The sequence below is a fragment of the Trachypithecus francoisi genome, unplaced genomic scaffold, assembly GCF_009764315.1.
Source record: "Trachypithecus francoisi isolate TF-2019V2 unplaced genomic scaffold, Tfra_2.0 Lachesis_group8, whole genome shotgun sequence".
NCBI lineage: Eukaryota > Metazoa > Chordata > Mammalia > Primates > Cercopithecidae > Trachypithecus > Trachypithecus francoisi.
Window position 1 is genome coordinate 41,420,579 of NW_022681473.1, and position 72,089 is coordinate 41,492,667.

The 72,089-nt window shown below is 36.8% G+C and overlaps 2 pseudogenes; both read right to left on the reverse strand.

The window, feature by feature from the left end:
- Positions 1–14,587: 14,587 nt before the first annotated feature.
- LOC117081284 lies at positions 14,588–50,117 on the reverse strand (annotated as a pseudogene).
- Positions 50,118–50,292: 175 nt separating this feature from the next.
- LOC117081675 lies at positions 50,293–51,855 on the reverse strand (annotated as a pseudogene).
- Between the last annotated feature and the right edge of the window lie 20,234 nt (positions 51,856–72,089).

Genomic DNA, 72,089 nt, shown 5'->3' on the forward strand with positions numbered 1-72,089 from the left:
ATATTTGTGTATGTGCATATATATGTGTGTATGTGTATACATATATAAAAATTTATCAGCTTGTAGTGTGTGTGTGTGTATATATGTGTGTGTGTGCATATATATACATATAAATATCTTTATTTTAAAATGGAACAAATTTAATGTCCCCAATAGTAATATAGATCTAGAATGGAAAAGCATGTTTATGACTCACTCATTTAATCCGTTTTTTTAAAATGTGTATTCCAGTTGAACCAATGATTGAATATAGGAAGCATAAACTGGATATTGATGGTTAACTGCTATGAACTAAATTCTGTCTCCCTCCCATTCATATGTTTTTGTTTTTGTTTTGTTTTTGAGATGGAGTTTTGTTTATGTTGCCCAGGCTGGAGTGCAATGGCACCATCTCAGCTCACTGAAACCTCCGCTTCGCAGGTTCAAGCGATTCTCCTGCCTCAGCCTCCCGAGTAGCTGGAATTACAGGCACCCACCACCATGTCTGGTAATTTTTGTATTTTTAGTAGAGACAGGGTTTTACCATGTTGGCCAGGCTGGTCTTGAACTCCTGACCTCATGATCCGCCTGCCTCAGCCTCCTGAAGTGCTGGATTACAGGCATGAGCCACAGTTCCAGACCCCATTCATATGTTATATCCTAGGCCCCAATGTGACTGTATTTGAAGATAGGACCTATAAAGAAGTAATGATGTTAATTAAGTGAGGTCGTAAAGGCAAAGCCTTAATCCAATTGGATTAGTGCTCCTATAATAAGAGGAAGAGAGACCAGAATACTCTTTAGCATCTGAGGACACAGAAGGCAGCTGTTTGTAAGCCAGGAAGCGAGCCCTCACCAGAATCTGAAACTTGACAGAACTTTGTCCAGCTCTATAAGGCTCATTTATGGCTTTGCTTCTAAATAAGAGCAAGTATGTGTTTGACTAGCCTGCAGCCATCATTTTATTGTAATTCCAAACAACCACTCTGAACTTTGGGCTGCAGTTTGCAGGCTGACAACAGTCTTAAGACAAAAATGACTTCAGCTGATGTGGGTCAGAGTGATTGTCAAGAAGGTGAGCTCCTGCTTCTCTTTAATTTCTAATCACAACAGAAGGGGAATTAGAGAACTTTGTCATAAACTTATTTGAGAAGAGGAGTTGATTACCCAGTCTTGAAGAGTACAGAGTCAAAGAAAAATCAAAACAAAACACAGAGTTAAATAAAGTCAACTGATCAAGAGTAAACACACTTATCTTTATTCTATGCAAACTCTGGGGTGGCAAATCAGATGGTATTTTAAGTTGCTTTTGTAAGCTAGTATAACATTTTAAGCTGATGAGGTAATTATATAATATGTACGGCATATTAGTTAGAATGTTTTCAGTTGCCAGTAACCTGAAGACCAAGTTCAAATTCACTTCAACAATAAAGTAAATTTGATGGTTCATGTAGCTGGAAATTACAGAGTTAAAGTAAGCTTAATTGTCATTTTGATCCAATTATGTCATGCCAATTTTTTTATTTTCCTCTGTTCTATTTTATTAGTGGCATCTTATTTTGGGGCTTGCTCTTCATTTGGCTCCACATGGATGCTATCAGTTTTGCTGTCCTAATATAGACAGCAAGCTCTGTCTTCCATTTTACAAACTTCAACTGCATGTTTTTTCCTACTCTTTATTGTCTATTATTGTTTGCCCCTTTCCTATTTTTTATTTATCCATTGGAGTGAATTGAAAGGACATACTTATTTTAAATCCATTTAAAAGACACAAAAGCATTAGTGAAAATGTAGTAAAATAAAATTTAATATCAGTAAAATAAAAAGCATAATGTCTAAATTTTTTCAGAAGGACACCTTCTTCCCACATATTGTGTGTATCACAACTTCAAGAAAATATATCTTACTGGTAAAAGTCACACTTTTCAATTTGGTTATATCTGGATAATTCTAGAGAAAAAATAAAATTATATGGGTAGGTGCTTTAGAAAAAATATATAATAGTCTTTGTATGTTGGTCCAATTATTTTGATTCCTGTATTTTTTCAAGTTTCCATTAGCTCTCTTAGCTTTGTAGATTGACTAGATTAACTTTTCTTTAACTTATTGATTTCTGGATTCTTTAAAATAAAAAAAATAAGAAAAATTAAAAACAAAATTCTGGAATAAAAAGGTTGTCTCAGAGGATAGAAGGATAACCCACATATAATTACCTTTGGCAATTTGTATGAAAAACTATTTTAAATAAATTTTAAGCTCAAAGTTCACACCAAAAGTGTTAGAGGAGGGGAGCAGGAAGATTGAATTCTACATATACATTTATCTTTTGTTAACAAATATGAAATGTGCATTACTTTGAAGTAAATATGCAGTTTAATTTTAGGAAGTAACTAGTTCTTTTCCTAACCCTTTTACAAATGTGTTCTCATTATCTGCATTTTTAGAATTTCAATTTTTATTGTATGTGAATCATTTTATCTCATAACAGATCAATTTTCCTGGAGCAATGAATTATAACCTGTATTGAGTAAATACAGTTTAAAGCATGCTCACTTTTCTTTTTATTATTAGATGTCTGACTTCAATTTTATAGTAGCTATGATTATATATGTCTTTGGAAATGAACTTAGTGAGAACAGGCCATTCTAAAGAGAAAAATACTTTCAGAAATTTTGGAGAACTTGGAAGAGTTCTTACCTTTTGTCTGAAGTGTTTCACATTCATATGGAGAAATTCCATTATGTTCTCAGATGCCTGCAGTGAAATGGCAAATGCACTCCAGCTTACAATTTGGGGTGCTAATATATGCCTCATTAGAACTAACAGTGCTGCAACAGAGTTAACTTAGATAAGAAAGGATAACAATATTTCACAGATCTCAGATTCTTTTAGGCATGCTGATTAGGTATAGAGTATTCAAATCATAAGGAAAATGTTTGAATCCTACCAGACAGAATCCTAGTTATCTTTTATTAGCCATGAGAAACTGGTAATGTACTCAGGGTACCAAATAAAGATGGCGTGATTTACCTCATAAAGTTGTGATTAGGTTTAAGTACATTTAATCTCTCTATCTAAATATGTCTTCCCTGTTATATTTTAAGGGTGCCTCAAATGAAATAAAAGATAGTTGTTGTTTATTTTGCTTTGTGTGACAAAAAATATAAGCATTAGAAAAGCATTCTCTAAAACATAGGGAAAAAGACAACATGACCATACCATGAGGAGTATCTACATTCCAGTTAACTAATTTCCATGGCACTTGAAAAATCAACTCAGTTTTTTATGATTGAGCTCTATTATTCAATGGGCATAGGTGAAGCTATGAGATATTTGAAAATGTTAAGAAAATCTTCTTTCTCTCAAGGAGTCAAGATTATGTTCTAGAAGCTATATGTCTACCGAAATACTCAAATACCATGCAATAATAAATGCAAAGAGTTGGGAAAAATCAGCAATCTCAGCCCTACAGCTACAGGACATAAGGGTCTTTTTTTAGGATCGACAAAGAAGCTATCAGATCATTTATGCAGTGATTGAGCTGGTTATTAGAATTGCTGAACTCATTCTTTTCTGTCATCACTTTGTCCAGCAATATTAGGACCAACCAACCAGCTTCATTATATTCATTAGATTTCAAAAATTGTTCTTAAATATCATATTTATGGTTACTCTGCTCTTTGCTTCCTATAAGTGATTGATTAAGAGTATCCAATAGAGCTATTTGTGTATATCTATTTTCAAGTCACGCCATAGACTATTATTGTTCCTTTTACTCCTGGAAATAGAGTCATTAGTGTCTGTAAGTCTAATCAGATTAGAAAGACAATCCCAGAACCAATTTAGAAAACACATTCTTAAAATTTTGTTACTTTAGAATCAATCTTGGTACTGAAATCTATATTAGTTAGTTTCTCCAGAGAAAAAGAAACAATAGGGAATATGTATGTTAAGGAATTGACTCTCATGTTATGGAGGCTGAGAAATCCAGACTCAGGAGGGTCAAAAATATAGTTTCAGTCCAAGTTCAAAGACCTAAGAAGCAGGAGAGTCAATAGTGGAATTTGGATCCAAGTCTGAATCTGAAGACAGAAGAAGACTAATGTTGTAGCTTGAAGATCATCATGCAGAGAAAGAAACAATTCTTTTTTATTCAGTTTTATTCTCTTGGGACTTTCAAAGGATTGAATATGGCCTGCCTATATTAGAGAGGGCCTAATTCAAATACTAATTTCATTCACACACACACACATACACACACACACAAAAACACTGCAGACACACCCAGAAATAATGTCTAATAAATATCTGATTCTCCTGTGGTCCACTAACATTGACACATAAAATTAATCACCACAGGAAAGATAAATTCTGACTGAATGATTTTTATTAAAGATTTTTAACAACACAAATAAGCAATTAATATATTTCTTCCTGTTTTTTAAAAACCAGTTTCTGAGGGGATGCCAAGATGGCCAAATAGAAACAGCTCCAGCCTCTAGCTCCCAGCGTGAGCGACACAGAAGACAGGTGATTTCTGCATTGCCAACTGAGCCTCTGATGCTGAGGCAAACTCCTACCCAGGCAAAAAGGGTCTGGAGTGGACCTTAGGCAAACTCCAACAGACCTGCAGCTGAGGGTCCTGACTGTTAGAAGGAAAACTAACAAACAGAAAGGACATCCACACCAAAACCCCATCGGTAGGTCACCATCATCAAAGACCAAAGGTAGATTAAACCACAAAGATGGGGAAAAAGCAGTGCAGAAAAGCTGAAAATTCAAAAAATCAGAGTGCCTCTCCCCCTCCAGAAGAACGCAGCTCCTCACCAGCAATGGAACAAAGCTGGATGGAGAATGACTTTGATGAGTTGAGAGAAGAAGGCTTCAGTCAATCAAACTTCTCAGAGCTAAAGGAGTAACTACGAACCCAACGCAAAGAAACTAAAACCCTTGAAAAAAGATTTGATGAATGGATAACTAGATTAACCAATACAGAGAAGTCCATAAACGACCTGATAGAGATGAAAACCATGACATGAGAACTATGTGACAAATGCACAAGCTTCAGTAACTGACTCAATCAACTGGAAGAAAGAGTATCAGTGATTAAAGATCAAATGAATGAAATTGAGTAGAGAAGTTTAGAGAAAAAAAGAGTAAAAAGCAATGAATAAAGTCTCCAAGAAATATGGGATTATGTGAAAAGACCAAATCTACGTCTGACTGGTGCACATGAAAGTGACGGGGACAATGGAACCAAGTTGGAAAACACTCTTCAGGTTTTTATCCGGGAGAACTTCCCCAATCTATCAAGGCAGGCTAACATTCAAATTCAGGACATAAAGAGAAGGCCACAAAGATACCCCTCGAGAAGAGCAACTCCAAGACACATAATTGTCAGATTCACCAAAGTTGAAATGAAGGAAAAAATGTTAAGGGCAGCCAGAGAGAAAGGTGGGGTTACCCACAAAGGGAAACCCATCAGACTAACAGCAGATCTCTCGGCAGAAACACTACAAGCCACAAGAGAGTGGGAGCCAATATTCAACATTCTTAAAGAAAAGAATTTTCAACCCAGAATTTCATATCCAGCCTAACTAAGCTTCAAAAGTGAAAGAAAAGTAAAATCCTTTACAGACAAGCAAATGCTGAGAGATTTTGTCACCACCAGGCCTGCCCTACAAGAGCTCCTGAAGGAAGCACTAAACTGGAACAGGAACAACCGGTACCAGCCATTGCAAAAACATGCCAAAATGTAAAGACCATTGATGTTAGGAAGAAACTGCATCAACTAAGGAGCAAAATAAGCAGCTAACATGATAATGACAGGATCAAGTTCACACATAACAATATTAACCTTAAATGTAAATGGGCTAAATGCTCCAATGAAAAGGCAGAGACTGGCAAATTGGATAAAGAGTCAAGACCCATCAGTGTGCTGTATTTAGGAGACCCATCTCATGTGCAGAGACACACATAGGCTCAAAATAAAGGGATGGAGGAAGATCTACCAAGCAAATGGAAAAAAAAAAAGAAAAGAAAAAAAAGGCAGAAGTTGCAATCCTAGTCTTTGATAAAACAGACTTTAAACCATCAAAGATCAAAAGAGACAAAGAAGGACATTACATAATGACAAAGGGATCAATTCAACAAGAAGAACTAACTATCTTAAATATATATGCACCCAATACAGGAGCACCCAGTGTCATAAAGCAAGTCCTTAGAGACCTACAAAGAGACTTAGACTCCCACACAATAATAATGGGAGCCTTTAACATCCCACTGTTAAAATTAGACAGATCAATGAGACAGAAAGTTAACAAGGATATACAGGAATTGAACTCAGCTCTGCACCAAGCGGACCTAATAGACATCTACAGAACTCTCCACCCTAAATCAACAGAATATATGTTCTCCTCAGCACCACATGGCACTTATTCCAAAATTGATCACATAGCTGGAAGTAAAGCACTTCTCAGCAAATGTAAAAGAACAGAAATTATAACAAACTCTCTCAGACCACAGTGCAATCAAACTAGAACTCAGGATTAAGAAACTCAATCAAAACCGCTCAACTACATGGAAATTGAACCACCTGCTCCTGAATGACTACTGGGTACATAAGGAAATGAAGGCAGAAATAAAGATGTTTTTGAAACCAATGAGAACAAAGCCACAACATACCAGAATCTCTGGGACACATTTAAAGCAGTCTGTAGAGGGAAATTTATAGCACTAAATGCCCACAAGAGGAAGCAGGAAAGATCTAAAACTGACACCCTAACATCACAATTAAAAGAACTAGAGAAGCAAGAGCAAACACATTCAAAAGCTAGCAGAAGGCAAGAAATAACTAAGATCAGAGCAGAACTGAAGGAGATGGAGACACAAAAAAACCTTTCAAAAAGTCAATGAATCCAGGAGCTGGTTTTTTGAAAAGATAACAAAATTGATAGACTGCTAGTAAGACTAATAAATAAAAGAGAGAAGAATCAAATAGATGCAATAAAGAATGATAAAGGGAATATCACTGCTGACCCCACAGAAATACAAACTACCATCAGAGAATACTATAAACACCTCTATGCAAATAAACTAGAAAAACTAGAAGAAATGGATAAATTCCTGGACACTTACATTCTCCCAAGACTAAACCAGGAAGAAGTTGAATCCCTGAATAGACCAATAGCAGGCTCTGAAATTGAGGCAATAATTAATAGCCTACCAACAAAAACAAGTCCAGGACCAGACGGATTCACAGCCGAATTCTGCCAGAGGTAGAAGGAGTAGCTGATACTATTCATTCTGAAACTATTCCAATCAATAGAAAAGGAGGGAATCCTCCCTAACTCATTTTATGAGGCCAACATCATCCTGATACCAAAGCCTGGCAGAGACACAACACAAAAAGAGAATTTTAGACCAATATACCTGATGAACATTGATGCAAAAATCCTCAATAAAATACTGACTAACCGAATCCAGCAGCACATCAAAAAGCTTATCCACCATGATCAAGTGGGTTTCATCCCTGGGATGCAAGGTTGGTTCAACATTCGAGAATCAATAAATGCAACCCAGCATATAAACAGAACCAAAGACAAAAACCACATGATTATCTCAATAGATGCAGAAAAGGCCTTTGACAAAATTCAACAGCCCTTCATGCTAAAAACTCTCAATAAATTCGGTAACGATGGAAATTATCTCAAAATAATAAGAGCTGTTTATGACAAACCCACAGCCAACATCATACTGAATGGGCAAAAACAGGAAGCATTCCCCTTAAAAACTGGCACAAGACAGGGGTGCCCTCTCTCACCACTCCTATTCAATATAGTGTTGGAAGTTCTGGCCAGGGCAATCAGGCAGGAGAAAGAAAGAGTATTCAGTTAGGACAAGAAGAACTCAAATTGTCCCTGTTTGCAGATGACATGATTGTACACTTAGAAAATTCCATCGTCTCAGTCCAAAATGTCCTTAACCTGATAAGCAACTTCAGCAAAGTCTCAGGATACAAAATCAATATGTAAAAATCACCAGCATTCTTTTACACCAATAACAGACAAACAGAGAGCCAAATCATGAATGAACTCCCATTCACAATTGCTTCAAAGAGAATAAAATACCTAGGAATCCAACTTACAAGGGATGTGAAGGACCTCTTCAAGGAGAACTACAAACCACTGTTCAATGAAATAAAAGAGGACACAAACAAGTGGAAGAACATTCCAAGCTCATGGATAGGAAGAATCAATATTGTGAAAATGGCCACACTGCCCAAGGTAATTTATAGAATCAATGCTATCCCCATTAAGCTACCAATGACTTTCTTCACAGAATTGAAAAAAACTGCTTTAAAGTTCATATGGAACCAAAAAGGAGCCCACATTGTGAAGACAATCCTATGTCAAAAGAATAAAGCTGGAGGCATCACTCTACCTGACTTCAAGCTACACTACAAGGCTACAGTAACCAAAACAGCATGGTAGTGGTACCAAAACAGAGATATAAACCAATGCAACAGAATAGAACCCTCATAAATAATACCACTCATCTACAACCATCCGATGTTTGACAAACCTGACAAAAACAAGAAATGGGGAAAGGATTCCCTATTTAATAAATTTTGCTGGGAAAACTGGCTAGCCATAAGTAGAAAGCTGAAACTGGATCCCTTCCTCACTCCTTATGCAAAAAGTAATTCAAGATGGATTAGAGACTTAAATGTTAGACCTAAAACCATAAAAACCCTAGAAGAAAACCTAGGCAATACCATTCAGGACACAGGCATGGGCAAGGACTTCATGTCTAAAACACCAAAAGCAATGGCAACAAAAGCCAAAATTGACAAATGGGATCTAATTAAACTAAAGAGCTTCTGCACAGCAAAAGAAACTACCATCAGAGTGAACAGGCAACCTACAGAATGGGAGAAAAATTTTGCAATGTACTCATCTGACAAAGGGCTAATATACAGAACTCACAAAGAACTCAAACAAATTTACAAGAAAAAAAGTGGGCAAAGGAAATGAACAGACACTTCTCAAAAGAAGACATCTATGCAGTCAACAGACACATGAAAAACTGCTCATCATCACTCGCCATCAGAGAAATGCAAATCAAAACCACAATGACATACCATCTCACACTAGTTAGAATGTAGATCATTAAAAAGTCAGGAAACAACAGGTGCTGTGGAGGATGTGCAGAAATACGAACACTTTCACACGGTTGGTGGGACTGTAAACTAGTTCAACCATTGTGGAAGACAGTGTGGCAATTCTTCAAGTATTTAGAACTAGAAATACCATTTGACCCAGCCATCCTATTACTGGGTATATACCTAAAGGATTATAAATCTTGCTGCTATAAACACACATGCACACGTATGTTTATTGTGGCACTATTCACAATAGCAAAGACTTGGAACCAACCCAAATGTCCATCAATGACAGACTGGATTAAGAAAATGTGGCACATATACACCATGGAATACTACACAGCCATAAAAAAGGATAGGTTCACATCCTTTGTAGGGACATGGATGCTGCTGGAAACCATCATTCTCAGCTATCCACCATGATAAATTGGGTTTCATCCCTGGGATGCAGGGTTGGTTCAACATTCGAGAATCAATAAATGCAACCCAGCATATAAACAGAAACCATCATTCTCAAACTATCACTAGAACAGAAAACAAAACACCGCATGTTCTCACTCACAGGTGGGAACTGAACAATGAGATCACTTGGACACAGGAAGGGGAACATACCACACCCGGACCTGTTTTGGGGTGGGAGGAGGAGGGAGGGATAGCATTAGGAGATATACCTAATGTAAATGACGAGTTAATGGGTGCAGCACACGAACATGGCACATGTATACATATGTAACAAACCTGCACGTTGTGCACATGTACCCTAGAACATAAAGTATCATAAATATCTATATAGAGATAGTATATATATATCTTTCCTTAAAACACGCATGCATTAAGATGTCTTAGTTTCATTTTTGTTTTTAATTTACAAGAGAATCAATATAGAAATGTCAGTGTGTACCTTGTTTGTGTGTGTGTGTGTGTGTTTCTTATTTTTTTAAATCTTGTTTCCTAGGGTCGAGTGCACCTTTTTGATAGCTGTAAAAGCTTCGATGTAACTTATTCTTTCAGTAGGGTTTTTCATGGTCTGTTTGATTGCATTGCTATTCAAAAAACCAAAAGGAAGACATTTTAAACATTTTTTAAATTGAGCTCTTTTTATTTGTGCACTTTTGGATATGTAATTATTTCCAAATACAAATTTTTAAAACTAAGTCCCCACGTTGAAAGTAACCAATAGGAAGATAAAAGGAAATTAAAAACATATTTTTAAGGACTCATCTAGGCAACTTATTCAAAAGGCTTTTCTTCAAAACACAAAGGACAGACGTGTTTCAGAGGATCCTCAATTTTTGTTTCACTAATATTATAACAAATTATTAGGTAAATTGTGTTTTGAAAATATTTCAGGCTAAAGTTGAAGCTCTCAGACTAACAGGAATGAAAAACTAATGCTTCATATTCAGAGAGCTTAAAACACTTCATTTTCCCTCAGAAATTCTAAGCAAGCTTCTCTTTGGAAACCATGGAAACCAAAGGTGATCATTTTACATTTTTCTGTAACTTTAGTCTTTTTTATTTTATATTATTTATTTATTTATTATTATTATTTTTTTTTTTTTGAGACGGAGCCTCGCTCTGTTGCCCAGGCTGGAGTGCAGTGGTGCAATCTCGGCTCACTGCAAGCTCTGCCGCCTGGGTTCACGCCATTCTCCTGCCTCAACTTCCCAAGTAGCTGAGACTAAACGCTCCTGCCACCACGCTCAGCTAATTTTTTATATTTTTAGTAGAGACGGGTTTTCACCATGTTAACCAGGATGGTCTTGATCTCCTGACTCGTGATCCCCCTGCCTTGGCCTCCCAAAGTGCTGGGATTACAGGCGTGAGCCACTGCACCCAGCCTCTTTTTTTAAACTTTAGTTACAGACATCAAAAATCTAATCAACAGAGGTGCCATTTTGCAACAAAAGGTATACTCTTTCGATCTCTAAATAGAAGTTCTAAAAAGTTAATTTTGAAGTTTTTTGCAAGATTAATAATTCATAAAGCTTAGAGTCATCTATGCAACAATAACAGACAGAAAAACATATTTTCCTCTTTCAACTTCATCAAGATTACGCCTTACGTCAAGACCACCTCAACAAAGTGAGAATGCACCAAATGTGATCTAACTTGCGATATGAATAACTATACTTCATAAGAATAATGTTAGAGTGTGACATTATATTTGCAGAAATTTAATAATTTAATTAATATTTAATGTGCCGTGATTTTTATTTCATTTCAATGCTGAAATTATTTTTTAAAAGAATATGTATTTAGTAAGACATAAAAAGCAAACACTGCCATTCCTTTGGAATTGGAATAGACTCGATTTGCAGTTACATGTTGAATTAGTAATGCAGCAATGCCAGACAACATTAACAAATGCCTTTCCAGTAAGCAAGTATAAGAAACTAACATTAATGCCAATGAAACTCACATAGCTGATTTAATTTTCTATTCTTATGGTTAAAATATTGGGCAGTCAAAAGTTGCCTTTGTGAAGATGTTCTATCTGCCTTGTTTTGCCATGACCAATTACAAGTGTTGTTTGCAGCTTCAATTTAAGGAACAGGTACCTAAGAGAATTAATACTCAAATTGGTTAATCCAACCCATCTTTATCAAATTGCAATAAAATTATGGTGACATACGCAGCAGAAGACTCCTAATGCAAATATGACCTTTTCTATTTCTCCACAGAAATGACATTATTATTATTATATTAGTAAATGAAAACTATTTTATCTCAATTTTATGCAGATCAAATATTTTATTCTGCAGTTTTGAGCAAGAAATTACACATTGTGCTCCAACTCCAACACCAAAGAATACCACTTTAAACAATAAAATATGCAATAATGCATATTTTATTATGCAATAAAACCATAATGATAGAGAAGTGCTTGGACTACTCAGATCCACCAAGCCATGAAGCCAGTTGAGTCTACTCTACTATTAAATGACAGAATGTATTTTGTTGTTGTTATTTTTCTCCATGAGATACGAGATTTGCCTTCCCTCAGTTCTAGGCTCTCATCCTTATAGTCTCATGATCAGAAAATAAGAGGGTTTTCTTTCTTTATTTTTTTTAACTCAAAAATAATCCTAGGAAAGAATCCCAATTGGAATGGGTTGTAAGAGGTTTTGCTATTTGTTTGAGTAGAACTGCTCTCAGAGAAAAACAATAGCCAACTTAAAAGTTTTTCATACAATGCTTGCTATATAGTAAGTCAGTAAGTGCTTAATGCATGTCAGAAAATGTAATTACTGATTCTCAGTTAAGGACAGGAGGAGTGTAACCATATGTAGAACTGGCAATCTGACATTTTAGGTTTTAATTCCAATTATTTTGGAGATATGAACTTGGGTAAATTGCTTTGCAATTCAGAGCATCAAATTTTGGTGGTAAAATCATCTTGATAGAGAACTCCTAACTCACTGTTTTGCTTTTCATTTGTTTGTGTTTTGAATGAGACAAAAATTGCCTTTTGTGCATAGTATGATGCCTGTCCATAGTAGTCAATAAATGCCTGTTCAATTCCCTTTTCCATTTATGAGTTTTGGGATATTAACACAATCCTTACCTTAGGAAAACATCAAAACTTTCTGCCTCACTTTCTCTACCATTGATATTCCTTCCTGACTAGACTGTGTTTTAGATAAAATGAAATTGTGCATGTAATGGAACTTCAAGTAGTTAAAGACCTTTTTCAGTTGCAAAGGCTTATTATAGTAGATATGGTTCCAATTTTACTTTGTCACTGGAGACCTTTTAAAAAGCTAACAATAAGTCAATCAGCAATTGAGAACCAGAAACTAAAAAAATGCATTCCACTTTCATATAACTTGACACTATCCTAGTGCTTTCTGAGATTGACAGCAGATTTCAATGTCATTATATAAATTATGAATGTTATATAAGTAGGTGGTTAATGTGATTGAGCCTATTTGTTACAGAATAAAAATGACTAGAAACAAGTATGATCATAGCAAAAGCCTGCAGATGCTACTTCTGCTTAGATTTAGGAGAATCTAAGAAAGCTTTCTCAAAAAATGAAGTGTGTTAAAAGGTTTTCAAGTGCAGCTGAGCTCTTTACCGATTTCATAGTTCTATTCACATGATAAATTCTTAATATCTTTTTCATTTTATACATATATAAAACTAGGAGGAACTATTTTTCACAAATAATACTAATAAAGCCCTCTACTCCATGATTTTTTAAAAAAGCCTAGCTACTACAGCAAGGAAGATTCTAGAAATGAGTTATTTAACTAGGACCATGGGAACATATAAGAATTTTATTAACAGCAGGATTTAATTATAACCACAAGGACTTATATCTTTAAGGCCTTCAAGAAAGAAAAAAGACTGCAATTAAGGTAAAATAGTCAAAGCCATGCATTGGAATAAACTGTTTTTGAGCAAATCTATCTTTCATTCAAATAATTCTCTATTAGAAGGAAAAAGGAAGCACAGTGATTGAAAACACTAAATAATTTATTACAAAAATGGAGATATTATAGAGGAAAAGTGATACTTGCCAGTGGAATTTTATGGATAGGCTAGTAAATCATAGAAAAACAAGCTGGCTTCTCTTTTTTGAAGTGACTAAAATTTTATAAAACTTTTATTTTCAGGTATGTATCTCTGCCACTGATTTGCTATCCAGATTTCACATATCATAGATTGCCCTTCTTTTATATATTTGTTAATTTGGCTATTTTATTTTTTTATTTTATTTTATTTTATTATTTACTTTAAGTTCTGGGAGACGTGCAGAATGTGCAGGTTTGTTACATAGGCATACATGTGCCATGGTAGTTTGCTGGGCCCATCAACCCGTCATCACATTAAGTATTTCTCCTAATGCTATTCCTCCCCTTGCTCCTCACCTCTTGACAGGCCCCAGTGTGTGATGTTCCCCTCCCTGTACTCATATGTTCTCATTGTTCAACTCCCATTTATGAGTGAGAACATGAGGTGTTTGTTTTTCTATTCCTGTGTTAGTTTGCTGAGAATCATGGTTTCCAGCTTCATCCATGTCCCTGCAAAATACATGAACTCATTAAAAAGTCAGGAAACAACAGATGCTAGAGAGGATGTGGAGAAATAGGAACACTTTTACACTGTTGGTGAGAGTGTAAATTAGTTCAATCATTGTGGAAGACAGTGTGGCAATTCCTCAATGATCTACAGCTAGAAATGCCATTTGACCCAGCAATCTCATTACTGGGTATACACCCAAAGGATTATAAATCATGCTACTATAAAGACACAGGCACACGTATGTTTATTGCAGTGCTATACATAATAGCAAAGACTTGGAACCAACCCAAATTCCCATCAATGGTAGACTGGATAAAGGAAATGTGGTGCATATATGCCATGGAATACTATGCAGACATTTTATTATTTTTTTTTAACATGCTTAATTCACTTTGTTTTTCTTGTATAAAAACCCTATGTTGTACCCACAGCTAGAGCCTGAGCACTCTCCACAGAGCCTCTGGAGTGGGTCTTGACAAGATGATCAAAAAATTCCTGATAGGGAGACTTGGTGAATATACTCTCCTTCCAAAGGTCAGGGTCAAGTAGCTGTAAGTCTTGGAGATGGAATAAAAGGTGGCCTTGGTGAAGTTGCCAAGGGTGGCAGTGCAATCCCTGGCTGAGCTGTATTAGTCATCAATACTGGCCATCAGCAGAAGCTTCTTGGGCACCGGGTTTGAGACAATGCCAGTGCTGCTGGGTGCAGGGATGAGGCACACCAGCACAGAGCCGCATTGACCTGTCACCTTGCAAGGGACAGTGTGGGTCTTGTTCCTCCAGTAGCCTCTGTGCATGAGGACAGTGGAGAGCTAGGCCAGGATGTTGGCCCATCGGATGGCAGTGGCAACCTCCTTGGAGCATTTAACATCCAGACGGACATGGCCATTGTAGTCCCTGATGGCAGTAAACAGCTTCAACCTGGTGCGCAGGCCGGCGCGGATCTGCTTCTGCACCAGCATAATCTTCAAAACTACATCATTGAGAGAGGCCCCCAGGGAAAGGTCAATGATCTCAAACTCCTTGATGGGCAGAGAGAAGAGGCAGATCTCCTCCAGGGATTTGATCTTCATGTCTTTGACCAGGTGGCCCAGCTTGATGAACAGCATCGACTCCTTATCCTTAGACTGGCCTCCTTGAACTCTGGGACTTCAGCCCCTGCCTCAGGCCCAACCACCAAGGTGACCCAAGCCCCAGATGCCACTGACAAAGCCTCAGGGGAAGCCACCACGTTTCCCCATCCCAGGGCCCCCAGGGCCTCCAGGCTCCCCCGCTGCACCAGTGTCATCCTGGCATCTGCTCTTTCCTCAGAGAAGCAATTTGATTATTTTAAGTGTCATATATTATACTTCAGCTTTTCTTTTCTGAAATGTACCTATACTTAACATTTGTTTGATAGTCTTTTTAGCCTTTATGCCATACCTGGTATTTTAAAAGTTATTTAGATTGAAAGTAACAGGATAGAAGAAGTTGCCATAATAAGAACTAGAATGGCTAAATTAATGTCAAATCAAGTAGACCCTACAATAAGAAATAATTCTAGAGACACAGAGGAAAATTCATAATCATGAAAGTGTCAATCAGAAAAATATATTTATAAATTATGTGCAACTATCAACACTGCTCTAAAAATATAATGCACAAACTGACACTATTTGAAAGAAGAAATAGACAATTTAATATCAATTTTTGAGGACTTTGGTATCTCACTATAAATATTTGACAGGATTACTACAGAGAAATTTAGCAAGAATAGGTCTGGCGTGCTGGCTCACGCCTATAATCCCAGCACTTTGGAAGCTGAGGTGGGTGAATCATCTGAGGTTAGAAGTTCCAGACTAGCCTGACCAACATAGTGAAACCCTGTCTCTACCAAAAATACAAAAATTAGCCAGGCATGGTGGCAGGCACCTGTAATTCCAGCTACTCAGGAGGCGAGGCAGGAGAAACGCTTGAACCCAGAAGACACGGGTTGCAGTGAGCCTAGATAGGACCATTGTACTCCAGCCTGGGCAACAAGAGCAAAACTCTATCTCAGAAAAAAAAAAAAAAGAAGAAATAAAGAAAAAAGAAATAGAAAGAAAAGAAATTCAGCAAGAATATAGAACACTTGAGTAACACCCTCAACTACGCTGACCTGCTATTTGCAGAACACACCACGTAACAAAAGTAAAATACATATTACTTTTCAGCCACAGCAGGAATATTTTCCAGGAGATACCATATGCTTGGCAATAAAGCAAATCTCCACAAATTTAAAAGTATTGAAATCGTCCAAAGCATATTCTTCAATCCCAATGGAAATAAATTAGAAATTAAAAATAATTTGGGGAATTATCTAAGTATGTGGATATTAAAGAACATATTGCTAAATAACACATCAAAGGAGAAATAAAGCTATTCTGAACTGAATGGAAATTGCATGACAACATATCAACATTTATGAAATGCAGCTAAAGTAATGCTTAGAGAAAATTTTATAGCTTTAAACCCCAAAATAGAAAAAAAAAATCTTAAATAAAAAATCTAAACTTCCACTTAAGAAACTTGTAAAGGAATAGCAAATTAAACCTAAAGAAAGAAGAAGGAAGGAAATAATAAAGATAAAGTTCCAATACAGATTGGAAACTAAGGAAACAGAAAACAGTAAAACAATAGAAAGCAATTAAAACAAAAATAGTAAGAAAGACTAGAATACTAGAATCTGACAGAAATCAACACCATTCATGATCCAAGGTTGTGCTTGAAGCCAGATTGTCTTATGGTGCCTGCCTGCACTCACAGGAGTTTGATGGTATATTATAGATCTCTATACTAACATGATACAGCCACTCTGTCACTACATGCCTTAATGCATAATTTTATTCATGATCCAACTGTTAACCAATGATCCTCTCTCCACACCTATAGTTTGAAGTATGTAAAAAAAGAAATCTGGATGGCCCCATTTGGTCTTGATCATCTCATAGGCCACTACTCAGAAATAAACTTGGGATCCCAGCCTCCCAAGTAGCTGGGATTACAGGCATTTATATATACCATATAAGGAACTGGTGGTTAAGCATTTACCAGCACACCGTTGTGGGTAGGGTTCCAGATTTACTATGTTGGTTGCACATGAAAGAACCAGTATTGTTATTTTCTTGTTGCTCTCCAAGGTCACATCATGGTGCCAGATGCTTGATAAGTTTGCATCACTATAGTTTTATTCCACAAAGCAATAAGAAGGAAAAACATAAGTTGAAAGATATCTCTTGTAATCAAACCCAACAACAACTCCACACAACACTGATCCTTCTACCACATTGTCCAAAAACCAGGCAATAGGCATAGGAAGATATAAAGAGGCCTGCAACTTGTAGCAATGTTCACCACTAAAAGTGATGACTTTTGGTTAAATCAGAATGTAGACAATAGATATTTGAAGACTACTAGAATTGCTTGAACCAATCATCATTTAAATTGATCATCTTGCTGCCACATGTTCACTCTGTATCAAGCAGCTGCAGTGAAGAGAACATGGCCAGCAAGAGAAGCACATGGACTTCTCCCTCTGCAGAGGATGTGATTAGGCAGTTTATCTCAGAAGCAGGTTATGGGTGGAGCTGCCACTATGACTGGTCTGCCCAAAACAGAGATGTTGGCAAAAGAAGTTGGAAGTGAGGTAGGGAGTGACAAAAAACTTATGATATACCTTTTGCCCTTATTAAGTTTGCACAGAAGATAGAGCATAAAAATCTGTTTCTTCAGGACAAATACAATTATTACAACCCAAGCTACAGTAGACATTTGAGTAGTGTGGCAGGCAGAATAATGGCCTCACAAAGATGTCCAGCTTGTAATTCCCTGGTAATATGATATGTTCCGTAGCAAAGGGGAAATAAAGTTACAGATAGAATTAAAGTTGCTAATAAACTGATTTTAAAATAGGAAGATGATATGGTTTGGCTCTTTCCCCACTCAAATCTCACCTTGAATTACCCCATCTTGTGGGAGGGACCAAGCTGGAGGTAACTGAATCGTGGGGGCAGGTCTTTCCAGTGCTGTTCTTATGTTAGTGAATAAGAGTCATGAGATATGATATTTTTAAAAAGGGGAGTTTCCCTGAACAAGCTCTCTTTTGCCTGCTGCCATCCTCACAAGACGTAACTTACTCCTTCTTGCCTTCCACCATAATTATGAGGCCTCTCCAGTCATGTGGAACTATAAGTCCATTAAACCTCTTTCTTTTGTAAATTGCCCAGTCTCGGGTATTTTATCAGCAGTGTGAAAATGGACTAATACAGAAGATTAGTCTGGATTGTACAGGTGGATCCAATATAATCACAAAGATTCAGCTCACAGTAATGTGATGGGAAAATAACTCTGTGTTTGCTCCCCCTCCTCACCCAATGCATCTCTTCATTTTTCTTCGATATTATGGTTGTCCTGATTTGTATCCTTAATAAGAAAATATAATTATTAATTATAGCACTTTTTGAAGTTCTTTGGGTCATTATAGAAAATTATCACATGTGAGGGGTATTATGGGAACCTCTGAATTTGTAGTCAGTCTGTCACTACTGCAGGTGGCCTGTGGACCCAACTTGCAGCTGGGATTTGAAGTGAAGGTAGTCCTACAGAGGAAAGAGTCCTTGTGAAGTCTCTGCTAAGTCTGGGTGGTCAGTACACAAGTTGAATTTCAGTACACACTGGCATCTGAAACAGGACACTACCAAATAAAGTTTGAAAAGGGTAGTATTGAGATACAAATATCATTTTATAAACATCCATGTAATATTTTTATAAACTGTATTAGTTAGAAGTGGAAAATGAAAACCAAGGCCTAAAAAAGGAAAAATTACTTTAAACATGAATATGAAATGATAAAGGCTTGTACCCCATACTTCTAAGATACCAATTTAGGTACTGTAGGATACATTTTTCTTTAAGGCACTTAGCCATTAGTATTCCTATGGACCCCTGAGAACTGATGCTGACTATTCTGTAACATTGAAAGCCAATTGTTAAATCACTAGTAGCTTGAATATGGCTTTTGTAGAAGTTCCACCACATAATCAAGGTAATTGTAACCAAAGTCATAATTAAGTTGCTCTTTTTTTTCTTTCTTTCCTCTTACTCCTTCTTTCCTTCTCTTTCTCTGTTCTTATTCTTTTTTCTCTTTCTTTCTCTTTCCCCCATTCCTTCCTTTCTTCACTCCCTTCGTTTTTCTCCTTTGCTTTGCAAGCCTATTTAGCAGCCCACCTTGCTTCTACCTCTCACCTCATGTCTTGCTCCTTTGCTCCCATGCTGCTGAGAAACACAAAAATCTGTGGTTCAACGACACCCACTTCATGTCAGAGTGTAAACAAACTGACAAAGCTCACAGATGCATTATTCACATATTTCTGCTTTATGAATAGTAAGTGCCTAGTAAAATGCCACCTTTATTCCTGTACTTTTTTTTTTTTTTTTTGGTGAGATGGAGTTTCGCTCTTGTCATCCAGGCTGGAGTGGGGTGGCACAATCTCAGCTCACCGCAACCTCTGCCTCCTGGGTTCAAGTGCTCCTCCTGCCTCAGCCTCCCAAGTAGCTGGGATTACAGGCATGTGCCACCACGCCCAGCTAATTTTGTATTTTTAGTAGAGATGGGTTTCTCCATGTTGGTCAGGGTGGTCTCGAACTCCTGACCTCACATGATCTGCCTGTCTTGGCTTCCCAAAGTGCTGGGATTACAGGTGTGACCCATCACGTCCGGCCTATTCCTGTACTTTTAAAAATCCTGAACATCACTTGCCAAAAATGTCAGTGATTCTTGATGGTGGCTCCTAGCAGAGCAGCAACTGGAATAAAACCATCCTAGTTTTCAGCTGAGTCACCACGTTTTGAGGCATGTGCATGTGTGCATGTGTGTGTACCCGTTTGAAAGTGATCAAAGTTGAGATACTTAAGTCCCCAGGTACAATGTAGCTCCAGGAAACAGCGTTTACCAAATGTATACTTTTTCAGAAATGAAGCTAGAACAATTCAAAAAGTAAGTCAGCACTGAACTCAAATACAAAACCAGGACTGTTATTGTAACATATTAGATAAATTTCTGCCACATTTGTGAAGTCCTATAGCAGCTTGCTCAGGCCTTCTTTGTCTCTGACTTTAGCTAAGTAGAGGGAGAGAAAAGGAAATATAATGAGTTTTTTTCTTCTTTATTTTCTGTGATAAAAGTTTAATCCTCTTAACACATAAATACTCATCAGCTGTGGTGGATTAACATTTTTCTAAATGGATGTGGATGGAAGAGAAAAAAGCTGAAAAGTTGACTTACCCAGAGTCATGCAAAGTGTCAAAAATAAAATTAATAGCTCTTCTCTAAGAGAAATAAAGTGTCACTTTGTAGGACGCTATTCATATGTTCTGACCAGCACAAATGATCTCCTTTATAGATTATATGTTTTCACTATTGGGGAATTGAATTATTTCCTCAAAAACCATTCTTACAAATGACAGTACATTGCAATCATACTAGGAGCTAAGATTATAGAGATATTCTTAAAGACCTTCTCATTTAGCAGAGGAGGAGGAAGAAAGAAATCAATGGTGATTAGTTATAAAGTATAATATTCAAATGATCTGAATGGAGACAATACAAATAACTGGTAGTGTCATCAGTGAATGGGTGTGTTTGGAGGTGAGAGGGTGGTGTGCCATAGGATACAGTTAAGAGCTCAGATCCCAAATTTCAACTAAGTTACAATCTTGGTCTTTCCTGGTGTTTGTGTAAACTTGAGCCAGCTACCTGCTTTTATGGAGCTTATATTCTAGCCAGAAATAGAAATAATAATAATAAGTAACAAGTAAGTAAATAATAAAGATTTTGAAAAGGAAGATCAGAATAAAGGATAGGAATTTCAAGGTTGGGGTGCTGCTTAAAACAGTAAGGAGGATAGTCATTAGTAATGGAGAGGGTACTTATAGAGAAGTGAGTGTGAAAGTGATTAAGGTGGCAAAATCATGTAATGTGTTTAAGGAGCAAACCACAAAAATTTACTGTGGCTAGACCTTAATGAGTGAGTGGAGACTGATAAGATTTGAGGTCAAGGAGCCATGAGTGGCCAAGTCTTATATGACTGTTTCAGAAGTTGTAAGAACAGGAACAGTGATTTCAGGACTTTGGTCAAGAAGACCTGGCATTCTTTTAGCAAATATAAGAGAAACATTCTTAAGTCATCAACCTATAGATAAGCTAAAGAATTCTGATCATAGATCACTTCATGATTTTCAGCATGTAATTTTAAAAGGGTTTGGAGCAATAAATGTTATTGCTATAAAAATATACCTTTTAACACCATCTAGGTCAACATATGAACATTATTTTATTACATGCATCTACAAAGATGTAAAATGTTTTATATTATCATTGAAATCTGTCTTCTTTGAAAAATAATCAAAAATGATCCACAGGCTAATTAATTACAAAATTAACCAATAAAAATACCTGTGTCAACATCTTAGGGGATGTGTTTCCAATACACATTATACACATTACACATACACATACACATACACAATACACAATAACACATTATTCCCACGTTTAGTCAGATGATAACTAAATTCAGATCTTAAAGTCATGATAAAAAAATGATACTTAAGTATATATACATATTGTTGTTATGGAGAAATTGTAATAAGGTGATTAAAAATATATTTTCAAGATAAAAGTACATGTATATTACATTAACATAAATTTGGTAGCATAAATAGAATAGAAATATAATTCAAGGTTAAAAATGGGAAATTTTGAACTATTACATAGATTTTTAAATGGATGATAGCACATATCAAATCTCTATGGTATTTATATTTCAATGAATACATTTTAAGGAATATTGTCAATTTCTTTTTAGAACATAAGCATTTGGAATAAAACAGAAAAATATATTATTTACAACTATTTAAATTTATAATGAAAAATTTTTGTGTTAACAAACTGTTGTACATAAAAAAAAAAAAGTTTTACAAACTTATTTAGGAGGGAAAGGGGAGAGTTCCAGGCTGGGCGCAGTGGCTCATGCCCGTAATCCCAGCACTTTGGGAGGCTGAGGTAGTGCCTCACTTGAGGTCTGGAGTTCAAGACCAGTCTGGCCAACATCGGGAAACCTCATCTCTACTAAAATACAAAAGTTAGCTACTCAGGAGGCTGAGGCAGGAGAACTGCTTAAACCCGTGAGGTGGCGGTTGCAGTGAGCAGAGATCGTGCCACTACACTCCAGCCTGGGTGACAGAGCGAGACTCCGTCTCAAAACAAAAGAAAGAAAGAGGAGAGTTCCCTGATTCCCCTCACAGGACATGTGACAGCGATGTGGCTCATCTGTTTCGTCACTGTTCAAACCCCTTACGGGATAGGGAGCATGCAGACAGACAGGTGCAGGGAGCCCAAGTGGGTGTGTGTTATAGTGCACCCTTTTAGCCTTGCTGTCCATGGACAGCTTAAGTGTTAACCAGCTCAATGAAGCCATTGCCTTTCTGCAAGGGCAGAGGGCCAGTGTGACAGCTTTCTGTATCCCGAGCTCTTGTTCAGCGTCCTGGAAGAATTGGGTCACACACAGACTTGAGGAATGGTGAATGTGAGGTTTTATTGGGTGGTGGAGCTGGCTCTCAGTGGGATGGATGAGGAGCTGGACAGGAGATGAAGTAGGAGGGTGATTTTCCCCTTGAGTTTGCTATCCAGGGACCAATTCTCCAACTGTCCCCAGCCAAACTCCTCTCAACATTCAGATGCTCCTTCTCTTCTCTCTTTCTCTGCCACGCTGTTCATCTGCTCATCTTGTCTTCTGCTTCTGGAGCCTAGGGATCAGGGTTTATATGTGTACAGGATAGGGGGTGTGTCAAGTCAAAAAGTGACTTTTTGGGTGCAAAAACAGGAATGCCTGTTCTCACTTAGGGCCACAAGTATCTAGGCTTGAAGGAGAGGCCTTTGCCAGGAAACCACTCTCTTCTGCCAGTGTTTACTTGTCTCCTCTCCGTATCAGGGATACTCATATAAAGTATTGAAGCCCCCCACAAATTAATAAATGGCAGTAAGAATCACTGTTGTCTTGTGTCCACTCTTTAAAAATGCATTAGAAATTTCTCTATTAAATATATTTGATTTAGATTTTGAATCTAATGTGTTAACTTTCATTTTTTAATCTTTACCTTGTTTAATTTTGTTCTTGTATGTTGTCTGACTTCCCACTAAGTTATTTGGATCTAAAAATTAACATTCACGTTCTATTCCTGAAACCTAAAATAGTCGGGAACATTTTACATTCTAAATAAAAATTCATTAAATAAAGTAATAGAATTAATTAATATTTAAATAAATATTTAAATGATTTTTTAAATGTAATTATTGATTCACAAGTGTTTGTTTTCATAATTATTCATGAAACAGTCTAGACTACCAGAATTTGTACTAATAACATTAATAAAAGAAGAGTAATAATGCTAATGTAAAATAAAATTGATGAATACATTAATTAATAAGAACAATAAGAAAAAACAAAGTCATCATTTCCTTTGTGATGTAATGGAATTTACTGGTATTATAAGTTACAGGACAATTTTGGAGGCGATGATATGGGGAAAAATTAAACCAGAAAAAAAGCAATAATGTGTTTGTGTTATACCTGTGGCTTTTGATATAAAGGTACCCTAAAATCATTTAGGTATGTGTTGAGCATTTGCACATATTAAATAGAGGCTAATCACAGAAAGAGTGCCCCATTGTCTTTCTAAAGTTCACATTACTTGTTGAATATAGTTATTTGCCCAACAGCATACATTCATGGGTACCTACAAACCTATTTGATTCAGACATCAGGTAGATATTTGACATGAACAGATGTTTGAGACACATAAATCAAAGACAACATTCCTTTATGAAAAGAGCTCAAGAGTCTAGAGGAGTCAGACATGTAAACCAGCAATTACTACTTAGGCTAATGGAAGTAAAGAGGAAAATAAGAGATAGAGAAACAGAGAGAAAGGGAGTTGCTATTCAGAAATGATACAGTTGCTTAGGTGATGCCTCAGCTTGTTCTTAAAAGACATATAAAACATAATTAAAACTAAAGTGTAGAAATGGAATTCTAGTTCTATGTTTGTTAAGCAAGCTTCAAGAGGGATCATGGAGTGTTTGGTGAACACCAAGAGGTCTGGTTGGTCTTTAGAACAGAGGTATACTCTACTTTATATTCCTTATTGTGTAGGCCATGTCCTATTGTGTAGGACAGACTAGATCTTGGAGAGTCTTGTATACTCAGTTAAATTTGGATTTTATTATTCATGCTAACAGACATGTATGACGGTAGCATAATCAAATCTGTAGTTTATAAAGATCATTCTTTCCTGAAGAGAATGGAGGACAGAATGAAAAAAAGTGGGAGTTAGTGACAGAAGCAACAAAGATTATTCAAAAACTAATGCCAGACTTCTTCTGACAGAATATCAGAGACTGATATTACACCCTCAAATGACACAACTAAACAGGAAAAAAAAGTAAGTATGTGGAACAACAATTTTCATATATTTATTAACAGGCAGTGTAGAACAATGCTCCTTGAAAGAAGGGTAATAAAGGGAAACCAGAAGTTGGACAAAAGAAGAAGAATACTAACAGCAAATTTAGGAAAATAAAAAAATAATTATTATTTAAGAAAATAAACTGGATTTTAGGGTTTTTTTTTAATATAAGTCAAAGTACAATGTATGAAACAATATCATAAAACTTGGGAAAAGAGAAGTATATTGTTGTGAGGTTCTTAAATTACATGAAAAGTAGTTAATATTGCCTGAAGATACATTATAAAATACTTTAAATAAAAACCTTCTATTGCCTCATAAAACCTAAAATATTTTCTATATTATCCTTAGCAAGAAAAATAAAGTTGCTGAGTCCTGCTATAAACCCTAAAGTAACTACTAAAATCTGGGAGAAGGGATAAGGCAATATATAAGATAAAATGAAGTCATAATATATATTCAATTAATTCAGATGAAGGTAGAAATAGAAAGAAAAGGGAATGAAGAACAGATAAAAATTTTTTTGAAAGTACTTAAAATCTGAAGAAAAAGTAACAACAATAAATTTTTTAAAAATAGAAGTCAAAAGAGAAAAAAATCAATGAAGCCAGTGGCTTAAGGTTTGAGATGTTCAATAAATCTGATAAGTGCCAGATAGATTAATTGGTTGAAAAAAATACAAACTCCATATACTAAGATTGAGAATATCACTTTAAATCCCCATGAAAATTAGGACAATAAAAAGAGAACATTATGAACATCATTGAGCCAATAATTTTGACAAAGACAAAATATTTGAAAGAGACAAATTAACAAGTGTCGCAAAAAAAAAGAGAGACCATTCTGTTTACTTTCTAGTAAAAAGTCTTCCACAAAACAAACTTCACCCTGAAAAGGAAAGGTGAGTGGAGAGAGTACATAAAAACAGACCTAAAATTTAAAGCATATATAATTAAAGAAAAAATAAATAAATGCAATGTGTGTAACAGTCAAGAATTTAATCTAGAATTTGGCTAACCAAAAACAAGAACAGAGTTGAGAAGATGTTAAAGTTTCAAACTTAAAACTTGAATACTTAGTAAGAACCATTCACAAATCCCAAACAAGTTGTAGACATCATCCCCAAATACAAGAAATGACAAATTTAAGCTGGTTTATTTAAGCAAGTTCAATGAAAGATTTATTTTTGTAAGTCTGAATGGGAGTTAGAGATAAAATAAGGCAATGATACTGGCTAGTCACAGTGATAAGCAGTTGATCTCATTCCAGGTCTCAAAAAGCAAGGGTAGAAGCAGTTACCATAAAGAGATCTGTATAAAAAGAATTCCCATGTATGCAGAAGGATCAATGAAAAGAGCCCAAGGTGAAATAAAACTGTCTGGCGATCCAAGGTAAGCCTCTGCCTCTTCATCTAATTGTATTATTTAAATTTCAATCCCATGTTCCTTCTTTGACTACAGCTTTCAGAATTCACTTGACCAGCTTCCTGCTGTCCTGTAGAGGGACCAGGTTTTCTGTCCAGACATTGTGCCTGTGACTCTCCCACAGTACCGTGCATATATTTCCTTCATATTGGGTGTTATTTGTAGCAAAGTCCTATTTAATCTCTGTTAGACTTAAGATGCGGAAATATTACATTTCATGGCAATAACTACAACCTACATTATAGGACATGCAGTTTGTATTCCAAGCACATTATATTACTCATTTTATTTTTCACAACAGTCCTATTATTATGTCCATGATTCAGAGGAGGAAACTTAGCTGTGGAAAGGAGGTTGAGCAGTAGCTCAGAACTGCAGTTAAAAAGCCATACCTGACTTGTTTTTCTAAGACCACCAGAGCAGGCACAAAAGAACCAGCGACTAGGCAAGTGTAGGAGCAAAACTGCAAGTTTATTTTGGTCACCTAGCTTCAGGGGAAGAAGGTGGGTGGGGAGAGGTCTGTCGGCCTCTGGCAAATGAGGCCCACAGAGTCGCCCGTGTAGCTCTCGGACGGAGTTCCGACAGTCCCCACCGCAGTGGGGAAGCTGGGAAGTCCGTGCGTGGCATTCGTCCGGAGCGGCTTTTCTAGGAGTGGGAGGGCGATAGGCGGGGCACGGGCGTGTCGGGGGCGTTCCGCAGGTGCGACCAGGTAAATCTTGGTCTCTTCGGATCGACATCACCTGGCGCATGCCTAGTTGGTCTGCACCTTCCCGGGTCGCCGGCTGCATTTTCACGCGCGCGGGAAAAGTTGGGGGTATGAAGAACCCGGAAGTGCACCATCTTGCCTCCGTTCATCCAAACAATACCTATAGCCGAGATTTGTACTCAGGTGGTCAGGCTCCAGAGTTGGAGGATTAAAGTCAACGTTATGCTTACTAACTCAATGGTTTTTTGGGAATTTTCTTTAGGTTTTGAAATAAATACATTGATATTGTTCCGTTGTTGATTGTTGCGAAGAGAAACAATTTTTGCTCATTTTCTGTAACAAAGTAACAGTGAGATAATAGATATTGCCCGTGTGCTATTTCCCACCTAAGACCTCAAAGAGCTCAATAAATATTATTTTATTATCTGTCTTATCATCTCTTTATCAAACAATCTATCATTGAAGTAGGTAGATAATTAAAATCAGATGAATTAAATGACTTCTCCAAGGTCAAGACCCAAATTTGGAAGACAATGGAGAAAAAAATAAAGTTCAATAAATGTCTACATCCTTGCCACTGTTACTAAATATCAGCCAAAATTATTTCTAAGACACTCTTCTTGTCATTAAGTTTCTGAATGGAGAGTTGGATCCTAGGTCAGCATGTACTTCCTTCCTATTGCAAAAATACAAACAGCCCTTTCATTTGTGCGATGTTTTATAATTTTGTCTCGTACATTGTTTATATGTGATTTCACATCAGTATTTTGACTCTCACTTTACAAGCTGGGAGACTGTGGCTAGTAATAATAAGAACTGCAGTTTACAGAACATTATAGGCTCGATATTTTGTATATTTTATCTATTTGTATAACAAGCAAGCTCCACGCCACCTATACTAGTACTATTTGCATTTTATATAGTTAAGTAATTGTCACTCAAAGAAGTTAAGGAGCCTATCTAAGACTAGACTTCCAGTAAGTGACAAAGCTGGGATTTTTAACTCTGCCTGTCTAATGCCAAAACTATGCATAGAACCACACAGAATCAGGTCACATATCTAGTGAGTGGTAAAACCAAACACAAATCCAGGCACTGAGTGAAGAGAGTGAATATAGCAAATCTGGGTCTAGATATGATCTCCAATGCTACCACTGCCCCACTGTTGGCAACAGCACCATTATCGGTAGTACTTATTGAGAATGAGTTATGTGCTTGGCACTGTGATAAGAACTTTGCACACACCAAGTCATTTAATCTTTACTACAACCCTGTGAGGTAACTGCTCTTATGAGTCTCATTTTATTAATAATAAAGCTAGCTAAATCAAGGCAACATGGCTACTAAGTGATATCTCCTGTACCAAATCACTTTTGTTGACTATACTCAAATCCCCAAACCGAAAAGCAGCTAATTCCTCTCCCTCCATCTTATTAAAAGTATTTAAATTACCTAATTCTGTCTGAACAGTAAATTTTGAAAAGAAACAGAAGTCAATGATACCTAAAAGCTGTGCTATCATTCAGAACAAGACAGGGTGTAGTACTGCACGTTTGAACACAGTCTCACAAAATACCATCATCTGACAAGGTCACTCTGAGATGGTGATCAAGTAAGACAAAGACAAAATAAAACAAAACAAAAAACAAGTCCACTTCATGATATTGTCTGAACACTGACAGAAAAGAAGGTCCCTGCAAACATATCCTCCCCCACCCATTGTGAGTGATGAATACAAAATTACCAGTCATAGCTTTAGCCTAACTCTATTCTTTCTTCCTGCTAGGTAAAATGCATCAAGATTCTCATTCATTGAACTGCTCTAAGCCAGAGCAAAGCACCACTTTCTTGAACTCTCTCCGAAACTACCTAATAGAAGCTCAGTCCTATAATAAATTTTCCTCATAATAAAATAATCTTATTGAGATGTCTCTCGGTATTCCATGATATACATTTCTCCTAGATGCCAGAAGTAATAAACTCAAATTTATTCAATTATAGGTATATTTCTGGTGGTCTTTCATTGAAGAGCATTGACTATCTGAACCTAATTTTTTTAGCTACTCCCTCTTCTGTGTATAGTAAAACTTCCATAATCTGTTGGAAAAAAACATATATCAAACTTAAGCTTCTGAAAATAAGTTGAAAAAAGCCCTGTGAACTTTTTAAAATAGAATTTGGAAATGAGGAGTAGCAAGAAGCCTGAATTATGTAGTTTTATTTTTAGGTTTTTATATTTTGCTCAGTCCATGCTCAAATAAAGAAAAACATGAAGAAATTCAGGGTCCTACGAGGGCATAAATGCTATATCTTATTAATCCTTATTTTCTCCTCATTAACTAATACATTTCCTATTATAAACCTGGTGCTTAAATTTAACTTAAAAATTGATACTGAGAAATTATGAAATTGCAGTGTGCAGTAAATTGGAAATCCTTGTCTGTGTCAGAATTTCAGCTTCTGGATCATATTTCATGGTGGCTTTAGGGATGTCGTTTAGCCTTGGTGTGTTTCTTTTCCATCGATTATAACAGCTTTACTTCCCCTCCATACTTCAATAGTATCAGAGTGCTAATCAAGCCAAGGTATGTTATTGGAACAAAAATTTAAAAATCTGTGTAATCAGTTTCTTTCAAAGGTGCATTACCTATTTTCCTCTGATTGTTTTTCCATTGAATAACTGAGATCTAACATAAACCCTAGTTGTTGTTTAGTGAATAAGATGATTGCCTTAGACAGCGTAGAAATAGAGTATAATGAATTACAATTAAAAATAGAATATCAGGCCGGGCGCGGTAGCTCAAGCCTGTAATCCCAGCACTTTGGGAGGCCGAGACGGGCGGATCACAAGGTCAGGAGATCGAGACCATCCTGGCTAACATGATGAAACCCCGTCTCTACTAAAAAATACAAAAACTAGCCGGGCGAGGTGGCGGGCACCTGTAGTCCCAGCTACTCGGGAGGCTGAGGCAGGAGAATGGTGTGAACCCGGGAGGCGGAGCTTGCAGTGAGCTGAGATCCGGCCACTGCACTCCAGCCTGGGCGACAGAGCGAGACTCCGTCTCAAAAAAAAAAAAAAAAAAATAGAATATCAAATGGACAACAAAGTGACAATAATACTTTCTTATTTGGGAGTTGAAGTGCTGAAGTATCACTGTGATAAATCCCACAAGGTAATAAATGGAAAGAATAGAAATCTCAGTATTTGTAGTCTAGAATGCAGCTCAAAAGCACAGCAGCTAAACTTGAAGACAATACAAACTATGGGAATGAAACTTTGGGACGTATTTCAAGTGAATGAAACCATAGTCTGTCATGGAACAAACTCATACCTAGTTCCTACTAGTGGAGGGAAAATGAAATGATGACAGCTTCCATTACTTTCCAATTTCATGAAAGCAACAGAAATAGAGTGAAGTAGAATTTCAAATGTGATCTGAAAAAACGTCAAATGGCATATTTGATGTGGTCTGCTTTATTATGGGTTAGCATGTATGATTTCTTTCAGTTCTCACAATAGCCCAACCCTGGACCTGGCTTTGGGTTAGGAAATAAAATCACTGACTGGTCAGAGTTGAAGCACATACCTACTACCCATGAAGCTTGGCAGTGGGTCCTACCCCATTTAAACCCCAAGAACTGGAAATGAAGAATTTTTTTCTTTCCCAAGAACAATCATGTTTATTTTCAAAAGGAGTATAATGAAGACAGGGTAGACAGATGAAAAACATTAAGTCTCCACTACATATGATCAAGAATCTATGATTTTAAAAATTGACACATATATATGTATATATGTATTTATATATCTTGATCACATAGTTTATACATCTACGTATAATATCTGAATTATATAAAAATATATATATTTTTATTAACATGTAGATATTTGGTCATTATATGTTTTATGTTATATATGCACACATTATGTAAAAGTGCATGTGTCTACAACATTAACTCGTTTTTCTTACAAAAAAATACTCATTCAGTATTTGATGGGTGATTATAGGCTTAGTTTTATTTATTTCAGTATCATATATAGATGCAAGTGTGGAAGATCTGATTTGAGGAAACATATGGCTTTGTCAATCTCATTATAAACTCTTAGTTTTTTTGGTCTGAGCCTTTGGAGTAAATGCACAATCAATAATTGCTTGTATGCTTTTATTTCTGGGTTTCATGGAAGAATAACAGAAAATCTCGAGGTAAGTGCATGACTGCCCCCAACCAATGAAGAAATAAAATAGCCTGTGTCAATATTCTCTTCAGTGGAAGTTCAACAATGTAGATTTTTCTATAAGAAACTACATTTAAATAAAACCAAGATAGTACACTAAAAATAAAAGTAAAAAACAGGCAATGTAACTACCAGGAAATTGGTAAAATAGTGCTTCAAAATTTTGCATTGCAAAAATTTAAATTTGAATCTTAGATAAGTTAGAGCATGCCTTGATTTTATGGTCTGGTTACTCATAGCAGTTATAGCTCCAATACTTGGCACATATCATATTTGATAGATATTAGTCTAATTAAAGATTGTCAAGAGATTAGTTTTGATCTCTAAATGTTTACTTGGATTAGATAGGGCTGTATCTTAAATCATGCGTACAAAGTAAGTTTAAGATTTCAATTTATTGCTGGTACAATGTGATACACAGGAAAATAAAAGCAGAAGAATTATAGGGGACTGGACAGGAAATCAAGACATGAAATAGAATCTTCTCCTACCACTGTTTACCTTGAGCCATTTACTGGATCCTAATTTTCTCATTAAAGGCAAAAAAAAAAAAATGTTGATTTGATTTCAAGTTGTCTCAGCTACTCACTAGCATATTTCCTTGGACAACTTGTGTAGCGTTCATGAGCCTCATTTGTTTTTATCTGTAAAATTGAGATAAATATTCCTACTTCACAAAAAGTAGTGGTGAAGATTAAATTATACCTTACATGTGAAAAGCATTATGTAACCAATAAAATATTAAATGGAAATATGTTTTTATTATTAGATAATATAATCAAATTCTTCGTCTTTGGAGAGGTCTTCTTTGACTTTGAGGCCTTTTAAACTGTGTGTATTCTCACATTACCCTCTGCTTACTCCTGCTGAGGGAGATAGGAAGTACACATTTGGAATCCATTAGACTAGATCCTAAAGAACAATAACACAGGGCATAACATGCCTGTATAGTAAAAGCCCTATGTGTTTTATATAATGACAGAATTCTGTTATAGTAACTCAAATTCTATTTCTTTACCTTTACAATCCTTTATGTCTAGTTTTATGCTGAATATATGTTTTAAAATCATAAATATCTATATGTTTAAGTATAACATGGAAGAGAATAATAGAAAGAGAAGAGACATGCCTTGTAAAGATAAGTAGAGTCCTTGGCCCAGGACCTTTCAACTAATAAGGAGGATTTTTGCTTACATAAATTACTGTGGGGCATGTATTTAATAAAACTCCACAACGGGAAAGGAGTTCAGTTCATAGACAGTGAAAATGAATTATTATACTAGGGTTCTGATAAGAATGGAGGTGGGACTAGAAGGTTGGATTAAACAAATACATATAAGAGAAAATCAACAGGTCTTGGTGATATGAGAAAAGGGGAAGAAGTAGAAATAAGGGATGAAAGACTCTTGGGTTTAAAAATCAGATATCTTTCTGGATCCTGGAGTTGAGGATTCCAGGAAATACAGAAAGATGATCAGAGAAAAATGAAAACGTTGATTCGAGTTCAAGCTCTATCTCAGCTACTTACTACTAGCTGTATGTCCTCAGGCAACTTCTATAATATTCTTGAGCTTCAGTGTGTTCCAGTTTGCCTTGTAGATATTCAAAAGAATCCTTGGAAAGGGACACACATATGGGAGTCATCTTATAATGGTAGAGGTCAAAACCATAAAAATGAAAATAAGCTCACCTTGGTTTGAAAAAAAAAAAAAAAAGAATCAAAGACTGAACCTCAGGGAACACAAGTTTAAAAGAGAAGAGAAGAAAGAAAATCCAGGAAGAAAACAAAAGCTGAACTGCAAGAGAGAGTCTAGTAAAATTGTTTGTTCTTATCGAAGTCTACTGTGGTTGGGACTCAATGTGAATTGCCCTATGCTAAGTTTGCCTGCTATTTGCACTGCTGGATCTTTAAAAATTATATATTGACCCTCCAAAACTCATGAAATCAACTTCTGGATTTGAATTTCCCTGTGACAAAGAAGAGAGGATGTTTTGGGGAATTATTGACCTTAATTCCTAATTTGAACTTAATGACCTAATTTACAGGCCTGGCACAGTGGCTCATGCCTGTAAATTCCAGCACTTTTGGAGGTCAAGGTGGGTGGATCACCTGAGGTCAGGAGTTCAAGGCCAGCCTGGCCAACATGGTGAAACTCCATCTCTACTAAAAATACAAACATTAGCTGGGCATGGTTGCGGCACCGGCAATCCCAGCTAATCGGGAGGGTGAGGGACAAGAATTGCTTGAACCTGGGAGACGGAGGTTGCAGTGAGCCAAGATCGTGCCACTGCACTCCAACCTGGGCAACAAAGTGAGACTCTGTATCAAAAAAAAAAAAAAAAGATATCTGATAAGAGGATGAAATATAACATTGGCCGGGCGCGGTGGCTCAAGCCTGTAATCCCAGCACTTTGGGAGGCCGAGGTGGGTGGATCACGAGGTCAGGAGATCGAGACCATCCTGGCTAACAAGGTGAAACCCCTTCTCTACTTAAAAAAAAAAAAAAAAATACAAAAAACTAGCCAGGCGAGGTGGCGGGCATCTGTAGTCCCAGCTACTCGGGAGGCAGAGGGAGAACAATGGCGTAAACCTGGGAGGCGGAGCTTGCAGTGAGCTGAGATCCTGCCACTGCACTCCAACCTGGGTGACAAAAGCGAGACTCCATCTCAAAAAAAAAAAAAAAAAAAAGAAAGAAAAAGAAACATAACATAATTCAAGATGTACTTCTTAAATGCTACATAAGCTTCCAAAACTGTAAAGTTTATTTCTCAAGATACAGTTTGCTGATACATCTATCCCTTCTAAGATAAGTAACTTTTTTCCACTTAAAGACAATGAACAGGTAAATTAAACTTGAAATTATGTTTGTATATAAAATGTAAATAGATACATGGGAATGACTTCACTTGAATATGTCTAAACAAAGATTATTTTGACTTTTTTTCTAAATTCATAAGAATGATGAAGTTTTTTTACTTTACACTGATATGTCTAGAAGACAGTAATGAAATTTGAGTTGGGACAAAGATTTTCTCTTTCCCTGGTTTCAAAAGAGGAAGTTTTATCATAATAGGTTTCGAAGTGATGCAAACCGACTTTGAACGCCCATCTCCATTTTAATAGTAACTAAGTGACTGAGCAAATTAACCTCTCTGTGACCACTTCTTCCTCTGGGAAAAAAAAAAAAATGATAGAAATGTTTGGTGTTCTCAACTTCTGTGATGGGCACATGAGATCATGAATGCAAACATGTCATGCCAACAAAAGGTATTTACAAGTTAGAATGACATATACTATGTATGTTTATATGTACCTATTAGAAAATCATCATATGGCTTTGTAGAGAATGCATCTTAAATGATTAATTTTTAACAGAGCTGAAAAGCTATCATTAGAAAACTCTAGCAAGAACAAAATGAAATGCTATTTTGTAACCTGGAAGTCAGACTACTCTTTCATTCCTCATTTTCTCTTACCAAATTACATGCAGTTTATATGAGTTGACTATGCCTACTTAAATTTTTGTCACTTTTACCATTAACTAAGGGAGTGCTGCCCAGTTTGCAAATATTACTGCTCGGCTGGTTAGGTGTCATGAAGTTTAAAATACACTATTTCTATTATGCATACATATTTATTACTTCAATCCCATTAAAAGCAGTAAATGAAGGATTCGCAGATGCATTTTCTCTTCATGATAAACCTTTGCAAGAGGGTGGAGTTATGTCTCTATATGCATGTGTATATGTATGTACATGTATATGTATGCGTATGTGTATGCATATGTGTATGTGTGGCCTGGCCTCGCCTTGCCTTGCCTCTCCATATAGTACTTCCCACTCCCAACCTTCAGTAGGTGTCCCTTAGTTAACTGGACACTGAGAAGCAACAGGGCCCGGAGGAGGCTGGAGAGCCAGAGAGGGACGGAAGGAGGCTCCCTGCAGGCAAAAGCATGAGATTCAGCCCATGAGCTACCTGCTGCCTCTCCTGCAGGCGTTGCTGCTCAGCACCAGGTGAGTCCTGGAGCTCCAGTGACCTCAGCCAAGGACTGCTGCCCTGTGAGGTTGGTTCTACTGAGGGCCGCCAATGGGGGCCAATACGCTTCAGCTGCTTGCATGTCTCACTTAAGTTAGAGGGTCCCTCTACGATTCAGAATTTGAAATAATTGTTGGAAAGTATGGCACTTTTCTGATTATCCTAGCCCCCAGGAGAACGTGTCCTGACAACTCCCAGTGCCGGGATCAATGACTTTTCTTTCCAAAGATGTTTCCCTCCAGATAACAGAGAAACTAAAAATAATGAAAGAGAATCCAGATATAAAATGAGAAATTAACACCAAGTAAAGTTCTTAAACTGGGGCAGTCTCATTCTCAGTAGGCTTTACTCTTTGACAAGGTATTGACAGTAGGGTGCAGGAAGCCAGAGAGAGCCAACTGGTCATTGGAAATATGGACGCAATTAATAAAAGTTCTGGCCCTCCCTTGCAAAATAACCTGTTTTGACAGGTTAGCTAGTGAGGGAATGCATTAACAGGTTCATTGGTGAGGGAATGCTTAAAGTTTCATTTGGGTAACCTGCGGATTTAGGATAACACATGTAATTAAAAGTTAGAAGCCGCTGTCTGAATGCTGGTGAAGAAACTTACAGTCATAATATATAGCATTTTATTTCTCATTGACTTATCTCTTTTTTCTCTTCCACTTTTTCTTCTTTCCTTTCTTTCCTTCTTTATTTTCTTCCATCCTTCTCCATTTTACTTTTAGCATTTTAAGATGACATTCCTTAACATAATTTCTGTCTTTACTCCCTTATATTCCATGTGCCATATTCTTAGGCTGCTTTCTTTCTTCTTCCTCCTCACCCATTTCCCCCCCACTCTTTCTCCTCTTCTTCCTTCTCCTCCTCCAATTGTCCTCTTCCTTCTTATTCTCAGTAGTTGACTGCATTTCTGGGTATCTTATTTTTTCACTTGTTTATCTAAGCCGGGTTTTGCTGAGCTTGTTGGATCTGTGAGTTGATGTGTTTTATCAATTTTGGCAAGTATCTCAGCAAATATTTTCCTACCCCATGCTCCCTCTTATCCTTCTGAGTCTCCAATTACATGGATGCTAAAACCTTTGTTATTTACCTAGAGATCACAAATACTATTTTCACTCTATTTGCCTTTGTATTTTAGTTTGTGTATGTTTTACCGACTCAGCTTTAAGATACCAGATTCTTTTCTCTGTTGTATATAAATATACTGATGATTTTATTTCAAACTTAAGAGTTTGTTTCTATTGACTATTTTACCTCTCAAACATTGTATATTATTTGCTTATTCTTTGTCTTGTAATGTTTGATTCTATGAAGGACCTTGGTACAAGAAAACAGTAGAGTTCAAACTAAAAATATATACCTTCTAAAAAATATGTGCCTTTTATTTCATAACAACACTGGAGTTTGGCACTAAATCAATCTGATTTGTAGTTGAGCTGGATCTAGGTATTGTTATAGCTTTGAAAGTAGGATAGGATCTTTTCTTCGGGAAGGTTTATAAGCCAAACCTTAAATTTCTTTCAGAATGTACCATAAAACAGAAATAAGGACTGAGTCCCATGTGGGTTCTGGTTTAGCTTTAAGGTGCTCTGCATAGTGAAGAATGATATTCCTGTGTTGGTCACAGGCATCAAAGTATGATATAGAAAATGCTGAGGAAGTCACTCTGAAGCACTGGCTTTCTCAAAACTGGGCAAGTTTTCATGGGTCTAAGGGAAATTCTTCTTATGGTAAACTACATTTGGATGCATTATTTACAAAATATTCAGAATCAATTGGTGATCACTTTTGTATCATGAATTTATCACAAGTGTGACATGAATTTGTGATACAAAAAATATTTTTGCAATACACTATCAGAAAGACATGTGAGATTAGAAAATAATAAAGTTGTGCTGAGTAGGTCAGAGAACAGGTTATATTGTGCTGCTAAAAGAAAGGAAGAACTATGGCAATGTCTCAAATCTACATCAAAGAAAGAGAAGATATTTACTTAAAAACTTAAGAACATTTTGAAATGAATATATGAGAGAATTGAGGAATTTAGAGTAAACAATTTTAGTCAAACAAAAACTGAAAGTCAGCCAAGTGAATAGTATGTACACAAGGGATGTTTTTACTGATGTTGTGAGACATCATGATACCATTAGGTAATGGCTGTATTGCAATTTTTCTGACTTGTTTTTTACTGGTTTTCAAATGTTTTAATCTTTCAAGTGTGATGTTAAAAAATTGATATTGGAAGGCATGTGGATATAGTAGCATACAAACTGATTGCAAGCTGTTTTACATCATATAAACTTATTAATATATGTTTGTGTTAAATATTTTGTCTTATATTTTAGAACTTTTAAAGGGTTAGGAGTGGAGATTTTCTCAATTCACTCATGTTCCATAAAAACACTTAACAGGGCAGTTTTGAAAATAATAACCTTCTATAGGTGATGGAGGAAATGAAACTACTCTAATTGCAACAGTAATATTGCTTGAATGGTGTACATTCAGGAAAGCCTAAGTCCCAAATCCAAGTATTAGAAGAGACAGGCTCAAGTTATTTAGGTAGAATCTAAAGGCAATGTGTGAAAATGACCTTGAGAAAGGTGTTCTAGAGAAAAGATTAACAATACCTTCATTTGTAATGCTCAAGGCCATGCTGAGCAATCACAACTATTAAACTATTAAAATTATCTGCGGATAAGAGTATCACTGGAACTTGAAAGTAAAATGTGCTTATGTGGGGGCCATTGGTTCTTGGCACACTAAAGGTTCGCTAAGAATCACTGACATGAGGCAGATTGAGTAATACGAGGAGAGGTATACAAATTTATTTAAGGTGCATAAACAGGAGCTTTAGAATGAAGATCCAACTTCCCAATGAGTTACAGAAACGTATATACCATTTTTAGGTTATAGAAAGAATGGGGGCTTAGATGCTGGTAAAACAGGTTATTTGAAGGGGAAGAAGAGGCTTGCTAGCAAAGGTGGCCTTGCTATGTAGATGAAACCTTCCTCAGAGAGACCATATGATAAAAATATTTATTTTCAGATTTTTAAAGGTTTCAGACTCTCAATTTCTGCTGGATCTGGAAAAAGGAACAGAAAGGGAAGGGGACATGGCTGGATTAATGGAGATTCTCTACAGATACAAATTTCCCCCCTTAAGACAGCTTTGTGAAGCCACTTCTACCTGCTGGCCAAGCAGCAGCCATTTCAAAATATATCAAAGAAATCTATTTTGGGCGGTAAAATGTTTTAATTTCTTCACTAGACTGTCCCTCATTGCTGTTTCTCAGACTTTGAAAAGACTAGAGTCAAGGTTCTAATTAATACCTCTGAAATTTCTAAAATCTTCTGTTGTAGAACTTTATTATTCATCTACTTCCCCCCAACTCCCAGAGCAGATTCTAGAATTACTTTCTAGGCTCAGTATGTGGGATTTTTTCTCCCCCTCACTACTGGAGGTCTTAGCTAGTGTCAATAGGCAAGGAAAGAAAAATAGCATCTAGAAATGAAAGAAAAAAAAACCCTTTATTTAAAATAGCACATTGGTTTTATGCAAAACAACACAAGGCAAGTAGAAAATTTTACTATATTCAAAAGGCTTTGTCAATGGCAAGGTCTGTAAAATGTTGAAAAGATTTATTCTGAGGCAAATGTGAAGACCATGGTCTGTGACACAGCCTAAGGAAGTCCTGAGAACATGTGCCTAAGGCGAATGCATTACAGCTTGATTTTATACATTTTAGGGAGACAATTTTCAGGCAGATATCAATCAGTATGTGCAAGGTATATATTGGTTCTGTCTGGAAAGGCAGGACAACTCGAAGGGCAGTGGCCACTTCCAGGTCATAGGCGGATTCCAGGATTTTGCAACTGCACAAGTTCTCCTTGCCCACTGTCCTCATAGAGCTGATTTATCAAGACAGCGAAGTGCAATAAAGAAAGAGTTTAATTCACACAGAGCCAGCTGTACGAGAGACCAGAATTTTATTATTACTCAAATCAGTCACCACAAAAATTCAGGGATCAGGGTTGTATTAGTGTGCTTTCACATTGCTATAAAGAATTACATGAGAATGGGTAATTTATTTTTTTTAGAAAAGGTTTAATTGGATCATAGTTCTGTAGGCTGAACAGGAAGTGTGGCAACATCAGCTTTTGGGGAGGTCTCAAGGAACTTACCATAAAGGCAGAAGGCAAAAGGGGATTGAGGCATCTCACATGCTGGGAGCAAGAGCAAGAGGAAGAGCAAGGAGGTGCTACACACTGTGAAATGACCAGATCTCACAAGAACTCACTCATCATCAAGAGAACAGCACCGATGGGGAAATCTGCCCCCATGATTCAATCAGCCGCCAGGCCACACCTTCAGCATTGGGGATTACAATTTAACATGAGATTTGGGCGAGGACACAGATCCAAACCATATCAGGGGTTTTTAGGGAAAATTTGGCAGGTAGAGGTCTGGAGAGTGGGGAGTGCTGATTGGTCAGGTTGGAGATAAAATCACAGGGAGTCAAAACAACAGTGATGTTATCCCTAGGAGTTACTGGGGAGGTTTAGAATCTTGTAGTCTCCAGCTGTACAATTCCTCAACCATAATCTCTAACCTTATGGCTAATTTGTTAGTTCTGCAAAGACAGTCTAATCCTCAGGCAAAAAAGGGGTTTGTTTTGGGAAAGGGCTGTTATCAGCTTTGTTTTAAAGTTAAACTATAAACTAAGTTTTGTCCCAGTGTTAGTTCTGCCTATGCCCAAAAAAGGAAGAAGGACTGCTTAGAGGTTGAAGCAAGGTGGAGTCAGTTAGGTCATATCTCTTTCATTGTAATAATTTTCTCAGTTATATTTTTTGCGAAGGTAGTTTCAACTTGCTGATTGGCAATTGGATGAAAGAGTTAAGTTATTATCCAAAGACCTAGAACCAACAGAAAGGAGTATCTGGGTTAAGATAAGAGGTTGTGGAGACCAAGGTTCTTGTCATGCAGATGAAGCTTCCAGGTAGCAGGCTTCAGAGAGAATATATGGTAAATTTCTCTGATCAGATCTAAAAAGGTGCTAGACCATTAGTTAATCTCTCCTGGATCAGGAAAACACTTGAAAAGGAAGAGAATTCTCTATGAAATGTATATTTTCTTCACAAGACAGCTTGGCAGGGCAATTTCAAAATGTGTCAATTTGGGGGTAAATACTTCCATTTCTTTCCAGATCTGCTATCTGTCTTGTGATGGTATATGAGAATTAGGCTGTAGATTGATGTCTTGTTGTTACAAAGAGTTGTTCACTTGTAAGATCTCTGTTTTGATGTTAATGATGGTCAGTTGTGCCTGAATTACAAAAATACAAGATTATAATGCAGTATATCCTTCCAGAACTACTTTTTAGGTTTACTTTGGAATCCCCTTGGCCAAGAGGAGGGATCCATTTAATTATTTGGGAGGCTTACAATTTTATTTTTGGTTTACAGCAAGTGGCACATGCTTTAATGATAGATACTAAGACATGCTCTATTACCCATGGGCTGCTATTTTTATATATACTATTGCTTCAATTCAGATAACTCACTTTCCTATATTCCAATAAAAATAAATAGCTTTAAATAGTAATACAATAGTTGATCTACAAATGGCATTCACAAAGAGTATGTTGAAAATAATATAAGCCAAGCAGAAAAAAATAGAATATATATTCTTTAATATATAAAGAAGGTTATAGATATGTTTGTACTCATTCAATTTCTACATTTTTTCTTTGGCATAATAATTAAATACTTAAACTAAGATAAAAAGAAGTTGAACAAAATAAAAATGTTGATGAAATTTGGTACTATTAAAAATGCAGCATGAGCATTGTATCAAGGAATTTTTTTTTTTTAAATTATACTTTAAGTTCTGGGATACATGTTCAGAACATGCAGGTTTGTTACACAGGTATACACGTGCCATGGTGGTTTGCTGCACCCATCAACCCATCATCTACATTAGGTATTTCTCCTAATGCTATCCCTCCCCTTGACCCCTACCCTCCAACAGTCCCTGGTGTGTGACGTTCCCCTCCCTATGCCCACATATTCTCTGTTGAACTCCCACTTATGAGTGAGAACATGCAGTGTTTGGTTTTCTGTTTCTGTGTTAGTTTGCTGAGAATGATGGTTTCCTAGTTTGCTGAGAATGATGGTTTCCAGCTTCATCCATGTCCCTGTAAAGGACATGAACTCATTCTGTTTATATAGCTGCATAGACTATACCATGGTGTATATGTGCCACATTTTCTTAATCCAGTCTAATATTGATGGGCATTTGGGTTCATTCCAAGTCTTTGCTATTGTGAATAGTGTTGCAACAAACATACATGTGCATGTGTCTGTATAGTAGAATGATTTATAATCCTTTGGGTATATACCCAGTAATGGGATTGCTGGGTCAAATGGTATTTCTGGTTCTAGATCCTTGAGGAATCACCACACTGTCTTCCACCATGGTTGAACTAATTTACACTTCCACCAACAGTGTAAAAGCATTCCTATTTCTCCACATCCTCTCTAGCATCTGTTGTTTCCTGACATTTAATGATCAACATTCCAACTGGCATAAGATGGTATCTCATTGTGGTTTTGATTTGCATTTCTCTAATGACCAGTGATGATGAGCATTTTTCATGTTTGTTGTCCACATAAATGTCTTCTTTTGAAAATTGTCTGTTCATATCCTTTGCCCACTTTTGATGGGGTTGTTTTTTTCTTGTAAATTTAAGTTCCTTGTAGATTGTGAATATTAGCTCTTTGTCAGATGGATAGATTGCAAAAATTTTCTACCATTGTGTAGGTTGTCTGTTCACTCGGATGATAGTTGTTTGTTTCTTTTGTTGTTTTTTTTCTGTGCAGTAGGTATTTAGTTTAATTAGATCTCATCTGTCAACTTTGGCTTTTGTTGCAATTGCTTTTGGTGTTTTAGTCATGAAGTCTTTGCCCATGCCTATTTCCTGAAGGTATTGCCTAGGTTTTCTTCTAGGGTTTTCATGGTTTTATGTCTTATATTTAAATCTTTAATCCATTCTGAGTTAATTTGTGTATAAGGTATAAGGAAGTGGTCCAGTTTCACTTTTCTGCATATGGTTAGCCAGTTTTCCCAACAACATTTATTAAATAGGGAATCCTTTACCCATTGCTTGTTTGTATCAAGTTTGCTGAAGATCAGATGGTTGTAGATGTGTGGTGTTATTCATGAGGCCTCTGTTCTGTTCCACTGGTCTATATATCTGTTTTGGTACCAGTACCATGCTGTTTTGGTTAACGTAGTCTTGTGATGTACTTTTAAATCAGGTAGTGTGAGGCCTCGAGATTGTTTTCTTTTTGCTTAGGATTGTCTTGGCTATATGGGCCCTTTTTTGGTTCCATATGAAACTTAATGTAGTTTTTTTTTTTTTCTAATTCTGTGAAGAAAGTCACAGGTATCTTGATGGGAATAGCTTTGAATGTATAAATTACTTTGGCCAGTATGGCCATTTTCATGACACTGAATCTTTGTATCCATGAGCATGGAATGTTTTTCCATTTCTTTGTGTCCTCTCTTATTTCCTTGAGCAATGGTTTGTAGCTCTCCTTGAAGTGGTCCTTCACATCCCTTGTCAGTTATATTCCAAGCTATTTTATTCTCTTTGTAGCAATTTTGAATGGGAGTTAGCTTATGATTTGAATGGGAGATTTGGCTCTCTTGTTGTCTATTATTGGTGCATACTAATGCTTGTGATTATTGCACATTGATTTTGTATCCTGAGACTTTGTTGAAGTTGCTTATCAGCTTAAGGAGTTTTTAGGCTGAGACTATGGTATTTTCTAAATATAAAATCATGTCATCTGCAAACAGAGATAATTTGACTTCCTCTCTTCCTATGTGAATACCCTTTATTTCTTTCTCTTGCCTGATTCCCCTAGTGAGAACTTCCAATATTATGTTGAATATGAGTGGTAAGAGATAGCATACTTGTCTTGTGCTGATTTTCAAAGAGAATGCTTCCAGCTTTTGCCCATTTAGTATGATATTGGCTGTGGGTTTGTCATAAATAGCTCTTATGATTTTGAGATATGTTCCATCAATACCTAGTTTATTGAGTGTTTTTAGCATAAAGGAGTGTTGAATTTTATTGAAGGCCTTTTCTGCATCTATTGAGATAATCATGTGGTTTTTGTCATTGGTTCTGTTTATGTGATGGATTACGTTTATTGATTTGCATATGTTGAACCAGCCTTGCATCCCAGGGTTGAAGCTGACTTGATAGTGGTAGATAAGCTTTTTAATATCCTGCTGGATTCAGTCTGCCAGTATTTTATTGAGGATTTTCACATTGATGTTTGTCAGGGATATTGGCCTGAAATTTTCTTTTTTTGTTGTGTTTCTGCCAGGTTTGGGTATCAGGATGATGCTAGCCTCATAAAATGAGTTAAGGAAGACTCTCTTTATTTTGAGTCTATGTATGTCTTTGCACGTGAGATGGGTCTTCTGAATACAGCACACCAATGAGCCTTGACTCTTTATCCAATTTGCTAGTCTGTGCCTTTTAATTGGGGCATTTAGCCCATTTACATTTAAGGTTAATATTGTTATGTGTGAATTTGATCCTGTCATTATGATGATAGCTGGTTATTTTGCTCAATAGTTGATGCAGGTTCTTCATAGTGTTGATGGTCTTTAAATTTTGGCATGTTTTTGCAGTGACTGGTACCAGTTTTTCCTTTCCATATTTAGTGCTTCCTTCAGGAGCTCTTGTAAGGCAGGCCTCGTGGTGACAAAAATCCCTCAGCATTTGCTTGTTTAGAAAGGATTTCATTTCTCCTTCACTTACGAAGCTTAGGTTGGCTGGATATGAAATTCTGGGTTGAAAATTCTTTTCTTTAACAATTGTTGAGTATAGGCCCCCACTCTCTTTTGGTTTGCAGGGTTTCTGTAGAGAGATCTGCTATTAGTCTGATGGGCTTCCCTTTGTGAATAACCTGACTTTCGCTCTGACTGCCCTTAACATTGTTTTCTTTCATTTCAACTTTGGTAAATCTGACAATTATGTCTCTTGGGGTTGTGCTTCTAGAGGAGTATCTTTGTGGTGTTCCCTGTATTTCCTGAATTTGAATGTTGGTATGTCTTGCTAGGTTGGGGAAGTTCTGGATAATATCTTGAAGTGTGTTTTCCAACTTGATTCTATTCTCCCCATCACTTTTAGGTATAACAATCAGACATAGGTTTGGTCTTTTCACATAGTCCCATATTTCTTAGAGGCTTTGTTTGTTCCTTTTCACTCTTTTTTCTCTAATCTTGTCTTCACCCTTTATTTTATTAAGTTGATTTTCAATCTCTGATATCCTTTCTTCTGCTTGATCAATTTGGCCTATCAATACTTTTATACGCTTCACGAAGTTCTCGTGCTGTTTTTCAGTTTCATCAGGTCATTTATGTTCTTCTCAGTACTGGTTGTTCAGGTTAGCAATTCCTCTAATCTTTTATCAAGGTTCTTAGCTTCGTTGCATTGGGTTAGAACATTCTCCTTTAGCTCAGTGGAGTTTGTTATTACCCACCTTCTGAAGCCTACTGCTGTCAATTCATCAAACTCATTCTCTGTCCAGTTTTGTTCCCTTGCTGGTGAGTAGTTGTGATCCTTGAAGGAGAAGAAGCATCCCGGTATTTTGAATTTTCAGCTTTTTTGTGCTGTTTTTTCCACTCTTCGTGGATTTATCTACCTTTAGTCTTTGCTGTTGGTGACCCCTCAAATGGAGTTTTTGCGTGGTTGTCCTTTTTGTTGATGTTGATGCTATTGCTTTCTGTTTGTTAATTTTCCTTCTAACAGTCAGGCCCCTCTTCTGCAGGTCTGCTGGAGTTTGCTGGGGCTCCACTCCAGACTGTTTGCCAGGATATCACCAGTGGAGGCTGCAGAACAGCAAAGGTTGCTGCCTGCTCCTTCCTCTGGAAGCTTCGTTCTGGGGGGCACCCAACAGATGCCAACTGGGGCTCTGCCAGATGCCACCTGGAGCTCTCCTGTATGAGATGTCTGTCAAACCTTGCTGGGAGATGTCTCCCTGTTAGGAGGCATGGGTTTCAGGGACCCACTTGAGGAGGAAGTCTGTCCCTGAAAAGAGCTCAAACGTTGTGCTGGGAGATCCACTGTTCTCTTCAGAGCCAACAGCCAAGAACATTTAAGTCTGCTGAAGCTGCAACCACAGTTACCCCTTTCCCCAGGTGCTCTTCCCAGGGAGATGGGAGTTTTATCTATAAACCCCTGACTGGGGCTGCTGCCTTTCTTTCAGAGATGCCCTGCCCAGAGAGGAAAAATCTGGAGAGGCAGTCTAGTTACAGTGGCTTTGTGGCATTGCAGTGGGATCTGCCCAGTCTGAACTTTCTGGCAGCTTTGTTTACACTGTGAGGGGAAAAGCACCTACTCAAGCCTCAGTAATGGTGGATGCCTCTTCCCCCATCAAGCTTGAATGTCCCAGGTCAACTTCAGACTGCTGTGATGACAGTGAGAACTTCAAGCCAGTGGATCTTAGCTTGCTGGGCTCCATGGGTGTGGGATCTGCTGAGCAAGATCACTTGGCTCCCTGGTTTTAGTTGCCTTTCCAGGGGAGTGAATGGTTCTGTCTCACTGGAATTCCAGGCACCACTGGGGTATGAAAAAAAACTCCTGCAGCTAGCTCAGTATCTGCCCAAATGGCTGCCCAGTTTTGTGCTTGAAGCCCAGGGGGCTTGTGGTATAGGCACCCTAGGGAATTACCTGGTCTGTAGGTTGCAAACAGAGTGGGAAAAGCATAATATCTGGGCCAGAGTGCATTGTTCCTTACTGTATAGTCCCTCAAGACTTCCCTTGGCAGAGGGAGGGAGTTTCCCAACCCCCTGGGCTTCCTGGGTAAGGCAACGTCCCACCCTGCTCCTGCTTGACCTCCATGGGCTACACCCACTGTCTAACCAGTCCCAATGAGATGAACCAGTATCTCTGTTGGAAATGCAGAAATCACCTGCCTTCTGCGCTGGTCTTCCTGGGAGCTGCAGACCAGAGCTATTCCTATTCTGCCATCTCACCCTGTTATTTTTATTTTTATTTATTTATTTATTTATTTATTTATTTATTTGAGGCAGAGTCTTGCTCTGCTTCCTAGGCTAGAGTGTAGTGGCATAATCTCAGCGCATTGAACCCTCCTGCCTGCCAGGTTCAAGTGATTCTTATGCCTTAGCGTCTGTAGTAGCTGGGATTATAGGCACCCACCACTACACCCAGGGAATTTTTTGTATTTTTATTAGAGATGGGGTTTCACCACGTTAGTCAGGCTGGTCTCAAACTCCTGATCTCAGGTGATCTGCCCACCTGGGCATCCCAAAGTGCTGGGATTACAGGCATGAGCCACCGTGCCTGGACCTCAATTGGATATTTTACCATTGCTTGAGATTGAAGTTTATTAGTTAAAATAATGAAATAAGCTTCACTCCATCCCTTTAAAAGTTTCTTAGGACAAATTTTTTTCAGTGTTTCGAAAATGTCACATAATTTTTATAGTGAACATTTCTAAAGAATATTAAAACTAAAATTGTCACTCCAATAGGTACAACCATATCCTTTGTAATTATAATGAGCAGAATTAGGAGTGCTTTACAGCCAAATAAATCATTTTTAAAATCATTTCTATATGTGTAAGACATTATACTATGAAAACAAATCAAGGTGGTCACCCACTCTATACTTTCCTTCTGAAATATAGGCCAGAAGATCTGGATAGTCTCTGTTTTGCATCAACTAAGGACAATGGAAGATAGAAAAAGCATGTGAACTGCTTCTTCTGTGCTGCTTGTTTTTAGAATTTTTCAGATATCCAAGAATAAAGAGTTTTATAAATAGGAAAGTGATGTCATATTTTTATTCATGATGATTTATATAGTCAAATCTTCAGTGTTTGTTTGAATTATGTTTGAGTAAACCATTTCTCATTGACTTATTTTTCTATTAAAAGACAGCAAAGCAACTATTTTTGCATACCATAAATTCAATTTTGAAGCTGACTATTTTTTAAATGGGGCATTTTAAGAGAGATCCTCCAGTGTGACACATTGGAGTTTATCCAGAAAAGTGCCCCAGATGCTGAATAGTCAGAGTCATCTATCAAGACTGCCTAAGAGCTAATTCACCTTAATAAAATACATAAATATTTTAAACTAGATGGAAATTTCATAGTTCAATGCTTTGATATTTTTTACTATTTATATCTTGAAGCCCTTGACTTCTCCTGAGGTATACTGGAGGATTTCTAAGAAGACTGAAAGGGAAGCCAAGTAGTTGGGCTCTCAGCTTTTCATTCTGTCTCTAATCACAACATATCCTTGGTCTGTAGTTTATTTATAAGGATATAATGCTAGTATTTTGTTTTATATAACTAATTCCACTGCAAAAAAAATACTCTGCAAATAACTAAATATACAATCTATGATAAAACTTTCCATTTACAGATGAGTAAATAAATTGTTAAGTTGCAGACAGAGAAGAATTTGGGTTGAGTGAAACATAAAATAAATAAGGAAACAAACCACCTGTGTCCAAATATTTGGATGGCCTATGCCTAAGGATTAGGAAGCCAAAGGATTTTTTAAATATTCATTTTTATTTTTGTTTTATTTTTAGATACATGATTTCAGTCTCTCACCTAGGCTGGAGTACAGGTGTGCCATCATATCGCACTGCAGCCTGTACCTCCTGGGCTCAGGTGATCCTCCTGCCTCAGCCTCCCAACTAGCTGACCCTATAGGCACACACCACCATGCCCAGCTAAATTTTTTTTCTTTTTCTTTTTCTTTGTTTTTATTTTTTAGTATAGATGAGGTCTTGCTATGCCGCCCAAGCTGGTTTCAAACCCTTGAGCTCAAGGGATCCTTCTGCCTCAACCTCTCAAAGTACTGAAATTAAAGCTGTGAGCCACTGCAGCTGTTTTTGTTTTTGTTTTAAATCATAATTTAAGCTGCTCCCAAATGAAAGTGGGCTGCTTTAAGAAGCTGCAACTTCCCAAGGTTGTGCAGATCCCAGTGAAGAACCTGAATATTCACTTTTAAGGGTGAGCGAGAGGAGACTCATGTACCAGGTTGAAGGCAGAGGAGGTGGCCTTCAGATCTGAGAATCTGGGATTTATCATGTACGGCAAAGCGAACCCTGAGGCTATGGAAGATCTGACAAAAATACATTTGCATGCCTTGGTAAGTACTGCTATCTTTGTTTTCCTATCATATAGTCATTTTGAATTTGTGTTTGATGGATTCCTGTTTCCCCCACAGACCACTGTAAAATAATAAGCACATATTATAGATAATGTTTCCTTATGTTTCTTTTTGTCCAAATATTATGTTGATAGAGTAGACAAGTGTCAACTCAAATGCCATCTCTAAATGTTTATTGTTGCCTGCCTAAACAGTTGATTTTTTAAAAAATAAAATTCACATTTAAATTGAAATAACCTATGCAAATTGATTTTCTTCACCAAAAATAACAACAAAATTTTCCATATTATTTCTAGATTAACAACAAAGCACTTGCTTTTGTAAGTTTCCCCGGTTTTGCTTATAAATAAAGATGAGGCAGTAGATATAGTCATGGAAAAATAGAGAAAAAAACAGACAAGTCAGTTGTCAGTACCCCAGCCTCTGATTCTGCCTTAACCATGAAACAGAAGTCTTCAACATATACCAGCTACAAAGCTTAGGAAGATGTAGGCTCCACAAAAGAATGTAAACAGCAACAACCAGATGTTGAACAACAATGGCAGGCTGTTCCATTCTAATTTTAACTGTAATTCATTCCTTTAAGTTCATTTGAGAGAGACAAAATCTACAGTGAAATCCTTTTTTGGCAAGCTCACAAGCTTCTCTCTCTGGTAATTTAACTGTCCAGTACAGATGTTTAACAACATACTAAAATCTCCTATTAATCAAAGATCAATCAGCTTCACTGTAACATTTTATAAAATGGATTCTTTTCTCCCACACCTCCTCAAAATATATTTCTTCAAAGAACTGATAAGTCAACCCCCAAGAACTAGAGATCCACTGTGATAAAATGTGTCATGTCTAAAATCACTTCACTAAAACAATTCCAGAGTGCCACTAGAAGAGATCACACAGAACTCAAACATGGCACTTTCAATGTTCTTTTCTAGAAGAACAGATAGGTCTTCAAAGCATGAGAGTTTAAATAGGGATCATTTAAATGGGTAGATTATCAATGGCTAACATAGTCAATGGAGGCCTACAGGCAAAGATTTTAGTGATTAAGTGGCCTACATACACCTTAAGGCTTTTTTCCCAAATATCAAATGTGAGAAAGCCTATTTTAAAAAGTTCTCTAGGTATTTTCAACGGTTTTTGAATTATCTGTAGGAAGTTCTGACATAGTTGTATGGAGTTTAATATGTGTGTCCACCATTACATTCAGATCATGTTTCATATCAAAATTTATGTTATGCAAAGCATGGTTACCTTTAAATTTGGTTGGTCAAAGTGTTCCTCAAGTATACTTTCATACCACTCGTTCTCAACCTTCATCACAGGAAGAATACACAGGTCATACAGCAATGCATACATACTAGGAAAAAACTTGATGTCAGGCAGATTGAGGACTTTGTAAATGGCGAATGGAAGCTTTATATCTTCCCTTATGTGTTTCCATTTGATTCTCCAACAATGAAGCTTGGCTGAGAGCTTGACGCGACTAGGTAAGTTACTTCTGTACAGGTCAGCATGGTGTTCCTTTGATGTATGAAATTTGAGTTATCTTGTGACTGAAGATCCCAGAGCTAAGCATTTAAGAGCTCTGAGATGCTGTTCTGGGAATATATTGTTAAATACCTGAATAATGTGCTCCACTGCTGGAACACTTAGGGTTTCTTTACAGTAACTTAGAGGTTAGTTGAGATTCCCAGTTACCTTGCTGAGCTCTGCAGAATTTCCCAGGGAGATTCATCTGAATATCAAGTCTGGCTGCTAAATTCATGGCTGCTAAATTCATGGCTAAAATCAAAACTCCTCATAAACTTTGATGGTTTTCATCACTTCATTAAGTGAATGCAATACAGCGGTCAAACTACTGGCTGCAAAGAAGACATCAGAAGTTTGCCCCTGGAGATTTTTTTTTTTTTTACCAAGGCTCTTATAAAAGTTAAGACATTTTAAAGAACAGCAATAATAACCATGAAATCAAAATCTGTTACTACACTGCAGAATACAAATGCTTGGGCAGATACACTGTTATACCATCCAATATTTGTGTCACTTATGCCATCTAAACATAAAACAAGTACTTGCAGGAGGTCCACTAAAATTTCAGAATCATCATCCCTGACTATTCACTGAGAATGACAAATTCCCTTCAGTTTGTTTACCCCTTTCTTCATTGTTCTGAAAAAGAATAGAAATTACATTGTAAAGTCCTACAAGCAGTTGTGGTGATCTATGGTAAAAAGAATAAACTTCCTCAATTGCTCCTAATGCAACAGATACTCCCATAACAGGTACTGATTTAGCCCAACACATATTTAAGGAACAATAAGATCAGAGTGTGTAGATAGCTTGAGGAGTGTCACTGCTAGAATTCTCTAAAACTCTACAAGTGACAACTTTCATTTTGGAAGAAAATCCACTAGAAACAATGTAAGCCTGGCCACGACAGTACTCCATATTTGGTCCCTGCTTCTCAGTTGTCACAGTGTAAAATTTCACAGCCAAAATTTCCGCATCAGGTTCATAAGCCAGGAAGTCTACAAGTTCCTCTCAGTTTATGAGATTAATCAATAAACTTCACCAACACAGGTTAGATGCTCTCTCCTGCTATGTCCACTACATTGTCAGTGATAATACAAAAGAAGTGTGAGACTCTCACTTCTCTGAGAGTTTCTCCATGAATACACCCCTCACAGATCTCTAGCATCTGTTTCTGCTGTGTTTTTGAACGTAACAATGTGTTAATTGCTGTTGTCTCCAAGCGCTTTCTCAGGACCTCCGCACCAGAATTTATCAGGCACTCTAGCAGTGCTTGAAAGTTATCTGGAGTAAAGAGACCTCCTGGGATTTCATTAGCCTCATGTCCATTCAGTGACACATTTTGCTTTCCCATAACAATCAAGACTTCAAATAGAGATTTTAGGCATTCTTTGTTTTCCTTGTCTTCAAGGGTCACAGGTAAGATGTCCTCATTTTGCTCTTCATCCCCTTCTTCTGTAGTAAGGTTCTGAACACAGCTGTTGTTAGTTTATGTTTTTGTTCCTGTTCTGAAGTTTCACAATTTTTTCTCTGTTTCACTGTCTTGATTTCATCTTCATTCAATTCTTTTATTTGTTTTCTGTGTCTATTATTTGAATTGTTTAAATGATTGGTAAGATCAAATATTTTTGGTATTGCATTGTATTGAAGAACAGTCCTATAAGGACTCTCCCAATTACTTCACAAGTATCTGCTTCAATTAATTTTGAGAAATACAATAACCCAATCATTCTGAATTTTTCTGATGTTTCTGTAAAATTTACATTTCTACAGATCACAGAGGTCTCAAAGTATTTGGCACATGATCGATAATGTTGATTTAGTTGGTGAGGCATTTTATCTTCTAAGTCTGCTCTGCAACAATTCTTCACTCACTTCTGGGCTCTGACCTGATAATGCAGGAACTTGAAGAAGGCCAGGTCCAACCACATGCTCCTCTGCTTGCAGTTGGGGGCTGCACAAAAGTTCAGCATCATGCCCTCCCCTCCCAGCCTCTTCAGGGCAGTTTCCCCACCCATCAGGACTTGGGAGGCCAGCCAGGATGGCTTCACAGGGCCAGTGGGTTGACTGATTTTGAAAACGATGCTGAAGTAGAGTTTTAGGTTGGAGAGGAAGTGGTAGCATTTAATCTAGATGTATGCTTTTCTTTGTATAAAACAATAAGCAATGAATGGGCAATTTGATATCAGTGTTATAAATAAAGCACCATAAACACATGACATAGAAAAAATGTAAAATTGTTTCTACTTCGCCTTTAACTATCTGGCTAAAGGTTTTGAAGTCCAAAAGTACTATTTCAAATTTCTTAAGAAAGAGCAACTACAGAATGTCTATGTAAATTCCACTTGAATGATTTCACCAGATTATGAGGACCATTTCCATCAATGAGCCACAGAAATCTCCACTGTGCTATTGTTAGGATATTGCTTAATCCCAAGTTTTCTTTCCAGAATAATGGCTTTTGTGCCTCTGCTTCTGAAGTATTTCTTTTTCTTTTTTTTTTTTCTTTTTTTTTGAGACTGAGTCTTGCTCTGTTGCCAGGCTGGTGTGCAGTGGCACAATCTTGGCTCACTGAAACCTCTACCTCCCGGGTTCCAGCAATTCTCTTGCCTCAGCCTCCTAAAGACCTGGGATTACAGGCACATGCCACCAAGCCCAGCTAAATTTTATATTTTTAGTAGAGACGGGGTTTCACCATGTTGGCCAGGATGGTCTCAATCTCTTGACCTTGTGATCTACCTGCCTCAGCCTCCCAAAGTGCTGGGATTACAGGCGTGAGCCATTGCACCCGGCATGAAGTATTTCTAAGAAGCCATTTTCAGAAGGACTATTTCCATTGAGGATGCCTGATACATAAGCCAAATCACCTATTTTGGGGAAAAGAACTAAGTATTGAGTTCTGATACTCTTTCTAAACTGTCTTTTGTGAATTATTGTAACATAGCCTTTTATTAGTAGGTTAAGTAGTAAATGGAACAACACATATGAATTTACACTGTTATATAGTGGATATTATGTTCATCAGCAACATAAAATTGCCATGAGTTGAAAGAGGATAACTATCATTAAGACTGATGGCACCTATGAGTAAAATGAGACATGATAATATGGAAATATAATTTCATAATGATCTCTCTCTCTCTGTGCTTCTAGCAATTTTTTCTACTCTAAAAATATATCATGTAATTACTTAAATACTGTTTTATCAGTAGAAAATAATATCTCAACAATGCAGAGACTACTGAACCTGTCAAGATTCAACCTCAGAGAGCAGACACAATTTCCTATATTGATGAGTTACTAAGCCAAAGAGAAACACTGTTTTTTTAATCTGGTTGACTTTCAATTGGCTTGTAACTAGAACACATTACCATGTCATAAAGGGTGGGCAAAAATGAAATAATAAATATAGACAGTAAATCCACAATATTTTCCAATGTGTCATTTCAGCAGGAAATGTCTAAGAAATAAGCATGACTACTTTAAATGAATAAAAAAGATTACACCAGTTAACCTTGGAATCCCTGTTACTTATTGGAAATGACCATTCTTCCACATTCCTCAAGCCCATGACAGTCCCATTTTTTTTATTCTTATAGTACTGCAAATCCTAACTCATGCTAAAAAGCATGAATAAGAGCTAGGGGTCTGAAGTAATATCTGCTTGGGCTTGCTTACAGCCTAGATTTCAAATTTACTAGTGTATATTCTTTCCTAATTCTAATCATAAAAGATGCAAAATGACAATAAAAAGAGTGAAAATATGTAAGTTTCTCTAAGGAGTAAATTTTAATAAAATGTACAAAAAAGGTCTACAACATTGTTTGGCAAGTGTGAATGTTCAATGAATGTCAACTATTCTTATTAACTGGAAGGTACATTTCATCATACTAAATAAGAGCTCGACTTCTACCCTGAGTTACTACATGCCGTGACTCTATGTAGTGATCATGCAACTAGTTTGTTTGCTTAGGGTTAGTAAATTAAAGGTGATTAATATTTTCATTAAATTATACAGCACAAAAGGAAAGATTCCTTGGTCTACTTTGCCACCTTTCAGGAGTAATAAATGTAAAACATCTAGGAAAATAGCTGTTTTGCTTATCACAGATAGATACTATAAATTCCTCCAAGCGACGTCTTCCAGTATTTTATTACACATGTAACAGACTCAAAACCACAACTCATTTTAAGAATCTTGATATTCTAATTAAAATCTCTCTTAATTCTTAAGATCTTATTTTTCTTTTCTGCTGTACTTCTTTTCTTTACTTTTTAAATTTTTTTTTCTTTTTTCTGCCTTATCTTTTTTTTACTGCCTTATTTTAGACATGGAAAACAAGCTCTCTGACCAAGATGACCTTAACAGTCCTCTCACTTGACTAAATTATAGATGAGCTCATTCTTGATTCTAGTTCCTGACCTCCCTTTTCTTAGAGCATTTTCTTTATATAATTTGTAATTGTAAATTATTTCTCTGCTCACTGGAGATGCAAATTTTGTTTGTTTGTTTGTTGTTTGTTTTGAACGGAGTTTCAATCTGTCACGAGGTTGGAGTGCAGTGGTGTGATCTCGGCCCACTACAACCTCCGCCTCCTGGGTTCAAGTGATTCTCCTGCTTCAGCCTCCCAAGTAGCTGGGACTACAGCTGTGCAGTAGCAAATTATTTTAAAAGCCTCTTGCCAGTTTTACAACTCAGGAATCTCTGTCTTAAGGACCTGAGGGCCATTTTTGATGTGTAATCACTATAAAAGATAATGACGCTATCTTCCTAGGAGGTTAGCAGCTTATCTTCCATGGGCATCAGTTATGAAACACAGGTGGCTTAAACACAGAGAGAAACATTTGCACTCAGGAATTGACTCAACATGCTTCACAAATCCCATTGATCACTAATGTCTTCCAGTACTTTTCCACTAGCTTACCATAGTGCTTAACTCTCCATCCCCTTGTAGGAGATGAGAAAAACCAAAGTATTTTCTCTACTCACACTCAATTCACCACTGCAACACAAAACACTTCACTTCTGGTCACCGAAATGTGTGTGAGTTCTTCCTCACACAACAGACAATTCTCCAGTGGATGCCAACTGGCTATCCTATCATTGAATTTACTTCTGATGCTATCTATCTGGAATTAGACTCAGGTTCCACAGGTTAAGGGCTCAGTCCCAAAAGAGTGCACCCTACTTCAGATGCCAATTACAAGACCCAGGCTGTGAACTGTACTTCTGCCCAACCAACTATAAATTGGGGTTCTCATGACCCCCTCTTCAGGTTCTATGAATTTGCTAGGGTGGTTCACAGTACCCAGGGAAACAACTTGATTAAATTTACTGTTTCATTATATTAATAAAGGATATTACAAGGCATACAGATGAATAGTCATGTAGAAGGGAAGCATAGGACAAAGTATGTGGGAAGTGGACTGAAGCTTCCATGCCCTCTCTGAGTGTGCCACCCTTCAGAGATGACTGCATGTTCAGCAATCTGGAAGCTCTCTGAATGCTGTCCTTTTGGGTTTTTATAGAGGCTTCATTACCTAGGCATGATGACAACATCAGTAGAATATTGGTGACCACCTCAGTGTTCAGCCCCTCTCCCCTGCTAAAGGTCAGGCTGTGGGAGTGAAAGTGCCAACCCTCTAATCACATGGTTCATTTTCCCCTTCCTGTGTTCATGTGTTCTCACTGTTCAACCCCCACTTATGAGTGAGAATATGTGGTGTTTGGTTTTCTGATCCTGTGTCAGTTTGCTAAGAATGATGGTTTCCAGCTTCATCCATGTCCCTGCAAAGGACATGAATGCATCCTTTTTTATGGCTGCATAGTATTCCATGGTATATATGTGCCACATTTTCTTTATCCAGTCTATCATTGATGGGAATTTGGGTTGGTTCCAAGTTTTTGGTATTGTGAATAGTGTTGTGATAAACATATGTGTGCATGTATCTTTAGAGTACAATGGTTTCTAATCCTTTGGGTATATACTCAATAATAAGAGAGCAATCCCATTACTGGGAAAAAACCTACCTTTAAAATGCAGTGGGAATAGTTTTAGGAGTAAGCTTCGTTTAAATAATGGCTGTGCCTTTTAATTTGCTTCAAGATCATGTGCAAGATTTGGAAGCTCAATGTCCTAGTGTTTTCCATTACACAGACCTGGCAATTAGCCTATGAAAATTGAGATTGTGGTATATAATTAAAAACTATACCCCTCTCCTTCTGTAACTGCCTTATACAACCCACTTTTTATTTAAATATATTAGTAACCTAATAGGTCCAAAACAGGACTGCAGCTTCAGTTCTGTTTGGTAATACTGAGGAAGTCACAAACTACCAGCATTTCTGTTCTTTCATCTGTAAGACCAGGATAATAATAGTTGACAACTGTCTACCATGCAGTAAAAACAAATGCAGTAACATCCACAAAACAGGCTCTACTCAAGAGAAGATAGAAGCCACATGCAGTTAAAAAAAAAAAAACACAAAATTTACTTCCAATATGTTCACTAAAGACATTTGGATGTCTGCTGTCTAGGATATATTATCCTTCAGTGAAAAACACCTGCCAATATTCACTAAAGTATAAGTATGCAAATTATGACTTTTTTGTTGTTTGTTTTGTTTTTGTTTGTTTGTTTTTGAGACAGAGTCTCACTCTGTTGCCCAGCTTGGAGTGCAGTGGTGTGATCTCGGCTCACTGCAAACTCTGCCTCCCAGGTTCAAGCCATTCTCCTGACTCAGCCTCCTGAGTAGCTGGGACTACAGGCACCTGCCACTGTGCCCGGCTAATTTTTTTTTTATTTTTAGTAGAGACGGGGTTTCACCTTGTTAGCCCAGGATGGTCTCAATCTCCTGACCTTGTGATCCACCTGCCTCATCCTCCCAAAGTGCTTGGATTACAGGTGTGAGCCACCACACCTGGCCCAACTGTATTTTAATAAACCTGTTGCATTCTTTGTAGATTAATAATGAGACATTGGAAGAGTTAATTGTGTAGTAATAGCGTGGGCAGGAAGTGAAAGAAGCAAAACAAACAATAACAACAACAACAAAAATACCAAGGCCGATTCTATGCAGTTACCTCTCAGCTGAAAGCAACGTTTTATTGTGAGTTTTTTTGACTTTACCAAAAGTACACATTAATACCTTTAATTGGGTGACTATGTCAGGATCTTTAGATGTCACTCTCTCTGACAGCATAGGTTTCTAATGTACCATCCCATAAGTTCCTTTCTGTTACATTTAATCATGTCTACTCTTCATAAAACTTGGTAATTAGAAATTATGCATCATTTTGTACTTTATTTGAAATTTAGATTTTTCAGCGATCTCCCAAAGCTACATTGTCAGGAGTGCAATGCTTTTAAATGAAATTGTTTATTTAAAATAGTGCATGCAAAACAGTATAGGAATCAAGGACATTGGTTTTAAGATTCTTCTTTAGTTCCCAAAATGCATCCACTCTCTTTGCTCAGTGTGGCTATCGACATTATAAATGAGCATAAATATATGAAGAAGCTTTTCTCCTTGCCTTACTGTCCCCGACAGGTTCTCTGAATGCAGATCTGTTATAGGAAACATATGTGTAGCATTGCCTGTGTAATCCAACGGGAGCAATTGGAGCCACATAATAACAGAGGTAGGAAAAAGAAACTAAAATTAGAGAGAAAAGAGGAGGCTAGTCTTTCAGGAGAATGCTTTGTTCCTCTTAGAATAGGAGCTTTTACAAACACCCATCAGTCATCCACTGAAGTCAAACAATGCCCATTCTTCAATGCCTTACAGCATCAATGGACTTTTATTATTTTTCTACTGTAAGACTTGACATTGATTTCAAATATAATGATTTGTCTTTAGAGTCTGACTTCTTTGTTTAGGTAAAAGTTAATGAAAAGTCAAAATGAGACAATAGGGTAACAGTAAAAAGAACTAGGTTCCTTTTTATGAGGCTTGGCATGTTCAGAATTAAAACAGGTATTTCATTCCCAATAAGTTTTGGGGGGCAGTGGGGATACTTTCCCAGTGAGATTATTGGCTTCTCTCATGCCTCCCACTTATCCTTCTGAGAACTGTGAGGATTATATTCCTGAAACATGTTTGACTTCCAATTATTTTCCAAATAAGTATATTCAAGGCCTTCCCTGATCCAACCCCAAAATATTTTATAGCCTTATCTCACCACTCCTTGTAGCTTGCCTAATTTCCATACCAAATGACTAATTCTGCCATTCAGTTGCTAAAGTCTATCCTATTTATTTTACTGTACATTGTATCTGTACTTCTTTGCCTTTTTTTCCCCACCTCCAGGTATTTCTCTATGTGTCTAAACCTTGTATTTTGTCCTACTTCCCCCACATCTGCCCATTAAGTCATAATTAATTACATTCTGTTCAGAATTCTGATAGCAATGTCTTTAAATTCTTTATATGTCATTCAGTTACATGCTTTACTTCACATACTAATAATCTATGTAGATAATTCATTTCCTTTAGTAGGTGTGATATCTTGTACCACAGATTATATTTCCCCAAAGTTAGAATTTAATTTGTGTTTGTATCCGCTCTGTACATACACTTTCCAGAGTACATTGCATTTAGTGGGTACCAGACAACTTTTGAATAAATGAAAAAGAAATGTCTTTATTCTGATTTCATCAATTCTTCTTTCATTGGTAAAAATTTTACATTTCATTTTGTTCATAAATTTCTTCATTTGTTTGGCAGCAAATGGAAAAGTTGTATTGTAGACTAGAAATAGAAGTCCAGGGAGAAAATGTCATATAGAAAGTTGAGGGTTTTTTTTTGGTGAGATGGTTGCTGAAACTGAAGGGGGACTATTGAAGTTCAGAAGCAGAGTTTCTCTCACTAATTCAGCCTCAGTTAATTTTGGTTAGGGGGATGATTGCTGTTTTAGTTGGCAATAAACATCATTAAGTTAGGTTTTAAGTTAAGTTTTCTCAGCTGTCAATTGGTAGACCTCTTTTCAAGTCAGAATGTTTTTCTGCATCACCAAAGCAATGAGTTTGCTCAGTCAATCCTTAGGTTTTGAGGCAGACAGAGAACAAAAAGTCATTAAATATAGATTCCAAAGAAAAACGATCTTTCTAAAGTTTAAGCAGAAAGATGATTTACCAGTTATAAATTCTCAGATATGAAGGATCATCAATCCAACTCTCAGTTGATAAGTGTATACCCACCAAACTACTGCTGCCAGGTGGTAATCTTACCTTTCTTGACAGTTCATCCCCCTCATATAAGGAACCTCATCTCATCTTTAGGCCAAATTAATTGTCAGGAAACCCTTCATTATTATTTGTGCAATTGTCATCTGTTGAACCTATCTGTGATAGTCCCACCCATTTCCTAGTCCTTATTTTGCCTTCCTACCCGGTCAATTTGCAAAAACAGCTGGCACACCTCATTAGTCATCTCCAATGCAATCTAAGTAGTAACTAGTTCTTCTGACTGTTTGTCATATGTCGTTTTGTTTACAGGCTTTTCCTCTTCAGTTTGAATGTGCTTCCTCTATGTTCTTCTAAAATACAGAACATATGAAAGTCTTATTATAGCTTAAGATGTTCTGGAATACTTGTGTAGAGTTTCCTTGGTCTTTTATTTGACATTATTACATATAAGAAGTAGTGAGGACATGAAAATTTCTTTTATATGGATTGGTCTCATGTAGTTGAATCTCCCATTACTCCAAATTCTTTCCCACTCTGAAAATATTGACCTCCATTTGCTGAAACAGAAAATAAATATTAATATAATTTTTCTTTTTTCTTGACACTTTTAGCATTCACAAACTGGAAAGCATGTTCCGAAAGTTTGGAAATTAATAAAGTAGAACACTAACACCCAGTCCTCAGAAAGCCCTATGTTTGTATATTAATTCTAAAGGTTGTAACTGTCCAATCTTCAGCTGGTATACCCTTTTCTAAATTTTCAAGCTTCTGTTAAGTGAAGACAGTATCTCACTTCTTGGAGTTGTAAGAATTAAATGAGATTATGTATGTTAAATACACAGAATAGTTCCCTCACCCATAGGAGGTTCTCTAAGAATGTCAGTAAAGAAAGAGATAGACATTAATAGACTCTCACAGTGCAAATTCAACAGTAAAGCAGTTTTTTATACTTGAGAAATAAGGCCCTCAAGTATGAACTCTATTATGTATTATTTGACATTAGAGAGCCATTTTAAACAACAATAAAAGGAAATCTGTGATTTGTTTTTATGGATTACTTCCTACACTATTAATATCCATTCCAGATTAAATCCATGTTTGGCTTTTTTTGTTGTTGTTTTAGAAGTCTTGCTGTGTTCGTCAGGCACAGTCTTGGCTCACTGCAACCTCTGCCTCCTGGGTTCAAGCGATTCTCCTGCCTCAGCCTCTCGAGTAGCTGGGACTACAGGTGTGTGTCACCGTACCCAGCTAATTTTTGTATTTTTTGGTAGAGATGAGGTTTCACCATGTTGGCCAGGATGGTCTCAAGCTCTTGACCTAGTGATCTGCCTGCCTTGGTCTCCCAAAGTCCTGGGATTACAGGCACGAGTCACTGTGCCCAGCTGTTTTTTTGTTTTGTTTTTTTATCTTAGGTTCAGGGGTACATGTGCAGGTTTGTTATACAGGTAAACTTGTGTCATGGGGGTTTGGTGTATAGATTATTTTGTCACCCACTTAACTAAGCCTAATATCTAATCATTATTCTTTTCTGCTCCTCTCCCTCCACCCTCAAGTATGCCCTAGTATTTGTTGCTCTCCTCTTTGTGTCCATGAGTTCTCATCATTTAGTTCCCACTTATAAGTGAGAAAATGAGGTATTTGGTTTTCTGTTCCTGCATTAGTTTGCTAAGATAATGTCCTCCAGCTTTATCCATGTTCCTGCAAAATACATGATCTCATTCCCTTTTATGACTGCATAGTATTTCATGGTGCATACGTAGCATATTTTCTTTATCTAATCTGTCATTGATGAGCATTTAGGCTAATTCCACACTTTGCTATTGTGAATAGTGCTGCGATGAACATATACATGCATATGTCTCTATGGTAGAATGATTTATATTCCTTTGAGAATACGCCCAGTAATGGGATTGCTGGGTTAAATTGTAGTTCTATTTTTAGTTTTTTGAGGAACTGTCACACAATGCTTTCTACAATGGTTAAATTAATTTATACTCCCACCAACAGTGCATAAGTATTGCCTTTTCTCTGCAACCTCACCAGCATCTGGTATTTTTTTGACTTTTGAATAATTGCCATTCTGTATGGTGTAAGGTGGTATCTCATTGTGGTTTTGATTTGCTTTTCTCTAATGATCAGCAATGTTGATCTTTTCTTCATATACTTGTTGACTGCATGTATGTCATATTTTGTAAAGTATCTGTTTATGTCCTTTGCCTACTTTATAATGCGATTGTTTCTTTTTGTAAATTTATTTAAGTTTCTTATACATGCTGGATACTAGACCTTTTTCAGATGCATAGTTTGCAAATATTTTCTCCCATTCTGTAGGTTGTCTCCTTATTTTGTTGATAGCTTCTTTTGCTATGCAGAAGCTCTTAAGTTTAATTATATCCCATTTTTCCATGTTTGCTTTTGTTGCAATTGCCTTTGGTGTCTTTGTCATGAAATCTTTGCTTGTTCCTGTGTCCAGAATTGTGTTGCCTAGGTTGTCTTTCTGGGTTTTTATAGTTTGGCATTTCACATTTAAGTCTTTTTTTTTTTTTTTTTTGACACAGGGTCTCGCTTTTTCACCCAGGCTGGAGGGCAGTGGTACAATCTCGGCTCACTGCAGCCATCTTTCAGGGTTTTTGTAGTTTGACATTTTACATTTAAATTTTTTTATTTTAATTAATTATTATTATTATTATTATTTGACACAGGGTCTTGCTTTTTCACCCAGGCAGGAGTGCAGTGGTGCAGTCTCAGCTCACTGCAGCCTCGACCTCCCAGGTTCAAATGATCCTCCCACCTCAGCTCCCCATGTAGCTGGGAATACAGGCACATGCCACCACGCTAGGCTAGCTTTTGTATTTTTTCATAGAGATGATGTGTCACCATGTTGCCCAGATTGGTCTCCAACTCCTGAGCTCAAGCGATCCATCTGCCTCAGTCACCCAAAGTGCTAGGATTACAGACATGAGCCACCACACCTAGCCTTACATTTAAGTCTTTAATCCATGTGGAGCTGATGTTTGTATACGGTATAAGAAAGGAGTCCAGTCTCAATCTTCTGCATATGGCTAGCTAGTTTTCCCAGCACCATTTATTGAATAGGGAGTCCTTTCCCCATTGCTTGTTATTGTCAGTGCTGTCAAAGGTTAGATGGCTGTAGGTGTGTGGCCTTATTTCTGGGCTCTATTCTGTTCCATTGGTCTATATGTCTGTTTTTGTATCAGTACCATGCTGTTTTGGTTATTGTAGCCCTGTAGTATAGTTTGAAGTCCAGTAACATGATGCCTCCAGCTTTGTTATTTTTATTTAAGGTTGCCTTGGCTATTCAGGCTCCTTTTTGGTTCCATATGAATTTCAAAATCATTTTTTCTAGTTCTATGAAGAATGTCATTAATTGTTTGATAGGAATAGCACTGAATCTGTATATTGCTTTGGGAAGTATGGCCATTTTAACAGTATTTATTCTTGCTATCCATGAGCGTGGAATGATTTTTCACTGGTTTGTGTCATCTCTGATTTATTTGAGCAGTGTTTTGTAATTCTCATTGTAGAGATCTTTCACCTCCCTGGTTAGCTGTATTCCTAGGTATTGTATTGTATTGTATTGTATTTTTTTTTATTTATTTTATTTTTTTTTATTTTATTTTATTTTTAGTTTTGGCAATTGTGGATTAGGATTGTGTTCCTGATTGGGCTCTTGGATTGGCTGTTGTTGCTGTATAGGAATTATAGTGATTTTTATACATTGATTTTTATCATGAATCTTTGCTGAAATTGTATATCAGCTGGATGAGGTTTTGGGTTGAGACTACGGGGCTTTCTAGATATAGAATCATGTCATTTTCCCTTTATTTCTCTTGCCTGATGGCTCTGACCAGGACTTCCAATACAACGTTGAATAAGAGTGGTGAGAGAGGGCATTGCTGTCTTGTGCCATTTTTGGCATGTTCTAAGCAGACATATTTCTTAGAAAATAAGTACTGAATATGAGGATAGATTCATTATCTCATATGCCTTTATTGATTTATGTCAAATTTCGCCACTCAATACAAATGTAAAATACCACTTTTTTAAACTATAGTATTTTAAAGCTTAGCACAGAATTAAGATAGAGCTGTATACACTTCCAGTAACTACCAAAAGTAAACATATAGTAACAGAAGTCTGTAAATTAACTGCTGTGTGTCTTAGCCAAACATATCAGTATTTAATCAGAACAATAATTCTATAATGTGCATCATATCATTGCTTTCTTTTCTGAAATTCTCCAAGGGCTTTTCGTGACTTGTAATGTAAAATTTAAATACCTTTTCAGTCCAACAAGACACTATTTGACATGACTATTATCTATCAATTAGACTTCATCTCCCATCACTTTCTACCCATCTTGTTTCATTCCAACCACATGGCCCTTCTTTCTGAGTCTCAAACACTATGCCTTTTTTTTCTAGCTTAAGTCTCTGCACTGTCCTGTCTCTTAACTAAAAACACTCTTTCCTTAGAGTTTCATGTCACAAGTTCCATTTATTTCAAAGAGACTTTTCCTGACCACCATTCTAGCCTTCCTTCTCATAATGCTTCTCTCATTACTGATAGTTATATCAGCACTCTGTTTAATTACTTTTCCCTTTTCAGATAGAAAATGAGTTTGCATTTGCCATATTTTTTCTTCACTATTTTATTCCTCAAATACTATGTAAGCTCTGAGAGAGCAGAGACTTTCTGAACCGAGCACACTTCCATCTTCCATCATGAGCAAACAGAACAATGCACAGGGCATAATAATCTTCAATGATTAAACAAATGAATGAAATAATAAAATAACCTGCCCTCTTCCAGCTTTTAGAGTCAAAATTACAACACTTCATTAAGAAAAGATCATTTAAAGTAATCTTTGAGTCACAATTAATATAAGATACGACTTATTGAGATTACTTTGAAAAAGGATGCAACCTTCCATTCTTCAAGGTGCCAACTCCTGTAGTGAAACAAATCCTGATCTCTCAGAAAAAAAAGTGTCTTTACTTCCCTGAAATTTCTTATTTTTGACTTCTTTAGTTAGTCTTTCTCCTGATTTCAATTATTTAGTAATTTGAAACAAAATTCTTTCATATGTATAGGCCATGCTTCCTTCCTGAGACTGGAAGTTCCTGATAACATAAAGCATGACTTGCATATTCTCAGAGCACCTCGCTGAGCAAACTTGCACATATTTTTTTTCTAAATAAATATTTGTGCTTGCTCACAATTCCTCATGTTTTGTGAAATATGGAATCCCTATACTATAACAAAAATATTATAATTGGGTGTAAAACAAATGAGTCTATTATATAAGTTTTAACTAACAAAAACTGAGTAGATTATAAAGCAATTTAGGCTAAAAAGTAAAATTTAGTATTTCATTATTATTATTTTTTGTTTGGCAAACATGTCATTGCCTCCCGTCTAGCCAAAACACTTTGTAAATTTTAGTTTAACTAAATAGACACACTTCAATAAGTGAGTCCAAAACCAAATTTTAACCTTTCATAATCTCAAATAGCCTACTGAAATAAAGTATTTAGGGTAAGAGGCTAGCTCCATCATTTCAATGTTTAGAAGATTTGGGAGGTGGTAATGCCTAGTATTCTTAATCGGTTTTATTGAATTTGTGAAATGCCTAATAATAAAATTATTTTTCTTGCATTGTTTAAATTTCAGGAGTAACACATATTATATTCATGTCATCAAGGTATTAATACATTTTGTCACTAAGTTCCAGATTCCTTATTTTCCAAATATAGATCATGGTTTTACCTGGCTGTTTGGCTCCTAGAGATATTGCAGCTAATGGAAGTTGACTTTCACAGCATTTGGAAATGATTGATTCTCTGTTCCTTGTATCTCACTGTGTTGTTCTGAGTACTAAAAATAGGAAAATGCTTTGAAACTGGAAACATTTTTTACTAATGATATTACCTCTGAATTGTGAGTCACCTTAAATTGATGACAGAATTATCAAACTCTTAATCAGTTAATTCCATGAAATTGAATAATGTGGTTTCCTTTAACATTTGATCCAATTGTTGATAGTGGGATAGTGGGTGTGCAGGTGTTCTGGAGCACATGTGCTTTTGCACACTGCACACACACACACACACACACACAAATGATGGAGGAAGATGTTAACCTACTACAAAATAAGTTCAAGGTAAAAATCAACTTAAATGGTGACAATTTTATTTACCAGTTGTTTAACCTAACCCAAGGTCAAGGTCCAGATGGTGCACATGGCATGAGGATGTCAGCTATCAAATATTATGTTTTCATTTGAACTGAAAATAGCTGCTAGTCCAACTTACTCTCTACTCACTAACCCTAGGACTGCACTCCATTACCAACCCAGCTACTGCTCTGATTATTTGCTGTCTTCACAAAACTTTTCAGTCATTACTTTTCTTAACTCTGTATGTAGAAAAAGGATGAAACAGTAAATGAGATGTGTAGTGCTCCCCCTTCCCTTTTTTTTTTTTTTTTTTCTTAATCTTTACAAAGGAGAAATGGAAACAATACAAACTGTTTTGTTTTTTTCTCCCTGGACTCCACATTTCTCATTCTCCAGTTCTCATCTCAAGAGATAGGTTCTACTGGACTGTTGCAGTATGCCTTAACTCTAGGGAACTAGGCAGCAATACTTTTCTAACTTCTCACACAAATTGCTATTATTCATCTTTGGCCTCTATGGTGAGACACTGCCTTTCCTAGATACTTTTATTTGCACCCCAGGCAGTGCTGGGTGACTCTCTTGTGTGTTCCCATAGTACCGTATTTTTATTCCATTAAAGCATTTATCACTGTGCAAAGTAATGCACTGCCATGTTACTTGCTTGTTATTCAAGACTGATTATTCCTTAGGATAAGGACTGTATTACCCAGTATTCAGGATATGGATTACAAATGAATGAATAGGCATAATTTGTTGAGACTTAGTATATAATAGATCATGTGCTGAATACTTTTTAAATTTGAAAATTAAATATAAGAACATTGAAATTCAGGAAGAGGCACTGATCTGCTTAAGATCACACAGAACAGCTCTTTGTATTTGACTGGAGTTTGTCCACCTCCAAAATATTTATTCATGCAGTGACTTCAGATTGCATTTGTTTTGAAGAATAAATCTGCCCCTTTCTATTGACCCTCTGTAGCTCAAGAGCATTTACAGTTCACTGAACAGACCCATTATTCTCTGACTTGATTTTTCTTTCCTTTTTTTGAGACAGAGTTTCACTCTTGTTGTCCAGGCTGGAGTGCAATGGTGTGATTTCGGCTCACCGCAACCTCTTCCTCCCAGGTTCAAGCGATTCTTCTGCCTCAGCCTCCTGAGTAGCTGGGATTATACACATGCACCACGGTGCCCTGCTAATTTTATATTTTTTTATATACTTTAATAGGGTACATGTGTACAATGTGCAGGTTACATATGTATACATGTGCCATATTGGTGTGCTGCACCCATTAACTCGTCATTTACATTAGGTATTTCACTTAATGCTATCCCTCCCCCTTCCCTCCACCCCATGACAGGCCCCAGTGTGTGATGTTCCCCACCCTGTGTCTAAGTGATCTCATTGTTCAATTCCCACCTATGAGTGAGAACATGCGGTGTTTGGTTTTCTGTCCTTGTAATAGTTTGCTCAGAATGATGGTTCCCAGCTTCATCCATGTCCCTAAAAGGACATGAACTTATCCTTTTTATGGCTGCATAGTATTCCATGGTGTATATGTGCCACATTTTCTTAATCCAGTCTGTCATTGATGGGCATTTGGGTTTGTTCCAAGTCTTTGCTACTGTGAATAGTGCCACAATAAACATATGTGTGCATGTGTCTTTATAGTAGCATGACTGATAATCCTTTGGGTATATACCCAGTAATGGGATGGCTGGGTCAAATGGTATTGCTAGTTCTAGATCCTTGAGGAATCACCACACTGTCTTCCACAATGGTTCAACTAGTTTATAGTCCCACCAACAGTGTAAAAGTGTTCCTATTTCTCCACATCCTCTCTAGCACCTGTTGTTTCCTGACTTTTTAATGATTGCCATTCTAACTGGTGTGAGATGGTATCTCATTGTGGTTTTGATTTGCATTTCTCTGATGACCAGTGATGATGAGCATTATTTCATGTGTCTGTTGGCTGCATAAATGTCTTCTTTTGATAAATGTCTGTTCATATCCTTTGCCCACTTTTTGATGGGGTTGATTTTTTCTTGTAAATTTGTTTAAGTTCTTTGTAGGTTCTGGATATTATCCCTTTGTCAGATGGGTAGATTGCAAAAATTTTCTCCCATTCTGTAAGTTGCCTGTTCACTCTGATGGTAGTTTCTTTTGCTGTGCAGAAACTCTTTAGCTTAATTACATCCCATTTGTCTATTTTGGCTCTTGTTGCCATTGCTTTTGGTGTTTAGTCATGAAGTCCTTGCCCATGCCCATGTCCTGAACAGTATTGCCTGGGTTTTCTTCTAGGGTTTTTATGGTTTTAGGTCTAACATTTAAGCCTTTAATTCATCTTGAATTAATTTTTGTATAAGGTGTAAGGAAGGGATCCAGTTTCAGCTTTCTACATATGGCTAGCCAGTTTTCCCAGCACGATTTATTAAATAGGGAATCCTTTTCCCATTTCTTGTTTTTGTCAGGTTTGTCAAAGATCAGATGGTTGTAGATGGTACATGGTACTGGTACCAAAACAGAGATATAGACCAATGGAACAGAACAGAGTTCTCTGACTTGATTTTTCTACTGAGATTTGGGAATTTTTTTTAACCATTTCTAAAGAAGTTTATCACATATCAGTCCTTGTAACACAGATTTGGTTCTGTACACAGCCATTTCATTCAAAATCCATTGAAGTTTACAATTTCCAGACCCATTTAAAATATTCTTATTCTTGAATATTTATGTACTAGTATTCTCTTTCTTTAACTCTTTTCTAGGTCTATGATTTTTAAAAATATTTTACTCTTTGAGAACATTTTCCAAATCCTATTATTTACACATGTATATTACATAATAGAGTGGTGTAGTATCTGTTTTTGCAACTCGTCTGCTTTTCTGGTCTTAATCTTCCTCAAATTGTCACCTAGGAAGTTTTTTTTAAAGTAAGTTGATCTTGATGTGGCTTGTAATTTTCTGTTCTTAAATTGGTATTTCTTCTGCTCTTTCTAAGTAGCTAAGCTTTTTTGTCAATGCCTTGGGAAAGCCACATACACTTTAGGTGGAGGGTGTAGCTGCCCAGTGTGTGAGCAGCAGGAACTAGAACCAATGCCTGCTTTCCTCAGATCCCAGCCTACTGAATACTAGTAGCATATCTTCAGTAAGTTACTTAAATTTTTTGAACATCAGTTTACTCACATGTTAAGAAGAAATAGAAATAATAATAACCACTTTTTTTGGTTTGTGATAGATGTAGATGTACCTTACCTGACCCAGTAATAAAGGAATTTTAACTTGTTTTCATATTTCTCTTCTCAAACATATGTAAGTGTTCTAGAATAAATAGGTGTTAACTTAGAAATGAAAAATAGATGTGTTACAAAAAATATCTACAGTGTCAGTAAATTATATTTTTATTATTTTACATTTCATCACAGTGTATCATGGTAAAGAATTCCCAGGCTCCTCACTATTAACATGTAAAAAAAAGAGGAGAACAGCAAAGCTCCCCCAGGTCCCACTACAGAATACAATTATAGACATTCAATGAAGAAAATGTCTGCAGTAATTTAAGAGGATTACTAAAGAGTAACTTAGTCAAGGTAGCCAATAAAATCAGGGCTTTAGGAGTAAGGCAATACTGTTGTTCTTAATAAATAAAATTTAATTCAATTTCATTGTCTATATTTTTATCACATTGTGTGGAATGGCATAGCACAGATTCATAAAGAAACACAGGATAATATTTGATAGTTTTTAATGAAAAGGAGCACAAAAGGGTAATACTGTTGTGGTCAGAATAACAAAGTTCCAAAGATTTCAATATTCTGATCCCTGAAATCTGTGAATGTGTTGCCTTCCACAGAAAGGGGGAATTAAGGTTGTATATGGAATTAAGTTTGGATACCAACCAACTGACTCCATATAGGTAAATTATCTTGGATTACCTGGGTGAGTCCAATATAATCACAAGGGTTTTTAAAAGTGAAAGAGGAAGACAGGAGAGTCAGTGTTAAAACTAGGAATATCAATGTGAGAAGGATTCAACCCAACATTACTGTTTGGAAGATGAAGGAAGAGGCCATGAGCCAAGGAATACAAGTGGCTTATGGGAACTGGAAAGGCAAGGACACAGATTTTCCTCTATAGCCTCCAAAAAGGAGGCTGTCAACACCCTAATTTTAACCAGTGAGATACATTGAACTTGCAATCTCAAGAAGGTGTAAGATAATCAAGTTTGGTTACATTAAGCGTGGTAATTTGCCACAGCAGCAAATGACTAATATAACTAACTTGTTTTCTCTCTCTCTCTCTCTCCCCCCTCCCCTCCCTCTCTCACTCTGTGTGTGTATGTGTGCGTGCATGCACGCGGGCATGTGTGTGTACACATTTGGTTTTATTGTAACAAAGCAACTTGTTCACTTTTAATGTTTAAACTGAGTATCATCTTTCCTTTCCAGTGAAACAAAAAGAAAATTTTTAAGTAAACAGGAGCAAAATTATAATAGCAAATATCAATTATAAATAAGAACCTACAGGTTCTGCTGATTCTCCCACGGAGTGGCAGGGCTCAAGTCATCATTAGGAGAGAATTTATTTTATTTAACATGTCATCATCTTAAATTACAAGGATGTTGATTCAACAATTAAACCTGGCAAAGGAGAACCCATGTTACCAAAATGACCACTTAACTGACCCAAATGTCTCAAGCCCACCCTCTGCTGACCTTCAATAATCCTATTTTTAAAGTTCCTTTTTTCTTTTTTAAAACAAGAGAAAGTAGACAGATACATGTGACTAAATGCAGCTGTCTATATTTGCATAGAGATGCAGTGTATTCTGAACCCAATACACAAAGAAAGGAGGAGAACACCTAAAATGCTATGCATTACCACACAGGGGTCCAGCACCCTCAAGCTTCCAGCAGAACAACAAAAGCAGGTTTTTCTATTTTTTCCACAGAGCTCAGTGGTATTGATTCCATATAATTTTTGTTGAAACAGGAAGGGATAAAAATGAATTTCGCACAGAAAAGGGGTGAGATTCTTATACCATTGTGTTCTGCTCAAAGTATTTTCCCTCTGAATAAGCTGAGAACTATGGTGCAGAAAAAAGAGACCCCAAGAATAGAGCAATTGAGCACAAGAGGAAAAAAACAACAACCACCACCACCACCAACAACAACAAAAAGACTGCAACTTGCTCCCAGGGACTGTAGGTAGACCAAAAGGTATGCTTTATGTGAGCAAGGATTGATCTCGTGGTCACTGCTATATCTTCATTACCAAGAGTAATGCTTGGTACATAATAAATACTCAATAAGTATGTAGTCAATTTAGTTAATTTGTCAGTGCCTCTACATAATGATTATCAAAAGAAAAATGTTCAAATAATAACTGCAACATTTTGTAATTCATAAAACAGTCTATATCCATGATTTGACTTTATCTTAGCATAAACTATGAAGTATACAGGATGGATAGCAGTATTTTTAGTTTATAGGTAGGGAAACTGAAGATCAGTGATGGGAAATAAATGTCACTGCTTCACACAGGTGGTAAAGGGGAATCCTGCATTTCTAGTAGGATGCAATTCTGGTATTTGAATTTCAAATCTTGGTGAGATTTTAGCCTTCAATTAATTCACCCATTTACATTCAGTGATATTTGAGTATTCAAGAACTGTTCACAGTACTAGGGAACTAAAATAAAATAGATTAATGGATTCTGCTCTCAATAATCAGAATTTAGTGTCAAATGGAGATACAAAAAATAACTCAGTGTGATAAAACTCTTAGTTAATGAAGGCAGATTCAACACACTTTTAAGTATCTCTCCAAATACTGTATTAACTTGATAGTATGGAAATAAAAGATATATAAAATAGTAATTACAAAGCAAATGTGAGAAGATTTGTTGACATACAAGATATTTTCAATTCATGTTTTCAGACAGAAAGTAGATGGGCCATTGTGACTTCTGTATCTGGACAGTCAGTCACAACTCCAATTGTTCACAAAGATGGAATCAGAAATTAGGAAACTGGGTTGACCAGCAAACCCCCAAAATGGTCAAACCTAAGGCAAGCAGTTCAATATCACAGAGGGAAGAACAAGACACAGGTTGAACACAGGAGGTATAATTGAAAGCCTATATCAGGCACAGCCTTGTTTTGCATAATCTCTTTTAAAGAGAGTAGACATTTGCCAGACGTGTTGGCTCAGGCCTGCAATCCCAGCACTTTGGAAAGCTGAGACACGTGGATCACTAGAGGTCGGGAGTTTGAGACCAGCCTGGTCAACATGGTGAAACCCTGTCTCTACTAAAAATACAAAAATTAGCCAGATGAGGTGGAATACACCTGTAATCCCAACTACTTGGGAGGCTGAGACAAGAGAATCGCTTGAACCCAAGATGCAGAGGTTGCAGTGAGCCCAGGTCACGCCACTGCACTCCAGCCTGGGTAACAGAGTGAGACTCTGTCTCAAGAAAAATGAAAATAAAAAACAAGTTAAAAAATACAGATAGTAGACACTAGACACTATTTGTGTGTGTTTTGATAGGCACTGGATGTTCATTGAATAGTACCATTTCCCAACTTCCTTCTTCCTTCCCTACCTTCACTATTTAACCTTGAAAGTCTAGATATTTACCATACCATCCTCTAAGCATTTTGGTTAGCTTTGCAAAATCAATCTGACTAATAAATATTCACCAATAAGAACAAAGTGGAAGTTTGCTGGGAGCCTTCTAAAACAATGTGACGCACAGAACTGCAGCAGCATATTTACATGAAAGGATAAAACCGAGAGAATTAAAAATACAATGTCC